At 42.1% G+C, this 71,882-nt stretch overlaps 4 protein-coding genes across 7 annotated transcripts; all 4 read right to left on the bottom strand.

Moving 5' to 3' along the window:
- Positions 1 to 12,309: 12,309 nt before the first annotated feature.
- fzd9a (frizzled class receptor 9a) lies at positions 12,310 to 18,253 on the bottom strand. Its single transcript, XM_042093043.1, has one exon. It carries the CDS (start codon positions 14,522 to 14,524, stop codon positions 12,749 to 12,751), a length of 1,776 nt encoding a protein of 591 aa, XP_041948977.1. The 5' UTR covers positions 14,525 to 18,253; the 3' UTR covers positions 12,310 to 12,748.
- Positions 18,254 to 34,267: 16,014 nt separating this feature from the next.
- On the bottom strand, positions 34,268 to 43,634 carry zgc:171740 (uncharacterized protein LOC795694 homolog). 3 transcript variants are annotated; one of them, XM_042093691.1, is made up of 6 exons: positions 43,483 to 43,634; positions 41,497 to 41,675; positions 39,199 to 39,771; positions 38,691 to 38,913; positions 37,850 to 37,879; positions 34,268 to 37,188 (listed from the first exon to the last, which is right to left on the bottom strand). In XM_042093691.1, exons 2-6 carry the CDS (start codon positions 41,665 to 41,667, stop codon positions 37,004 to 37,006), a joined length of 1,182 nt encoding a protein of 393 aa, XP_041949625.1. In that variant the 5' UTR covers positions 41,668 to 41,675; positions 43,483 to 43,634; the 3' UTR covers positions 34,268 to 37,003. The 3 variants fall into 3 exon arrangements, with proteins under 3 accessions (XP_041949625.1, XP_041949626.1, XP_041949628.1); XM_042093692.1 differs by having other exon boundaries at positions 34,268 to 37,185; XM_042093694.1 differs by having other exon boundaries at positions 38,691 to 38,901.
- A 1,332-nt stretch (positions 43,635 to 44,966) lies between these two features.
- si:dkey-183i3.6 (LAT2 domain-containing protein) lies at positions 44,967 to 50,123 on the bottom strand. Of its 2 annotated transcripts, XM_042092698.1 has the most exons (12): positions 50,003 to 50,115; positions 49,235 to 49,340; positions 49,057 to 49,108; positions 48,824 to 48,867; positions 48,296 to 48,338; positions 48,122 to 48,153; positions 47,918 to 47,947; positions 47,525 to 47,549; positions 47,241 to 47,284; positions 46,009 to 46,062; positions 45,406 to 45,459; positions 44,967 to 45,285 (listed from the first exon to the last, which is right to left on the bottom strand). In XM_042092698.1, the coding sequence occupies exons 2-12, from the start codon at positions 49,335 to 49,337 to the stop codon at positions 45,242 to 45,244; spliced, it is 525 nt and encodes a 174-aa protein (XP_041948632.1). In that variant the 5' UTR covers positions 49,338 to 49,340; positions 50,003 to 50,115; the 3' UTR covers positions 44,967 to 45,241. The 2 variants fall into 2 exon arrangements, with proteins under 2 accessions (XP_041948632.1, XP_041948633.1); XM_042092699.1 differs by lacking the exons at positions 48,824 to 48,867; positions 49,057 to 49,108 and having other exon boundaries at positions 50,003 to 50,123.
- Positions 50,124 to 51,427: 1,304 nt separating this feature from the next.
- Positions 51,428 to 59,658, bottom strand: tm4sf21a (transmembrane 4 L six family member 21a). The gene is made up of 5 exons (XM_042092697.1): positions 59,230 to 59,658; positions 57,930 to 57,995; positions 56,941 to 57,074; positions 56,006 to 56,192; positions 51,428 to 51,718 (listed from the first exon to the last, which is right to left on the bottom strand). Exons 1-5 carry the CDS (start codon positions 59,404 to 59,406, stop codon positions 51,710 to 51,712), a joined length of 573 nt encoding a protein of 190 aa, XP_041948631.1. The 5' UTR covers positions 59,407 to 59,658; the 3' UTR covers positions 51,428 to 51,709.
- Between the last annotated feature and the right edge of the window lie 12,224 nt (positions 59,659 to 71,882).

Below are 71,882 nucleotides of genomic sequence, written 5' to 3'. Positions count from 1 at the left end.
ATCTCCTGAGGATAAGTGCTGTCGTAGACCTTTTCCTGCTGTGAGAATGTGCGTCTGTTAGTGGCGTCCCGAGTGGCCAAACATCATCAGCACGGGAGTCTGTTTACCTTTGGTTACAGTAACTCAGTAAATGTACAAATCGGTACAGCCGGCTATGAGCAGCGCATCCTTTTGGGGAAACATCTGATCTTCCTCCACAGAATATTCATCTAAACATAAAGTCATAATACGATGCGATGCAACATCTGCTTGTGACGTGATGTTCCTTCCTTGTCAGAAATAGCTCTGTCCATTCTTCTACCATGTTTCCACATGGATTGGATCTCTGTCTTCCCGAACAGTAGCTGTGTACTTAACAAAAGCATGAGCTGGATCAGCTGGGTGAGAGAGAGAGAGAGAGAGAGAGAGAGAGAGTGTGTGTGTGTGTGTGTGCAGCACATCCCTTGAGCTGGAAGAGTTGATATGCTGGAATCATCTACAAAGATGACAGATCCTTATACCGGTACTTTTACACAGTGCTTAGCAGCCAAGCATGACAGACACTTACCAGACTTCTTCTCAAAGAGTCTGTTGAATGCTGGCAGCTCCTATATTACAGTGAGACAATACCCCTAAAATGCCTTGAGTGACAGCTGTCACTCCCTCCAAGGTGGTCAGACCACATTTAAACATAATGATGCAGATGACAAGCCCCTCTAGCTCTCCTGTTACTTTTGGTTTCTATGGCGCCTTAACTATGACAGCTGACCCGCGTTGGAGGAGGTGGAAAGGGGACACGGTGGCTCAAGGAGACAAGGTTACGAGGTGTGACACAAACAAACCCCCTCTTCTCTGCTGCACCCCTTAATCCAGCACCCTGGGCTGCCTGTCTCCCGTCCCGCTTCCCCACTGGCACATGCCACCATGTGAAAAGCGCAGGAGCTTCGCTGGCGCCGACCTCTTTCACGGCCTGCTGTGTGCGCTTGTAATCTCCTCTCATGGCTGGGTGGGTATGTGGAGGGCACTGGAGTGTGGCTACCATGTGAGGGCACTTGACCAGCCGGGGATGAGCGCCGAGTTTCACTGGGGGGGGGGGGGGGGGGGCCTGGCACAAGACCTCTGCCCCCACCCCTCCACCCCCTTCCCTGGTCATAAACTCAGAAATTCACAGCCCACACAAGGCTGGTAGTGTTGCACTGCTGTAAGCCCACAGTTTCTTGGGATTTAAGTTCCAGGATGATTGTCAGAATTAATTCTAAATTGTGTGCAGATTCCTCCGGAGGTAAAACGTGCTCATACATTAAAAAAAAGTGTGAGTGTCTGGGGTTTGTATAAATGTCCTCATCTTTTGGTATTTGCTCTTGGAATTCCTGTCTTACTTTCCATTTCCACTGTTAAACACAAATTCAGCCCTAAAGTAGCCAAGAAGCGCCGTTCTAGGCCTCGAATCCTCAGGAGCGTAAAATAATGAACACAGTGGCAAGTGACTGACTCCTAGACGTACACCCTTGACTTATTACCTAAATTAATGAATAGATGGATGGATAGATGAATGAATGAATTAATGTATGTATGTATGTATGGATGGATGGATGGGTGAATGAATTAATGAATGAATGATGGTTAAGCAATACACAGAGAGCAATACCAATACATCTTCAGTTGTATCTGCATAGCAGTTGGTGAAACCTTAGAGCCAATTAAACATTTAAAAAGAAAAAAATAGCCTCCCAGTACAGCCCATCACCATGTGACTGGACACTGCGTCTCTCTCATCAGGGTGACCTATGGAGAGACATGGCCATCCGTCCTTCCTACAGCTGTCTCACTGAAGTGCTCCCGGCTCTCCTCTAAAAAGCTTGTCACACACACACACACACACACACACACACACACACACACACACACACACACACTCCCTCCCTGCAGCTTCAATACACACAGAGAGCCTGTGAGGCCGCAATTCCATCCACTGGTATTCTATTCATTTAGGACGCCTTCAGATGGTAGCCACCACTGGAAATCCAATACAGGTAGAGTTTCCACTGGATGCTAAACACAAGGATGAAGGGAATAAAAAAGGGTGGGGGTGGAGAGAGAGAGAGAGAGAGAGAGAGAAAGAGAGAGAGAGCAGAATGGCATTCAGTGCACAGTTGACTGAAGTGAGTGGCCAGTTTTCCAGCGTTGTGCTTTATAACAACGCCACTGTTTCCCTCTAGAAAACAGTTCCCACACAAAGCGAGCTTGGAGAATAATAATGTCATTTCCAGCAGATACTTCTTAAATGATGTAGCTCCTGTTTGCACGGGGCCCCATAACCTTTTTAGGAATGCTGCCGCATTTTTTATTTTGGTCCATACCCGTGTTTCCACTCCCACGACTACCATTGTGCACTTGGAGACTTCCTTTTCTGCACAAAGACAGACAGACGCTCACGCATGCACGTGCACACACACACACACACACACACACACACACACACACACACACACACAGAGAAAGGGAGAGCGAGAGAGGGAAAGAGAAAGAGAAGATGGGAGAGAGTTCATGTAACTACCTTGTCAGTCAAGTCACATGGACCACTGAGTGATATAAATGACATATAGTATACTGTTAAAATTGCTGGAAATGTTTCTTTTAGTGAGTGTACAGTCACTTTACTACAATTGCTAAACAATGAAGTGTTCCTATTAGCTCAACTTACTGGTTTAGATATTAAATTGCATATTCTACAGCTTTCAACTGGTAGTATGCGCTGCAGGCCAGACCATTCAGAAGTCTGAAGTAAAATTTTAGTTATGACTTTAAAGTCGGGGTAGAAAGACGATGGAAGTAGAGTTTGGAGGTAGAAACTCTGACTTCGACTGGCGTCCCATTGTACTTTTTGTCTGGTAGGCGATCAAAAATGTTAAAAGATTGGACTTCTGAGTTTTTCTGGAACACAGCATTAGTTTCAGAATCAGTTTTAGTGTTCTGTAGTGAGTTATCAAATAGTATGCCATCATTTTTAGTGTCTTCTGGTGCAAAATCGATCACTGGAATGCTTTTTACCATCCTGAATAAATCTAGCATTCCAGTTTGATATGATTTTCCACATTGACTGACAGCTAAAGCAAAAAATAACTGACGTCCCAATGGCACAATAAAATCCAAAAACTACTTATGCAGGTCCCAAGGCATGTGAAGTAAAATAAAAAGTAAAATCACAACTTACAGGCACTGGTCAGTGAAAAAGGCAGTCTGGTCATTTAATGGCCATCTTTCACCACTTGGGTCGAGGATATTTGAGTTCTGGTCACCCCACCGTCTGGTATGACTGCGCAAGCAAGAACGAAAGAAGGGAAAAAAACTCACTTGAGTCAATCTTGGCCCATTTAATGTGTGAGTGTGAGCAAGGCTTTAAAAATCTCCCCTCATGAGTGTATCATAGAAGTGCTATGGCAGCAAAGTCCGTTTATTTGCTTCGCCTTAGCTTATCGTGGCTTATCGTCTCTCTGGCTGATATTTTGTTTCAGCAGATTTCCTTTCGTATGAGATCAGTGGGGATAGGTCAGGGGGAGTCTGGATCAGCCAGGAGTATAAAATCCTTCATGAAAGTCATGGCACACACGCACAACAAGCAGAGACCCAGTGGGTTACAGTAACACACACACACACACACATACACACACACACACACACACACACAAACCCATATGAGCCTTCTCTTGCTTGCACACACACACACACACACACACACACACACAAACACCCACACAAGTGCTGAGGCAAAAGGGTGAGATTATGGCCATGTGTGCTTAATTTAGCTAACAAAACACAAATCCTGCTGCCCTCGTCAGGTCCCAGGGCCTGGGGGCCAGCTCTACAACCCCCCCCCCCCCCCCCCCCCGCTGCTCCTCGCTGCACTTTTCCCAACATCTCAGCACTGTTCCTGTTCCTGACTCAAGGGTGCGGCGCTGGAGGGGCACCGAAACCACATCCTCCTGGCCTGGACATCTTGGATCCGACACCTGTGAGAGACCTACCTTCAAAACACTCTTCCTCTACAAAAGAAAACTGAAAACAGAAAACAGAAAACCCCACTTCTTGTCCAGCGTGTCCCCATTTTGACCTGCAGAATGTGTCAGGTTTAGCCAGGAACCCATTCAACACAGTAACTGTACTTTATCTGCTGCGGTGGGTCTCAGCTTACAGCAGCTCGTAGAGTGGTGGTAGACTAGAGCAAAGAACGCGGGACACAGAGAGGATCACTGGCTTTGAGTAGCGACATGACATACGTACCTGTGCCAGACAGAGCGCGCACAAAGCCCGCGTCCATCTAGTCAACTTGCAGACAAACAACAATAGTGATCGAGTTACAGACAAACACATTCACTGACCATGCAGTGGACGGACGATGATGAAGAACCAAAACACTGCCAGGGCTGTGCACTGTCTGTCCTGTAACAGTCACTGGACACTTAAAAAAGGGTGGGGGCGAAGGGAGCAGTCTGTCTCCTGGCCACTAGTGGGGGATCCATCCATAAAGGGCCCTTTGAGTTGAGTGGCAGCGCATCAGGCCCAGTAATGTGGAGCAGATGGGCGGATAAGACTATCTCCTGGCCAGGGGTGGAGGTGGGGGGTTGCTGTGCGGTCGGAGCAGCACAGGCTTCACTGGCCTGGCCAGGACGGGTGGGGGGGGGGGGAGAGGGGACCCTGCAGTGCCATTGGCAGCCGCCGGCAGCTGCGGGAACTCTTAGTTGCTGCTGGTTCATGCTTCCGACACGTTCTATTAAAAGGAATTTTCCTCCCCCTGTTCTCTTTCCATGTCGGGCCGGTACGATACCGCTGCGTGTTGTGAGGGAGGGAGCCTGACCAGAGACAACAAACACACACGGTCACCGTGGGCTTAAAATATACCCTGCGTTTTCAGTAGGTCTCGGAAAAATACACACATGGAGCTAATTTAACATACAAGGTTGACATTGTGAGATTTGCAAACGTACATGCTAGCAACTAGGCACATTTGATGCAGATGTAAACACACCAGGTCAAACTGGTTGAGCCTCTGTGTAGTTTCTCTTGGATCTCAAAAAAATCTGTTTTTTATGATAGCCAATTATAATTTCAAGTCCAATTGTTACAGAAAGCAGCTGTACTGAGAGTGGAAGTCAGTCGAAGGTCGCTGAGCTGAACATATAGCAAACTGTACATTAACTTTGAGTAATGAGCTATTCTTTGCAAGCCCAAGTGACTTCTGGGCTCGAGTGAGGGAGAGGCAATAAAACAATTGACTCATTTTCTAGACCTATCAGTGGCCCAGACGGGAAAGTCATAAATACATTACAACAATTCAAATACATTACTCTCTCTCTCTTTCTCTCTCTCTCTCTCATACAAACCATCAAGGGCTCCTGTGTGGCCCTTCAAGCACTGAGTGTTGCTTCATGTATCCATCCTCTGGTGCAGGGAAACACAAACCAGCACTCCCCCTCTCGCCCGTACCGCATCGATTTCAGATTTCATTAAAGCCCGATAAGAAAAACAATTCAGGGCCTCCACCACAGCCCGATCCCTCCCTGAAACCAGAGGCCAAGAGCCATATGGACCTCTGCAAAAGATAAATATTCAACATTGGAAAGTGCCCCCCCCTTACTTTCGCAAGCAGGATTAGCAGGTCTCCACAAACACTGAAGGAGCATGCTTAATGAGGAAATGAACCTGAACATAACACACACACGTACACACTGAAACAGCCATTCCACTCCTCACCTCCACTCCTACACTTCATAACGATAGGCATGAGTGTATCTCCACCAATGTATGTGCATGTTTCAATCTTCAAGATCAGGGGTCTCAAACACCCGGCCCGCGGGCCAAATCCGGCCCGCGTCCTGCCCAATTCCGGCCCGCGACGAATGACAAAATAATAATGTAATCCGGCCCTTGAGGCTATTAATTGCGACAAACAACGATACTGATTAAAATAGACGATAGATCCAGGTACGGTGACAAATCTCATTTGTAGGCCTACTCTGCTCCACTATGTGCAAGACATCCAGAGCTTGATTCAAACCCAAAATCGCTGCACAAAGTTTTCAGGAAATACTTGTATTACAAGCGAGAAACACAAAGACGTGCATTTGTAATGACGCGGAAGCGATGCAGGCCATAGTGTTGCAGAAATCGAAGCAGAAATTAAGCAGAAATAGCCAGGCCTACACCAAATGTTGAAAAACGTTCACGTGTGATGAAGTCTTAGGTAAGCTATGTTATTCACCTATTCTAATTCTGAAGGAGAATATCCTTTTGGAGATTATGATCGATCGTCTATGACAATGATATTCACGGTGCGTCTGTGAATGGAGGTGCGTGTATACAACGGTGTCCACTAAGCATACCATGCTTGTTTCGACCCTCTGCCCAACATAGCTTGGAGGTTGCAGTGGTAATCGTGATGATAGTGTCCGTAATGGATGTGGTACAGACATCAGGGCTAGTAGAAATAGGGCTCTAAAGAACTACAAAGTCACCCGCAATATGATGCGAACTTCTGGTTACTGCAGATTACCCGCGGAACTGTTTGACCAGAATACTTTATTGTAGGCCTATATTGTAGTAATCTATTACTAAACCACAACATCTTAGGTGTTGGTATACATCTTAGGTGTTTTTCTGTTAATTTGTTATGTGGGTAATATGAAAAAAGGAAAGTAAACCTGCTTAAATATGTTCATCCAGTATTTACTGAAAGGTGCATAATTTGAGGTGCTTGCCATCCAGTGACAAATTAGATGGGTAAATTTACCCCCTTCATAAACTTTTGTTTTACTCAAAGATTTTTACATTTACAGTATAACTTTATCTCTGACCACTTTCAAGCCATGGCCTTTTAAATTTTGATATAAAAATCCAATGGTGTTGCTTTCTTAACCCTGATGCCTAGTTTGCCAGATTTAAAAAAGTTATGAGAGGAAATATTTTTATTTGGTGTGAAACACACACACATACCTGTTTTTTTATGTTTTTCATTTATTTTATAATTTGTATTAATATTTATTTTATCATTATTTTATTTATAAGCTAAGGTTGCTAGCACAGGTGTCTAAAACTAGATAAAAACACTTGCACTTTCTGTTTGCAGTTTTGTGTGGTATTTGAAAAAAAGCACATTGCATTTTCAGCCGGCCCTCCAATCAGATGAAGTTGGCAGAATTGGCCCCCAGCTCATTTGAGTTTGAGACCCCTGTTCAAGATGCTCCTCCAGCTCTGGTCACCACTGCTTCACTCTGATGGAATTAACACTCCTCTAATGACCAGCAGTGATCACTTGTGGAATCTTTTTTATTTTGATGATGTTTTGGGGATGTCTGCTAAACGTATTTCAGTATTGGGAAAGGTCTAATTCATAAAACTTAATTTTTATCCATTTAGATTGTTTGGGGAAATGGCTCTGCTTTTGAGGATTGTTGATTTGAAGCTTTAAGCTTTAAACAGGAAAAGGCTATATTTAAGTTCAAGAGTTCCAGCTTTAATAAGAAAAATTGCCACACACAAATAAAAGGTTTAATATTGGGCACCAACTTTTTAAAATGTCCAACACCTCCACTTAATTCCTTTCCTCCAAGATGACCACGGAAAAGGTAACAGCAGTCATCCCGCAACAATGCCAAGAAAACCAGGCTTCACAGTCCTCCCAGGTTTCGTTAAAATGACCAGCCTCTGCGTTTTGAGACACCTTAATTAGCTTTATGAGCTTCTTCCTGAAATCGGCAGGAGCCAAGAAACCAGTCTCGCCAAGTCCCTTTTTGTTGGGGGATGAAGCTATTTAAGAGACTGCTAGCATGTTAAAACCTTCATATGTACCTCATTTGTGCCAGCGTGGATGACGCCAGCCAGGTACAGCGCTCCAGGAGAAGCCAAGCCGGGTGCCACGGTAACAAGTCATTTAGCATGAGGGGGGCTAACGAACAGCATATGGCACAGCTGTGTTTCTTTCTTTGTCTCTCTCTCTCGCTCTCTCTCTCTCTCTCTCCCTCCCTCTCGCTTCCATTTCTTTCGGCCGTCTTTCTCTCTTTAGTTAATGTGGACTCTCATCTGACTAATCAGCCTGGTACTGACACAGGCGCCACAGGATGTCCTCTTTATTAGCGTGACGATTTTTCTGTAAACATTTAAAAATGCCTTGTCATTAACATGCCAGCATCTATAATGGCTACAAATGAGAATGTAATGTTCCAGTCTCTCAGTTGGAGGAGAACTCAGTCACGTTGACATGATGGGAACAAGGTAACGTCTGACAATTAAAAAAAAAAAAAAAAGTTTCAAATAATCACTACTCATTACACTGATGAGTCAGACAGTTATCAGATCATGAAAAATATGGTGCAGTTTAGCTGCTTGAAAAATTTAAGCTTTCAGACTGGAAAGCAATGTACATAAGCCCTGGGAGTCAGTGGTGATTTGAGCCTTCTATAGACCCATTTAACTCCGGTGCCAAGGATCCCCGGGCTAGGCACGACGCTCTTGACACTCCTGACAAATAAACAACTAGTTGAAAAATTGTGCAAAGACCAGCGCACAGACCTGCCAGTGCCAGGCGTAGACTGGAGGTGAAGGCGTGTCCCTGGGCTTCTCTGGGTTGCGGTCCCCCACACAAAGGTCCCTCTGTGCTGCCGATCGCTAGCCAAAGCGGAGCAATGGCCCTTTGTCAGGTAGTCTGTCTGGGGGTTTGAAGACTGCCTAAATCATACGGCTCCGAAACCACTGTCGGCCAAACGGCCAAACCTTGGGACAAGTGTGAATCCACACTGTGCACCCAACACAAGGGCAAGGAGAGACCTGCTTCCCCTCTCTGTTTAGGACAGGGTTCAATGTCTCCAATAAAGATATTATGTGTTGATGATCCTGGAATTCCTAGTCTAGTCCTCTAGTCCCCCACTGATTACGTAACCCCAAAGAATTCTGACCCTGGGTAGCCAAAGACACCAACAGACAAAATCGTATTATACAACCATCTGTGGGGCTCATATTCTATTTTAGTGTGATTTGCAATGGCCTTTCTGAAGGTAATGTGAGTGTATATTAGAAATTAATGGGTGTGCTATTCTATCCAAATGTAACCAAATAACCTGCTGTCCCACACCTCAATAAAACATTCCTGCAGTTTGAAAAATGTCTCTGTTGGCTTTGTCTTTGCTTTCACAAACCACAAATCATTTCTTGCCTTTCAAGGATTGTCTGTGCCTGACCAGAGTCAACTGAGTTGCACCCGCTTGACAGTCTGGGTTCACCATAGACATTAATCTTGACTTGACAGACAGAGACTGATAGCTATCCCTAAGCTCTGTGGTTCTTACATGTATTTCCCTATTAGTAACTTCCTAGAATTGATAGGTTTTTAACTGTGTGTGTATAGCTTTCAGTCAATTAAATGATATACACTGAACGACAAGACATTTGATATATGCCAAAGTGAATGTTGTTATTTGGTGAGTATATATATACAAAAATAATGAGGGAGTTAATGAATCCCTCCTCAAATTAATGTGTGGGCGCGATGAGATAAAAAAGTGGCAGAGTCGGGCCCAACAGGTGGGATGCGCAAGGCCAGGCTGATAGCACCACAACTTCAGGCAGATGCCTTTTGGTGAAAAGCCTTTTGGGGCCTGCACCTTTTAATTTTTTTCTCCTCTCTCTCTCTTCTTCAACCTCATTTCCACATCAAATGTCCAGGAAAGGGATACTGCCCATGGGTGGAGAGTAATGAGGACTCCTCTTTTCTTCCTCCGCTCTCTTTCGGCGGCTCTCGCCCTTTCTTCCAGCGGGGGAAAGCCCCTGCTGCTTTAATGATCTCCCCCTAATCACAAACATGGCTTTCTCCCTTTAGCAAGGGGACAATTGCACACAGATAGTCTCTCTTGTCAGCTCTTAAGCTCACTTACAATCCCATTAAAATTCTCGTTTTCTAATGGAAGTGAATGTGGAAAAAAGGGGATTTCTTCTGAGGATGCATCTCTAGAAATAGCCCCCTAATGAAAAAAAAAAACTTTTAAGCACAAACACACACACACACACAATCGAGCCTTTGTGTCACCCTTTTGCTTTGATAGGCAGAATAATGGGAGACGCTACTGTGTATTAAACCACCAAACCGCCCAAACAAATACCTTTTTGTTGCACAACATAATTTGCGATCACTCATGTCAACAGAGCCAACTCGCTCTTCACTGACTCTTGAGAGAGCTAATACGGTCTTTGTGTGAGGACATGAACGAAGGGGACGCCGAGACACCACCAGGGGAGAGTGAGTGAGAGAGAGAGACAGAAACAGAAGAGAGAGAGAGAGAGGGAAAGACAGACAGAATCAGGAGAGAGAGAGAGCGATAGACAGACAGAATCAGGAGAGGAGAGTGAGAGACAGAAACAGAAGAGGGACAGATAGACAGAATCAGGAGAGAGAGAGAAACAGAAGAGAGAGCGTGAGAGACAGAAAGGAAGCAAGAGTGTGAGAGAGAGACATGGAGAAAGAGGAGAGAGCTGCCTAAGCGAGAGGTGAGGAGCTCAGGGGAAGAGAGCTTGTTGCATCACCCCTATGCCCCATTTACCTCCAGTCACCTGTCCTTTTTCTCTGTAGGTCATCTGAAAATACACCATTACAGTATCAGTATAATGCAGCAATGCAATCATCACTAATGACAAAAGCTTTGAAATGCCTTCTTGTGCCTTTAGTAAATACTACTAGTTTAGAGCAAAAAGCCTTTCCTGTTCTAACTATACATGTTTTCAGAGGGTAAGACAACTGTGGTCCAGGCCCACAACAGAAGTTGAAGGTTTCAGCGTATTATCATTTACGCCTGGTAAAACTGTCCGCAGTGGGACTGGGCACACTACACACACACTTGGCACCCGCCTGTTTTTGTCTCAATCAAGTGTTTATGCCTGCCACCGATGTGTAAACTTGAAAGCTAGCATGCATTAATTGAGCTTTATAGTGACTGGTACATGTGGTTTACGCACCACAGACTCACAGCTATGGGCTCCAAGACAAACATGGCTTTTTATGGCCAAATGTAACAGTGGTTTTGGATCCAAGGCACAGGCAGTGCCAAGCCATGGACAATGTCTGCCCTGGCAGCAGTCTGGGGGAGGAGGACAGCGAGGATGGAGAGAGAGGGGAGGGAGTTGGACAGAGAGAGAGAGAGAGAGAGAGAGAGAGAGAGAGAGAGAGAGAGAGAGGTAAACATTCATGACTTTAAGTTGGAGTTCGGCGCAACACAAACAAATCCCATTGAAATGAAGGTGTGATGTAATGTTTCCATGCTAATACATGGTCAGGGCTAAGCAACCATTTGGTGAAATTCATACATCATAGTTCATTTCATTTTATTTGGACAGATGGTAATGAAACCAATCCAATATTCAAACCTTTCTTGATGGGGGTCTCTCTGTGTGTGTTTGTGTATGTGTGTGTGTGTGTGTGTGTGTGTGTGTGTGTGTGTGTGTGTATGGTGGGGGGAGGGGGTATTAACACACACAATTACACACACACACACACACACACAAAGGAAACAATTCCTAAAAGCTGATTCATGGCTTACCATCCAAACTCCTCTTCCTGTTCACGCTGGAATGCTTGTGCTACATTGGTTATTATTCTTCTTCCTGGGGCTGCCGATGTCTCAAAAGAAAATTAACATTTAGCATAACTACAAACACTCCAGTGTGAGGTCCTGCACTCATCCATGTGCCCATGACTAAACTAGCATTCATAAAAACAGAAGAAAGGGGATGCATGTAGGTTCGTTGTCATTACTGAGAACGATGGCGTGCGAAATGCATGTTTGAACATTTGGGGCATTTAGTGTTGAAAATGGGGAACACAAAAACATTGATCTTACTGATCTCACACAAGTTCTCCTTGGTAAGCCTGGTCAGTTAATTTGAGATTACCGGTGTTCACATGACTGCTACATATCTGAGTCATTCATGCCAACCACTGCAGTGCTGTGCAGTACACTCCTAACACATGCATGCTTCTGAAATCCCCCTTGCAATTCTTATGAAGTTACTCAAGGGTTGTTGTTACATTTGTTTTATACACCTGGTTCATGAAGAACAAATAAGAGGTCTAATATGAGCAAAACAAATACATTTAGGTATTCATTCTAAAATCCTATCTTCGCAGGAGTAGGGTCCATTGGCTACTTTTAATTTGTTCTTGAATTGTGAGAATTTAAAGAAGCATTTTTAAACAGAACACAAAAATATAATCACTTAATACAAACACCACAATGCTCTATACAGTGCTGACTTGAATGACTAAGGAAAGAAAACCATGTACATACAAAATACATTACTGTATTTTATTTAGGAAAAATATGACTTCTTTAAAAACACTTTAGTTGTTATATTCTTTCAGTAAGTGCTCATATACAATACGATACAATACATACAGCAACACCTATTGGGGTCTGCACATAAATACTCAAAACAATAAGTTAACCAGCTGGTGAAGTCTGAGAGGGAGAAAACACCAAACAAACATGAATACCTTGTATACATCCTATACAGTTGCTCACCACAAACAAGCAGTCTATCAGATGATGTTCATACGTATACTCCCTTTATGTCTGCCTGTGGGTGATTTTGCCTGCCTTCCCTACTTTGAAATCATCAAATGCAGTCAATGCAGAGCAATGATGTCTTTAGAGGACAAAAAAAATAAACACGCTCCCTTCTTTTTGGCACTGGACATACAAGAACATGGTGGAAGCTTTAGCCTCCACTGTCAGACGTGTGTGGGGCTCTCTAGGTAAGAGTCTGTTTTGGACATGTGCAACGCCACCGTGGACGGCTTGTAGTAGCAGTGCGAGCTGCTGCAGCTGACGCTGTTGCAGGCCTTCCTGGAGCCGCGCACAGCCAGCCTGCGGTTGCACAGGCCCTGCCAGGTCTGGAGCGTCTTGGGGCTCCACACCCAGACGCCGCTGGTGATGCCCACCACCAGCGACATGAAGATCTTGACCATGAAGACGGCCACGGTGGGCACGGAGGCGTCCAGCGAGCAGTCCTCGCTCCGGCGTCCGGGGAAAGCCACACACTTGCCCTCCAGCGCGCGGTAGCGCCAGTAGTCCATGTTGAGGCGCTCGTAGAAGAGGCAGATGATGACGCAGGTGGCCGGCACCGTGTAGAGGATGGAGAAGACGCCGATCTTGACCATGAGCTTCTCCAGCTTCTCCGTGTTGGTGCCGCCCGTCTTCATGACCTTGCGGATGTGGAAGAGCGCCACAAAGCCCGTGAGGATGAAGGAGGTGCCCACGACCAGGTAGCAGGCCAGCGGCACCAGCACGAAGCTGGTCAGCGCCGTCACGTCCATGCTGCCCACGTAGCAGAGCCCCGTCAGCTCGTCTCCCGCCACCTTCCTCATGGTGAGGATGACGATGGTCTTCATGGCCGGCAGGCCCCAGGCAGCCATGTGGAAGTAGGAGCTGTGTGCCTCGATGGCTTCGTGGCCCCACTTGCGTCCAGCAGCCAGGAACCAGGTGAGCGTGAGGATGACCCACCAGATGGAGCTGGCCATGCCGAAGTAGTAGAGGATGAGGAAGACAAGCGTGCAGCCGGTGCTCTCCAGGCCCTCCTGGATGACATAGAGCTCGCCATTCTCGCGGTCGCAGGCGATGTTCTCGGCGCCGGCCACCGAGCGGATGATGAAGGCCACCGAGTAGACGTTGTAGCACATGGAGAGGAAGATGATGGGCCGCTCGGGGTACTGGAAGCGCTGCGGGTCCAGGAGGAAGGTGAGCACGGTGAAGGCGGTCGAGACGAAGCAGAGTGTGGACCAGACGGCCATCCACACGAAGGCGAAGTCCTTGTCCTGGCGCGACCAGAAGACGTCGACGGTGGGTGCGCAGCGTGGCGCGCACGAGCGGCTCTTCTCCACGTACTGGAACTTCTCCTGGTTGGCGCACGAGCCCAGGCCAGCGGAAGTGGAGGCCCCGCCAGCTGAACCCCCAACTCCTGCCCCGGTGCCCGGTGGCCTGGGCCTGGGGGGCAGCGGAAGCATGCCCTCCCCCTTCTTCCCCTCAGGCTTGGTGTCGTTCTCGGGCGCCTCCATACACAGGGAGTTGGGGTCGTTCTTGGTTGGCAGCCGCGAGCAGTCCAGCGAGTCGGGCCAGCCGAAGCTGAACTGCTCCATGACGGGTGAGCAACGCTGGCGTGCCTGCTCGCACATGGGCCGGCAGGCGGGGATGGTGTTGGACACCTGGTCAGCACACATGGGCACGTAGAGCGAGCAGAGAAAGAAGCGGAGGTGCACGTCACAGCCGTACTTCACCAGAGGGGCAAATTCTAGCAGCTTGATGCCCGCCTCGACCTGACTCTCGTATTTCATGAAGTTGGGCATCCTCGTCATGTTATAGCCGATGCCCTGGCACATGGGGATGGTGATGGGCTCGCATTTTGCTGGTCGCCCTCGTTCGATGTCATAGGCTCCAATTTCCAGCGTTGATCCAACAATTACAAGTGGACACCAGAATAAAATCACAGTCTTCACATGTAAGTCCCCCATAGTGTTTCAGGACAAAATGGGATGATAGAATTGTTACATACTGCATGACATGCTATCCCTTAGCAAATTATGCATCTTAGGGAAAAGATAACAATCACATTTGTCTGAAATTTAAAATCAAGATTTTTACTTGTGTGGTATTGCAGAATTAATGTTCCATGTGGCCGTCTGAGGTCTAGAATAGGAGGTGTTTATGTCCTTGACAAAAATGGTATATCCATGACAGGTACAAATCAATCAAAACTTTTAGTCCAGTTACGGAAGTTTGCAAATAGTATTAATCCTCTGTGCAATGCTTATTCATGAAATTAAAAGAAACGAAAAAAGACAAACAGTTTCGAGATATTGGTAATTTTGGACTACGGTGTTTCTGTAGTTTTTTTGCTGAAGCCGCGCTGGGACCACGTTGTATGGAGTGGCGAAGGGAAAACCAATACAGCACCGGTAGCACGCATATTAAAATCGGTGGTCAAACAAAACAAGTCCTTATTGGCCGTTGAAGTCCTGCGATCCTTGGTTTCCGGCGAACATTTAGACAGCAACTCGTTAAAGTTTAACAACAGACTATACTGGCATAATTTGTGCATAACATGCTGCCACAATTTCTCTAGTGTGCTCGGATAAGCCAGTAGAGTACCCCTTTCGTTCCGTTCATAGCGCGAGGACTCCTAACTTTCTCCTCTCCTCTCTGTGTATCTTCTGAAACAGGCGGAGTGTGGTGACGGACTTGCTTTGCCCCGCCTTTAATGTAATTCAATTCGATTTTTTATATATTTCTTGTACAGTCGCTTGAACAGTGAGCTCGAAGGACTATCTTTATTTTTCGGGGGAGGTGTGAATTTAAAGGTTTGCCCAATTCCATTATTGCGTGCCTTTAGCGCTTGGCTTGCATTGCTTCATGTAAAAAATGAAACTGGTTTTTAATACTCTTGGAGGATTGGGGAAAATAGTCCTTTGTGTTTTATTCAGTGGACCAAGGATTAAGAGAGGGGACAGATGATTCACCTATTAGTCTAAAGCTATTGTTTGGAATATGGTCAGAAAGGTATATTGGTGAGATGCTATGAAGTTTGAGATAATTTTGTCATCATCTGTAAAGAATAAATCATAGCCTAGGTTATGGCTTGCATATGGCCTAATCAGTTTACAGTGTTTTCCATTCTGTCTGGATTATGCATGAATGCATGTCAGATCACGTAGGCTTACCTATTTCGTTTCATAGCCTACAAAGATTAGTTTATGTGCAGGGGTGGGGGGAGTAAGAAAAGGAAGTGAGTTTTTAGAAATCAAATAAATTAATAGTGATATATAATGCATTTAAAATGTTCTTGTTTATCCAAATACCTAATAATATAGGCTACACCATGGATTCCTTAATTGATGTTTATGACTACAATGACTGGAAGAATGGAGTGATACTGTTCCCATCTAGTGGCCAGACAACAAGTAGCACCTCCAGGACACTATCTGACCATTTTTATGGTCAGTCATTTACAGTATCAGCCAGTATACATTAATTTCCATCACATTCATGGTCATTTTTTGTCATGCATGTCTTCAATTGTTATGCTCTCTTCCATGGTATACACCCTGTACAATACACTGTTTTAAATATTTAGAATGGAGAATATTCTATTTAAGATAAGATATAGCCAAATCAATTACTTTGTAGTGCAGCAATTAATACAACATCATGGTTTAATTTTATAATAGACCACCATCACTCTGATTGGCCTTGTCTGTCACAAAAAGTACATGTAGTAACCTGTCCATGTCGGTGTCATCTTACCCACCCTCACACACAATGCAGGTGCCCCTCCTCCAGGGGCTTCCTGAAGGCTACGACGGCTCGTTCCCTAATGGGCTGATGGGACCTGATTCTGGGGCCGTCCGGTTCAGGGCATGGCAGGGGTGGTGGTGGGTGGAGGAGGACAGTCGCACCTGCTCCTCTCCCATCACCGCTGTCCTTCCCAGTCTCTGTCCATTCTCATGCAAAGCAGTCAGGGACAGGAGAACACAATCCCCTGAGTACGGGTGTCTGGGAGGGAGAGAGTACCCAAGAGCACCCCCCCCCCCCCCTTCAACAAAACACACAGTGGCCAGCCAAGCACTCCAGAGGTATGCCTAACTTGTCACATTCCCACAAAATCTCCAAATCCGAGATCAGCTCCCTGTGTTTTTTTGTCGTCTCCAACCACCCCTCCTCCTTCTCCCCCAACAGGTCAATTTCCTGCTCATATAAATGAAATAGGATCTCTTTTGGCGGGTGTTTTTGTTTTGGCGCAGGGAGATGTTTAAGCAGCGTTTTCCACCTATTCGACCACAAGTCTCCCTCAGCCCACTATGAATGGGCCCATTCTTTGTGCTTGCTGAATAGGGGGGAGAGACTTTAAAAAAAAGGAAGAAACCACATCTACAAGAGCAATCAGTCAAAGTTACAATTGTAGGCATGAGCAGGACGGCCGAGACAGTTTTTTTTTTCCACGAACATGAGTGTGTTATTGAACTTCCAGGCATCTTCTCAGTGGACTCGTTAACCTGAATAGCCAGAGAAGAGCATGAAGAAACGAGAAGGGGAAAGCAGAGGTTCCGTTTTGGCGACACAAACGGTCACTACACGGGCAGCCCAAACAGAATTGCACATGTCCCCGCACTGACGAGTTCCAGGGGAGGTGAAGCGGAGTTTTCTGCTGTCGTGGGAGACACGTTGGTAGGCTGGAAACAGCTGCCTTAAAAAACAGTCCACGCGACAAGTTCCAAATAACACAGTCATAACTTGGCGCTCTTCTCTGTGAAAACAAATGTGCCTGTTTATTTGGCTGCAAGAAGAACTGTTAAACGCATTGTTTCTTACCAGTAGTTTCACTTCACACTTCTTGCAACACTCGTCTCGAGATTGACACTCACTGGGTCTGCTGTCTAAACTATAGTGCATTACTTCAAAGCAACCCCAAAGCTGTTTATAACACCCTCAGAGGCCTCAAGGTCCATATCTCTCTCAACATTGTGTGACCAACTCAGTTAAGTCCAAGCGAGACAAGTTCACTATGTCAGTGGTAGGCTACTTGAGACAAAAAGTGAGGGCCGTGTAAGCGGAGTGGCCAATGTTGTCCTTGCGGAAACACATCTGCATTCTCAATCAGGTCGGTGTGGCGGCCCAGTGACCCTTATGGCCGACCGTGTGTGCGAGAGCACTACGGAGCTTGTTCATGAATGCTCCTTTTTCTAGAGCCGCCTCTAAGAGGCCTGTGTCTCCACCCGCGACTGACTCCAGTTCTCAGAGCAGGATTCTGGCACCCGCCAGCATCAGTCAGCCATGTCCAAACTATGAACAGAATGTGTGATGCCAAGGAAAGCAAATGCTTGCAGGAATTTAAAAAAATAAATGGCTAGAGTTATTGCATGGACCTTTTGTGAAATGGTCCCCCCACTCCCCGCAGAAAAAAAAATGCCATACCTCTCTTTCCTCTGTGTGCCTGCCCAAATCAAGCTCCCTGGACATAAAAATGAACAACGTTTCAGATTTACACAAACTGAAACGGGTGATCCCACTTCCCTAATCCCTAGGCGAACTCGTGCAAAGAATTTCATTTAGACTTCCCATGTTTTGTTGATGCAAGCCTAACTTTGGATAAGCACTAGCTCTTCATATGTCTGAGTGTGTGTGAGTGAATGTGTGTCAAAGAAACACACACACACAAACAGACACACACACACACACACACAAACAGACACACACACACACTCACACACACACTTGACCAGACAGCAGCGGTGGCAGCGTACAGCTGTAGCAGCCAAGCCAAGCCGAGTGAAGCGAGAGTCCAGTCCTATCCAGCAGTGAGCGCATAGTGCGGATGCCTGGCAATCTAAAGAGACCTCGTATTTCCACATATTCCCATGGTCGGAGAGCACCAAAGGAACGGCACGCCTTCGCCGTGCCCTTTGAACCACGGGAGAAGAACATTCCAGGCCTGCAAGTGTTCCACAGGGGAACGGGCAGTCTCACCAAGTCCCGGCATGGTTACACCACCCCCTTTTTGACTGGCATCTCAGCGAGGGACCTCATCCATCTTCCCAGAAGTCCTGTCAGGCCCATGGCTTATGTAGCACACTGTGTCCAATGCCGTATGTAGGGCGACCGACCATACACAAGTATCCTCCAAGTAAAACTCCTTTCGTTTTTTTTTTTTTTGGTCCAGGCCAGTGTTGTAAGTACTTTGGTTAATAAGAGGGGAGCATGAAATCATTTCAGTGGGGTTCAAATAAATAACGTGAGCAAGGTCCAGTACAAGCAAACACCATCCACAGGAAAAAAGAGGGAGCGAGAGAGTCTGCGGGGCCTGTCTGTCCTGTACAATCATGAAATCCTTCACCCTGTCCAGACTGTGAAGAGCTGACAAATGCGCCCAGTTAGTGCTAAATGGCCCTGCGCTGGTGCCAGCTTTGTCTATCTGTCACCGCCTTTGGCATGGGCGGTCAGTGCAAGTGCTGTCGAAATGCTCGAGCAGAGCAGACAGTGGATATTTATGCACCAGAGTGAGATTACAATTCAAATTGGTTATTTGTGTGAGCCATGTGGGCAGTGATACATCAGCAGTTGTTTATTTAAAGAGACTGAGGAGACTGCGAGATTCTGTGAGAGAATGATTACCGGTCTCTTAGCTAGAACAATGTACACACAGTCCTTGAATCTCAATATAGCAGCTGATGAATTCAAGAGGGACAGATGTGCTGAAGGTTTTGGTTTGGGCAAACAGCGCGAGTCCTGCCATACATATCATGCCAATCAAATATTGTAAGAATAGAGCAGTTGGCACGCAAGCCCCCCAAAAATAAAGTTGCCACTAAACTCCACACACTGTTAACAGTTACAGTGAATGTTGACATCACGAAACACTTTTATTAAATGATCTCTAAATAATTTACTGCGGATGAGGATAATCTCTGAGGCTCCACAGCTGTTGCCTGGTAGGTTAAGTGTAACTGACAAGCACTCAATGGAACATTCATGTGTGTAAGCCCATAGTAGCTTTTGGAATAACAAATGAATAAATATCAGCATGTTGCTATGTATTAGTATGTTGAATGTATGTGACATTTGAAACTGACTTGGATGTATCTACTGAGGATACACGCACATGGGTAGCCCTTGTAATATAATTGACATATGTAAGTTGCTTTGGATAAAAGCATCTGGCAAATTAATAAATGTAATGTAAATGTAATATTAAATGGATAGACGTGGTAAACAGAAATGCATTGGCCGCACAGTACACGTGGCTTCTACCATCATTTACACATGAAAATAAAATCCCAGGCCTGTACGCCACCCCCACCCAGTTTCCCCAGCTTAGGTTTCCAATAAGTCAGGCCTGTCAGGTCGGCCCTATTAATATTGTGCGGACGGACAGAGGCATCAGGTGGCATCTGCCTGGCACCGGCTCGTAGGGGTGTGGCATTGCCGCACAGGGACAGGCGGCGATGACAAACTGCCAGAAATGTGTCACGCAGGATGGCCTTCCTCTGGCCAGGCTGTCAGGAGGGGGAATTTATGAGAGCTGGTGGTGGAGCTGACGTTCAGGCTGGGCTGGATCCACAGAGCCAAAGTGCTCTTCTGGGGCAAAGAGTGGAGCTTTAAAGCAGGGGAGCTTTTTTTTTTTTTTTTTTGAACAAAGCATAAAAAACTTTTGGTGGTTCTCTCGTATAGAGTACATACAGTGTAAAAAAGAACAAGGCGTGTTCATGGAAGACTAGAAATGAATTTGGCGGATCTATTTGACAAAATTCATAGCTTACTTATGTAAAGAATAAAGATGGAACACCTCAGGAAAGTTCCATCCGGAAGTGGTTTTCCTGGAGTTTCCCTTCAAGTTTGCAATGTACAAATTTAGCATTTAGTATCATGTAGAAATAGTCCACATTCAAAGGCTCTAACTGAAACTGTCAGTCACACCGAGTATGCCCCCTCACTCTCTGCCACTGACCTCTGAAATTCCATAACTCCAAAATGGCACATCTGCCCAAACTCCTTTCCTTTGCAGCCTTCCAGTTGGCATCCCCCTACTTACACTCTCTCAGACACACACACACACACACACGCACACACACACACACACACACACACACACACACACACATGCACACGTACACGTACACGCACACACACACACACACACACGCACACGCACACACACACTCCTGTTCGCACCAGTGGTACTCTTGCATAAACATAAGGAGCTCCTTCACATAGTGCTCTGATTCTTCTCTTTCACTTACAGAAGGGAAAAAAAGCAAAGAAAAATAGAAATGGTCATTTCTGGCAAAGTGTTGGTTTAGGCTTCACAGTGTCAGTCCTTGTTCTTGTATATGGCGTTCTTACCTTTGTAGAGTTATAATGAAAGGTGAAGGCAGCCTTAATGGCCTCCATCCAGTCATTGTACCGCCTTTGTGGATGACACAGATGAGGCGTGTGCATGTGTAGGCTATGTGCATGTGTGTGTGCATGTGTAGGCTATGTGCATGTGTAGGCTATGTGCATGTGTGTGTGTCTGATAGAGTGTAAGTGTAGGGGGACCCAAAGTATTTGGATCTTTTCCATGCTTGTCTTTCAGATCCAAAAAAATAATAATCGTGTGTGTGTGTGTGCACGCGTGTGTGTTTGTGTGTGTGTTTATCTGTCTGTTGTTTGAGATGGAGGTGACCACCACAGAGAATCCTCATGCGGTCAGACAGCAGTTGTATAGTGATGTAAGTTAATGCCTTTTGATTTCACCTTCACTATTAGGAAAATTGCAGAGGACCTATTTAAGGAAAACTTACTGTTGGCTGAAAGAATGTGGTGAAATGAAAATAAATGGAAAAAGTTTTCTGCCAAACCAAGCCCTGAGTAATTTGTCAATTATCTTGTTCATTTAACTGTAATTTAACATTTAACTATTTTCTGGACCCAAAGATTCACACGCCTCTCTGGTGGGCTATTGCTGGTAGTATACATGAAAAGTTCCACAGTAGCATATTTACATCCAATTGCGACCTCCAAATAAACTTGCAAATATGCTCCATTGTTAATGACACAAAACTAAAAAGAGTCAAACATTTCCTTACATTATTCTCATCGCAAAATGGAGTGAATGTGAAACTTGTTTTGCCATCATTCATGTTCATGTGCATATTTATTTGTAACCTAACAGCAGTTTAATTGCTAACAAATAACAACATCTAAGTGACCTGCTGTCTGCTGTCCAAGAAATGCGTTCAGGAAATAACTAAGAATAAAAATGTTTACCTGGGTGAGTTGAGGTTTACTAAAAAAGCACTAATTTCTAGATTAAAATCACAGAATACAGATTAAATACTAATGAATATGTAGAGTAGACTATGCCTTTTAAAGTGACATCCTATTAGTCTAGGTCAATTTTTAAAAGAAATTAACACTGAAGGCAAATCATGTTAATTTTTGGCATACAACATTTTTAGGGGTTTTGAAGGGTGCTGAATTAAAATCTTCTGTATGCCAGGCTCAAAAATGTCCCATAATGCCTCAAAATGGAGAAATCCAATATGGCCGTCGCCGCCAGGTCAAAATCTAATTAATCACTTATCTTTTGGACTGTACAAGGTAAAAACCTGAATGTAATGTGCTTTTATAGGTTTTCACATATAGGGAATTCAATGCCATGTTCAGATTTAAGATCAAGACTAGAGAAAATGCTTGTAATTAATGTACATGGTTAAAATTGTTGTCTTGGATAATGAATAATTCATGAAAAAAGAGGACCATAAAACAGGTTGATGACTTTCTGAAGAATTTAGATGTTAACATGTTTAGAATTTAGATGTTAACATGTTTAGAAGCAAGGTTGATTACCATATTTTAACTATCTATTTATATTATTTATCTGTATTTATCTATTTATCTGTATTTTAACTATTTATTTAATAATGCATATTTTCCTATTTATTTAGTAATTAATCAATTCTATTCTATTCAATTCTTTAAACTTCTTGGTATGAAGAGGTAGGCTACACACTTAGGCTATCCTAATCATCCTCATCCTCCTCCTCTCTCCTCCCAGTAGTGTTCTGGCAGGTGCTGCTGCAGCTGCATGACTCCATGCATAACATGCCACTTTTCCTGCAACTGCAGCACAGGCTTAGACATCCCTTGAAGCAACCACAGGAGGTGATCTCCTTACAAGCTTTTGGAATTGGTGAGAGATAGTAGCTGTGGCACTAACTGATCATCCACATTTGGATGGCCATGATAAGTGTGTGTTGTGTTTGGGCCACCAACATGCTTTCTTGGCAAGGGATGCCCCCCAGTCGTGCATGAATTGTTTTATTATGCCTACACACACAAGGGAAGCCTGTTGTTTTTTTCTCTGGTAAACGTGCGGGTTCTCCTGTTTCCGTGGGGCCGTCAAGAAAGATGGCAAGAGTAGCCAGGGGGCTTGGGGAGTCCTCAGCAGCCTCACTGTTTTCTCTTAGCACAAGGCCTGCAGTTCCCCAACCTGCTCCTCCTACCAGTCCGTGTGAGCTGGAGGAGGAAGATGAGGAGGCGTTGTGGACATTGAGACTGTTCTCTCGTCTGAGGGAGAGGAGCTACCTTGGGCACAGCCCTGTTCAGCCAGCCCGGTGGGAGGCGAGCTGGCCCGTCTGTTTGAGGAGGTCGTTGGCAGGGCATCCAGGGCTTTTGATATTCCCCTTCCAGAGAAGCCCCTTGCCTCTGCATCTAGGTTCCACACAGACATGACTGAGCGTCAAGTCCTACCAGACTTTAGTGACTTGGTCTGTCGCTAGTTTTACTCCCCAACTACTTTTCGTAGGTGGTCTGGCCAGGCTAAGGTGCTTTCCAACAGCTCCTCCCAGTGGATCAAGCTTTGGAGCCCCTCTTCTCCTCCCCAACTCCCTCTTTGGTGGTCCCTCCTGCCTCAGTGCCAATGGCAGGACTATGGAGGCTCTGCTGGGTAAGCTGCATAGGCCCAAAGCGATGCAAGCCGCCTGGCTAACACAGCGGCCATTCTGTCCCTGTATGTTCGACACCTCTCTGGTCTCTTGCAAAGCAGTGTCGGTGATCCCACTCTTTTGAGAGAGCTCCAGTCAGCCTCTGTGTGCCTCACTGCAGTGTCTAAGGAGCAGGTAGTGGCATTGGGCCGCTCCTTGGCTCAGTTCTGGGTAGCTAGACGCTATCTCAATCTCAGCTCCAGCAGGTAGATAGAGAGCGTCTTTTGAGAGTGCCGGTGGAGCCTGGGTCCATGTTCGGTCCACAGGCAACCACACTGTTGCAGCAGGCGCGTGACAGCCGCCACTGTGTAGAAGAGGCATCAGGGTCTCTTGGCAGGCGTTAGGCGCCCTAGGGCATTCACGCCTCAGCCAACACCTACCTTGGGGCATCCGTCTTGGGGTCCGACTGATCTCAGGCAGCGGCTTCAGGCATCCCAGGGGCGGGGTACCCGCCCACAAGCTGGCCGGGGGGGCCAGCGTGCTAGTGGCCGTGGCCCCTCCAGGCGCCCTCGTCGTTCCTGACAATCTCCGGGCCAGCCAGCCTCGCCTCTCAGCTCTATGCAGGAAGGCTTGGCTGGCCTTAGGAGCGGATCCATGGGTGCTCTCCACCATGAGCCATGGGTACCGTCTGCAGTTCAGGACCTGACCCCGTGTGGGTTACCTTGGTGAGCAGTACCATGCACGCTCAGACCTTACGTGCAGAGCTGTCCACCCTCCTGGACAAGAGGGTGATAAGGGAAGTCAGGAGTTCAAACCCCTAAGCGGGGTTCTTCTCCCATTGTTTTCTTGTACCCAAGCGCACAGGGGACCTTCATCCTATTTTAGACCTCAGGGGTCTCAACGTGCACCTCCGGTCCCTAAGGTGCAGGTTCATCATAGTTCCGAGGGTGCGGCAGGCCATCAATGCAGGGGACTGGTTTGCTACCATCGACCTGAGGGATGCTTATTTTCAGATACCCATCTGGCCGGGGCATTGGCGGTTCCTGAGGTTTGCGTTCGCGGGTCGGTCTTCGAGTTCCAAGTCCTCCAATTTGGAATCTCTCTGGCCCCCCGAACCTTCACCAGGTGCATGGATGCAGTTCTTGCACCCATGAGGCAGCGGGGGCTCAGAATATTAAACTATCTAGACGACTGGCTCATCTGTGCAACCTCAGAAGTGCAATGCCACCTACACGTGGCCTTGCTGTTGAAGCACATTCAGGACTTGGGCTTGCATCCCAATCCCAAGAAAAGCAGGCTCCAGCCTTCCCAGGTCACCACATTCCTGGGCATGGTCCTGGACTCTAGGAGGGCATCTGTGACTTTCTCACCGGCGAGACAGCAGTCTTTCGCCGCATGTCGCTTCACGTTGCACGCCCAGGTGGAGTGGAAACTCTGCCTTCGCCTCTTGGGCCTTATGGTGGCAATGGTGCAGGTAGTCCACCTTGCCCTCCCTCACATGCTCCGAGTCCAGAGGTGCCTGTTGAGCCTAGGCCTGTGCCCCCAAGGGCCCTCCCAGGCCAAGGTGACTGTGTCCCACAGGCTTCACAGGCCCTACACTGGTGGAGAGATCCCGCCAACACCGAGAGGGGGAGTGCCATGGGACTGGTGATTCGTCGCCGGGTCGTATTTACAGACGCATCCCCAGTAGGCTGGGGCACCGTTCTCGATGGTCAGGGGTCTCATCAATGGTCTCTGGACGGACCCTTGGCTATCCCAGCACATCAATGTCCTGGAGCTGAGGGCCGCTCTTCTCGCCCTCCGGCACTTTCTACCGTGGCTAAGAGGCCAACATGTGATGGTGAGGACCGACAGCACGGTGACTGCGGCCTACAACAGACAGGGGGGCTTGGGGTCTCCAGGTCTTTGCAGCCTGCCAACAGACCTGTGGCTCACCCCCTGTTCAGCTCTCTCAGAGCAGTTCATGTGCCGGGGGATTGGATGCTGCGGCCAAGATCTTGTCAAGAGGGAGCCCACATCCCGGAGAGTGGAGGCTCTAGTTAGCTTCTTCCTATTCACAAAGGATAACTAGCTAACGTTTTTTTTAGTTTCTTATAATATATTAATTATTCAGTTAGCCTATACATAATCCTCACATAACAATCTTTACATGCTATTACAGATGTATTACATGGTCCTAAACAAATTGTTATGATATTATGTTATAGTTTACCTGTTACTGCTGAGCATCGTGTGAGGGGAGCGACATAATTCACAAGCGCCTCCTCAGTGTATAGATAGAGGGCCTCATTCAGGGTTACATATGGGTATTTGTGTGTGTAGGGGTAAGGGTAGGGTGGAATGGGCAAACATGTCATCATAGCACACTGGACATAAAAACAATAGGCTGAGGTACAATATTTCATTAGTAGGCAAATCTAGTAGTAACAGTTTTAAACATAGGCCTTTAGCTTAAGAGTTTCAAGCATTTTCTTCATATACTAAATAAATAGTTAAAATACAGATAAGGGACCGTTCGTTTTTTATAAACGGGGCCACCGGAGGAAAATAGGGGAGGGTCATGTCTTTTTATTCTTTGTTGAGGGGAGGGTCACCTAACTTTTTTTTGTCTAGGAGGGAGGGTCACCCATCTTTTGTATTAATGAAAACAGCAAAAAATCAAAGTGGCTTGTTTGATTGTTGATTTCTGTCGCCATTGTCGCTCTGTCAACATTGAACAATGAAAATAAGGGAGATTTCCCAGGTTTCTCACGCAAAACACGGAAAATGTCAACATTCGTCCCCATTAACGTTGGAAGGGTTGGAGCAACAAAGTAGCCTACTTTATTCACGCCTAACAGCCTATATCCATTTGGTCAACTTTATCCAGCCCTAAAAAAGTTAAATTTAACTTTGGTTTACTTGTAGTTTACCGTGTAGCCTAACTTTAAACAGTGTGCATGCTTAACATAAAGCATACTTGTGCTTCATTCATCCACACATCCAGCTCCTAACGTTTTGACAAGCATTTCTACCTATTGACCTCGTTCCTGCCCATCTCTAGCTTTGCTATGTCCATCCTTTCTGTTTGTGTTGTTTGCAAAAAAAATATATAGTATTTATTGGTAACCAGCAACAAGTGCAATTTGTTAATCGCTGTCATTCTCTCTCCTGCCAACAAAAAAGTGTTACGTTCCAAGTAGCAGTGCGTAATTCTGCTTCATAAAGTTGAACAAATACATTTGGTCATATAAATAGCCAGTTTATGGTCTACAGAGTTGGTAAGTTATGGTAGGCCAACTTGGAGTGAATATACAGGGGGAATTCTTTGTCTAGCTGAGTAGCATGGCAGGTGCGCACGTAGGCATAGCCTACGGCCGAACACTGCAAGCGCTAATGAATCGTGCTCTCACGACAACCACGTCGTTAACTTAAATAGGCCTAGGTTAACATCACTCTGAGTTCGATGATTTGAATACATCTGTTTCACTGGAAGGGCAAGGGGTAACAACAGGACAACACAGAGACAGGCCAGAATGCAGGACTAATGTTATGAGAGTATTACAGTAATATGGGATATTCTACGGGAAAATATTAAAACGGCAAGACAGCGGGGAAACGTTAAAATGATGAACCCGGAAAAAGTTGGCATGTTAGGTATTTTTCGGTCCCTGTGATTATTTGTGAAATTGTGCAAACGGCCTTTTCAAGTCATTTGAGAAGGAAGGAGTGTAGCAAGCTCCCAAATTGACGCTCGTCTGAAAAATTGAGTTTTGGATAATGTTCAGCTTCGGCAGCTTTACAATGACTGAGGAAGCCTAGAGACGAGTCCATAGCAACAAGTTCATGTGTTGAATTTGTTATTACCCAGTGTGCTTTGTTGAATGGTCTCAATGCTTTATTGTTTTATTTCATGTGAATACTTACTAGAGGAGTAACTTTTCAAGTAGGCTAATGCAGTTGCAGGAAGTGTGCATTTAGTTTTCATGCTTATTGTGTTTCCACAACAATGTTAGTGAGTAAATCTACTGAAATGGCCACCATCTTGGTGAAGTGTGATGTGTAAGATCAGAAAGCAGAGGTTGATTATAGGGCAGTAGCATATGTTGATGTGTTTCCATAGCGCGTAAGAGCGTGGGCGGAAAACATCGACAATTGGCTGGGGAGGGTGATGTCATTTTTGAAAATGCTGCTGGAGGGTCGTTGAAAATTATATAGCAGGCAGGGGAGGGCCATGCAACTTTTAATCGAAGCACTCAAAATCCCTCCGGTGATCCCGTTTATAAATAACGAACGGTCCCTAAATAATATAAATAGATAGTTAAAATATGGCAATCAACCTTGCTTCTAAACATGTTTCAAGTAAATTCTTCTGAAAGCCATTAACCTGTTTCATGGTCCTCTTTTTTCATGAATTATTCATTATCCGAGAAAACAATTTTAACCATGTACATTAATTTCAAGCATTTTCTTTAGTCGACCTGGCGGCGGCGGCCATATTGGATTTCTCCATTTTGGAGCATTATGGGACATTTTTGAGCCTGGCATACAGAAGATTTGAATTCAGCACCCTTCAAAACCCCTAAAAATGTTGTATGCCAAAAATTAACATGATTTGCCTTCGGACTTTAAATAAGCACATTTTCCAAAATCCTGCCTAGTCTATATGTGGTTACAAGATAAGGAGATTTCTGCTGTTCTCAGGGGCTACAAGATTGCACTGACAGAGAGGCAACATCATCCTCATGTTTTGCCAGGGCAAGCCTGAGATGAATGAGATAGCGCTCTGTCATCTGACTGCAGCGATGCTATCTGGCATTTAGATGCCTGCAGAGCACCTGACTCCCATGGCTAGCCCTGTCTTTGGTAGCATGCTACCAGCCAGCCTTCCCTTTGTGCTCTGGAGTCATGAAGTACGGTGATAGATCCCAGCTTTTTATTGTTATTACTAATAGCTAAACATATTTAGTAATTTGAATACATCATATTGATATTTAAATGATAACTTTTCTTTAATATCATCACATTTGTGGTCTGTAAGTCTAATTGAGTGCCTGTCACTTTAAGAGGAACGTAACGCAATTCAGTCTCACGGTTTTAGGCTAGTGGAAAATAGTTTTGCATAGTGCAAGGATATGTAGATTCAATTCATCATGTTTGCTATGTCATTAGATAAAATTAATGTTCAAATAAACAAGTCAAAGTCAAAGAAAATCTTTATGGGATGAGATCATAGGTGAGATAAGTGTCTCGCTATGTTCATTTCTATGAGTATGGACATGTATAGTTTATGTTTTATTTCTTTGCATTGTGCAGGCTACATTCACAAATACATTAGCCTACATAAACAGAATACAGGAACAGGAAAATGTCTCGGATCCATTGTTTATTGCGAGTGCAAGATTGGTAGCCCAATTAACAGTCAATGACATGGTGACTTCTATGCTGTGCTTTATGTGACTGTCCTGCAGCACACCCTTGTTCAACATGACTCCTAACCTTGGTTGAACGATTACAGAAGCTAGGTTTAGCTGTGACAATATCCTGGGTAATATCCTAACAGTTAATGCTATTTTCCACAGTAAAATCCGCATTTGAAAGCCTGTTCACCAGTTGCCAGTTTGTATGGCTAGTTACTTTGCCTATTTAGACTCTGCATAATGAAAAAGCTTTGAATGTTCCTTTTCTTCTTTGGTGGCATAGCTGATCTACAAAGCACCAAAAGGGGCAAAATGTGCATGCTGAAGGGCAAAGGGAATATTACAAATCTTTCACACTGGCCTTTTCAGGGTTATGTATTGGTAGACATCCCTGATAACTTATACCGACACACTCGCTCACTTTTCTGCCAGTGTCACCACAAAGTGAAGTAGGCCTATGCTATGCTTTGACGCTGTTGTGCGTGTCAGATAAACCCCCTTCGGTTTCAGCCAATCAAATGACAGTGTTTCTTTTACTGTCACCGTCGGAATAGCACAAAGGAGTTCGCTAAAATATTGGTGGGGACATTTTTGTCAACTCAAAATATTGATTAGGACTAGTCCCTAGCGTCCCACCCTAAACCTACGCCCATGATCTCACATGATGTATGTCACTTTCACAATCATTTCACAGCTATGTCATTGCAGATTACATAGTGAACATACTGCATCCTCAATAGCAGAACTATGAATATGAAAAAATGATTGACATTTGGTCCCACTTCTATCAATACAACATTTATTCAAAAGTTACAGTTGACATGAAATTCAAATTGTTCATCCGCTCTTAAATTATACTTCAAAGTAGTTTTTACTCATCCATGTTTTGCCTTACCTGACCATCCAGACCAAGATGTATTTGGATTAAAAATGAACCTTTGTTGAGCACACTTCAATAATTTGTGTTAAATCAGTTATGGGTATACCATAAAAAATACCACGCAGTGGAAATCTTCCCCAAGAGCATAATGTTATTTCTCAGCATAGGTACCAATAAAAGGCATTTCTGCACATTATGTATGACACTAATAGCTGTAATTTTGGTCACAACAGCACTTGGGCAGGTACAGCCATAATAATTACTCCACTGTAAGTAAATGACCCCTCGAGAAGGGTTACATTAGACAAAGCACACATTCACACGTAGCCAGCATGAGGAGAACACTCTAAAGCTACAGGGGGCGTTTAAATGCAGTAAGAGTACATTAATTACCACAAAGCGGGTGCTCAAGGGCCACCACAATAGGACCACGAGAGTGATATATGTGTAAAGTGATGGAAACAGACCTGAGGCAGAGGGCTGGTAACTAGAGTGGGAAACATGCACAGAATTGCATTCGAGTGGGGGAAAGAACAAATACTCCCAGATGGCCTTTTAAAGGTTTGCAGGGTACATTGTTTTTCTGGCAGTGCGCGTGGTTCAGAGGTTGAGGTGAGGACTGTGTGCATTATTTTGCAAAAGTTGCTTCATGGATCCCACGAATTTAATGCTCTAATGAGCCCTCAGCAACCACCAAGATTAGTCTCCGGTTTGTCATATATTTTTTTGATGGAATGTACTGTTTATTTTTAGGTTGTTTTGCTTTTGTTATTCAAATCACTGTCACTATCAATAAATACAGACAACAAGAGAACACTGATCCAAACAAGTCACTGATTCTCAATTATCTTTCAAGACTCTCTGTCTCCTCATGCGTCTCTCTCTCTCTCTCTCTCTCTCTCTCTCTCTCTCTCTCTCTCTCTTTCGCTGCACACCTTCACTTCTTTCATTCTGCTCTATTTCATTCACAATAAACAGGGGCGCCAGCTCGTCTGAAGCTCTGAAGCCTGCCATGGGGCATCTTACTACCTCCCCACCTCTGTGCGCCAGTACAAACACCTCACCAGAGAGTGGGCAGCACTGTTTACCATTGACAAAGCCGCACTGTGCCCATGAGGGCTACCCCATCTATCCCGGACCCGTCCAAAAGAAACCTGTCCTTGAAATATGATTGTCCGAGAGTGGAAAAATGTTTCCTCGCTTCAGAAGCGTATTAGAATTATTTGAAGAAAAACATTAGGAAAAGCTGAGCTGTCAAATCTGTTAGTAATTATACAGTGGCCTGGGGTGAGGGGCGGAGGGGGGAAAAATGGCGCTTTACTTTATATGCAAGGAGAGATGTTTAACGAAACACTAGCAGTTTTACTACACCCCCCTGAGCGCTCCCCTCTCTCCCAAATATAGAGGAAAATATTCTTTCCCCTCTTTGAAAAAGATAGTCTCTTCTGCTTATTATGTGCAGCATCAATTCAATAGAGGCTTTTTTCTCCATGTTTGCCTACATTCTTTTCCTCTCATCTATTACACCAGGCAGTGAGAGGAGGAGAAGTTATATCTCACAGAGCGGGGAAAACAGAAATGACAAGATCACTGAATGTGAAACAGAAAACCCCCTGATTTACCAGAAGCCAGTGAGAGGCGAAGTGTGAACTATCGCCAACTGTCACATTGTTAACAATGTCAGCTACAGAAAGGCGATAAACAAAAGTCATTCTCAAGCTGCTACTAACCCTTACTCTGGTCAGACCTTTAGAGAAGGTGACAAGAGAGAGAGAGAGAGAGAGAGAGAGAGAGAAAGAGAGGGACTTGGGTTCAGCCAAATGGTCTCCGTGGTTCGTGGCGGCTACTCAAACGACAGATCAAACATCTAAAAGGCCGCATGTCTGTCAGCACTGTCCTCAAGTTGAACTATATGCACACACACACAAGTGGTCACGCTCATAAAATCCTCTAGCTGGTGCTAATCTTAGCAATTCCACTGGTCCTCAATTTGATTTGCCATCATCGCTTGAATATATTTAAACATATCTCTCCACTTAACACCCCGAGACGACATCATCCAGCACTTGTCAGTACAAGTACAATACAGCGGGCCTCTGTAAAACTGACCTGGGGGTTTTCTGAAAACTTTCCACTTAAAACAGGAAGGGCAAAACAATATTTACTTCTATGAACTGAATGAAAATTAAAAAAAAAACAATAACACCTCCACTGAGGTCTACAGGTCAAGGTCATAATCAATATCCTCCTTTAACTTCCCCTCAGGAAAGAAAGAGGAGAAGGAGATACACTAATAGTGTGGATCTAGTAGGAGGTTTTCACCTGAAACAGTTTGCTAGTCTGTCATTTTTTAAAAGCCAGATGATATCAACATCATCTTCAGTAATGGGTGGCCTGACCGATCATGCTTTCCTGTATGCTCACAGGAAGTTCATTTTATCCTGTCTGAAATCGGCTCGATCTCTCCGTCTATCTCTTTTCTGCCTCTGTTCAACACGGTGCAGGTACACAGCTGAGCTCTTTGTTTCGAGTCTTATCCTGTCATTCCATCTCCAGGCACTATCAGCACTGCCCGCCCGGGCACAGATCTGTGTATACAAACAAGGCCACGCTGTCTCCACGATGGCAGTCTAAACATGTTTTGCTCCATCCCAGTCTGGGCTCCCTGGGCAGACATTACATGATTCTTTCTATTCTTCATAAACTGATGACCCATTTAAAAAGCCAGATGTGCACATAGGCACAATACAGCAAATCAAATTGGATAGAAATTTAAATCTCCCTTAAATAAAATGCCTACTGCTGCTGGTTTTGAGGTGGGGAGGGAATTCCTTCAGACATTTATAACTCCTAAAAACACATCAGACTTGAGACTGCAAAACCCCAAAAGTCAATGGAAGAACAAAAATTAACTAAGAAATAAAGCCTTTTTTGATGAATCATTGTAAAAACGGCCAAGAATTCAGAAATACTGAGTGGGCCATCTCACGATCTGTGACCACTAACACAAATACTCTGTGGGCCGTTTCCTTCCTTTTCACTTGTTAGTTTAAGTAGTCTGAGGCCGGGTGAAGCCTTTCAAGGGTCTACCTTTCCGGCCCTCTGCATCAAGGTCCACTGTAACTGAAATCACACTGCCCACCAACCCAGGTTACCATTCTGCAGCAGGTTAAAACTGAGGTAACACCAAAGGGCAGCATTAGCTTGTTCAGTACTGGACTAAAGGTGAGGTGTGTGTATCTTCTGACCTCTGCTGATCAGCAGGGTCACATCCAGAATATTGAGCCTGAGTCAGATGTGAAGATGAGTAGACGTCTCAACCTCAGGGGCTATATTTATATTTTTATAGAGTTTGTGTCACATTGCGAGATCGCTGACAAATCAGGGATCCACATGTACACGTGTCATGACATCATGACGTGACATTCACTGCTGCAATTGATTTTGCCATATGAGAATAGAGCAAATGTTTTTTTTATTATTATTATTATTATTTCCAGATAAAAACAGATTTGGTTTGGGCTGTGTATGCTTGTATGAGATTATGATTTATGTGGAAATAATTATTTCCAGAAAATTGTTGGCGTTACAATATGTACAAAACATTTACTGTCCCACTCAGCTTAAGTGCTTTGTCATAACACAGCTAAAGAGAAAATGAAGAACAGACATATTAAACAAATGGGCAAATAAAGATGAAATAAAACATGGAGTAAATAAGCAATAAAGAGGCAGTCGCTCTGTGCCAATATGGAGTCCCCTGAGGGAGAGGGGAAGTTTTACCACAGTGTATCGCCATAACCAGCCGGTGGATATCTATGCCTAGATTCATGATTCAAATGTTTTGGTAAATGGTGCCATACTTCAATTAGCAATGGCCAGATGAAGTCAGTATTATGAAATTATGAAAAATGATTAAAAAAAATATGAAAAATAAACAAATTAATTTTCCATATCCGTACAGCCAAATATGAGTCCAACAAACATACACACAGCCAGCCAAGTGCATGACAAATGAGAGGAAAGTGGTTGCTGATTTTGCCAAACCAATTTTGCCAATTTTAGCTAACTTTTCATGTCACATTCATCAAAAATATCATGCTACAAAAACAAATCATTAGTTTACATTTCGTCTGCCCTGTTAAGCACAACTATGTGCTCACACTGTCCTCTAATGGTGAAAGGATTAACAACATATTCTCAAAAAAGAATTTCAATGATTTCTGTAGACAGAAAATCAATTAGTAAATTAGCAGAGTAAAAAAAACAACAGTCAATTTTCAAACTGCATCAATAGTATCAGCAGATATTTTGTCTTTCACAAAAATTATTGAAATAGAAAAATAAATGTAATCATTGCTCCTCTGCGATGAGGGAGGTCATGTTGTATCTTGATGCAACAATGATGCATCTGGTAATATAGATCCAAACTGGTGGCCAATAGATAATCACAAATTCATATATTAGCTACAATTTAAAAAATCAGAGTCAAAACCAAAACGCCAGTAAAATCTGTGGTTCATTTCAGCACTTTTATTCATACAAAACTGTCAAACAAATTATTCAAAACGACAAGATAACAACGGTATATAATGATCATGTTTGTCAAAAATATAGAATTTGTCAGAATTATAAATCCTATAAGCTTGCATTGTAGACTTCAGAATCAACTCAGCATAAAGCCCATGGCTCAGGCTCAATCTTATACTATCCATCAATTCTATAGCCACAAGAAAGCAGTGCTGCAACATGCAAATCAACTGACAATCAATGAATGCAATGAATGCTAACACATCCCGGTTTAAATGGTATTTGGGGTATTAAACATTGTTAATAACAATGGTATATTATTATTATATTATTAATATTATATTATTATTAAATACCATTTAACTGTCATAACAATTGAGACAACATAAACACAAGATATACCAAAAGGAGCCATTCCAAGTGTTTTATAGGGATCTAGAATAATGATAACTCTCCCATTTGCTTGCATGCATCTTCATTTCTGCTTAGCCCCATATACTTATAATAACAGCATGGACACACATCCTACAACATACTGCCTTGTCTAATATTGATTAGATTTTACTCTTGTTTTTTTTGTCACTGCACTCCACAGACATTGGATTAGCTTTAAGTACTTTGAGGTTAGAATAGTATTTATATTTTGAGGTTACTCCAGACAATCCACAAAATTTTACCTAAAATTTATACTTGGCTTTCACTTTTTTTTGAGATCATATAGCACAGACGGCAGAGGAACTACATAATTTGGCACACAAACAACAAAATTACATCCCAGTAATTTTAGGCAAATCGCATTACAGGTATTTGCAGCAGCTATTTTACTTATGAGGCTTTCAATCGTTCTGTGCCGTTTAATGTCTCTGCCTTGAATGTAGATTGTATGATCGACTTCTGATTTCATTTGCAATACTACTTCGTAACCTTGAATGGAAGAGATTAGATTTGGTTGCCACACTGAACACTAACCCGGACAACTGCTTTGATAAATCCATACAAGTTTTCCACAAGAAATATTTGAAAACAAATAAATAAACAAACAAACCAACAAAACACTTGATCCAGTTTTGAAAAAAAGTGACCAAGCTCAAGCTTAAAGCTTCGATGCTCTCTGGTAAGCATTGTCCTCCGAGCATAAATAAAACTGATGCATTTTTGGGGAAAGCACTTCCTGTAAACAAGGTCTTCTCAGACACTCGCTGGGTGTCTTTACTTTAATCCAAACGATCATGATGCCAAACAAGAATGAAGAATGTGAGGAATGAACCACAAAGACAAAATCCAATAGTAAGTTTCATTCCTCAAAATATTTTTTTTTTGTCATAATAAAGATTTCTGCATTCATGTGTGCTGAACAGCATACAAAACAAAACAAACAAACAAACTAGCCTGTTTCTCTTTTGCGATGTACTGTAACTGTAAGAATTACGTATATGACCTTGACCTATAAGTTACATTCACCTCAAGCAGACTTGGACAGGAGCCATGTTTTTTGCCTCGGTGCATTCCAGTAAGTGCATCTCCATTCGGGTAAACATTGTATCATACATTCATCATCTATAAAACACACTAGACAAAAAAAAATGTGATTTATTGTGTTCATACTATCACAAAAGACCATCTACAATGTGCCATTTGTAATTAAATCCTCAATGGGCAGATAAGGTACTTAATATGTTCTTAACATCTCTGAATTCTTCTATTAAGTGCTTGCTTTTGGTCATGAAAGAATATGGCAGAGGCACCATGAAGTGGAAAATCTGTTTTGGATTACTAGGGCCTAAAACGGCATGTTCCAAAATTACCCAATGTCCAGCACACTGGTACAAAGCGGTCCAGCTCTGCTTCTGAGATAAAGTTCCATCTCAGACAAATGATTGCACTCTATGAGGGTAAGTGACATAACTATAACTGCTTTGCTAAGCCGTCTTCTCTTCGCCACACATCACATTACAGAGAGATTGTCCTCTTCTGACAGACTGAAATACAGACAGGGAGAGATATATCTAATGCTACTTAGATCTGCTTCAGAAGTGCACAGTAGCCTGCAGATAAACCCTGCTTGCAGAATGATTGGCATCTGCTTCATTGTCTCCATATACCCCATCTGTATTGCAGATGCACTTTGACCATTTTTACACAGTCCCGGTATCTGAACAAGACTGGCTACCACATAGGATTCTGGGTAAACTTCACTTCTGCTGGCCTCAGTGACACATTAAACAAACCCCACCTTAGGAGACCCTTTTTGAGAAAGTGGTTCAACTAGAAAGTCTGAGAAGCTCGTCCAGGACCCTGAATCTAAATTCCACTGAGGGAACGTCTTAAGTGCACCATGATATCTCACTACATGTTTCCAAAATAAGACATGTTTATGTGATTTCAACACGTTAGTGAGCATGAGTGTGTCAGAAACCTCACAAAGGTAATGTCCTGTCTCTGGAATGCCAGAAAGTCTGTGAATGTTGCAGCATTTAAGATAGAAAGTCAAAACATAACAGAGGGAGAAAGACAGAAAAAGAGTGACTCAGAGAGAAATAGTAAAAGAAAGAGAGACAGATGAGAAGAGAAAGAGAGAGAGGTAAAGAGATTGCTTGTTATTGAATTCTGTGTATGTGTTGGGTAAGTGTGTGTAAATGAGAAACAGAAACGATGCACGCTAAAGACCTACAGTAGCCTCCAGTGGGCTGCTGAACTTCCTCCCGTCCCGCCCTGCATGCCACGTTACGACCTGAAGACGTGCACGGCCCGCACCACGTACTGCCTGCAGATGGGGCACTCGCTCATGCGCTTGCCACACTTGCTGCAGGTCACCATGTGGCCGCACTCCAGCAAGACGCAGTCGATGGGCGAGTCCATGCAGATCCGGCACAGATTCTCCTCATCTCCTTTAGAACTGGCTGGCTCTGCTGAGACAGGAGGTGGTCACAGTTATTGTAATAATTGTATTATTACAAGAATTGTAATAATAGCTGCTTTCAGACCTACATGTAAGTCTGCATGTTCTGCGGCTGTCAAGCGATTGGGTCGAATATCTGAACAGCATAACCGAACTCTGAACTCTGTTACACTACTCCCCTCCTAGTATTTCCAACGGACATTATGTAAATGAGCTTGTGTCTGATCATGTGCGTGTTCAACCTGTTCAACCACACGGAGATTCTGTTAATGTGCGTCGGTGTCTTTCACACATATGACTGCATAATGTTAGCATCACCTATTTGAATCACCTGAAGGGTCGGACCCCTGTTTGACAAAGCTCTGCATATACTGCGGAGGACTGAAAGCAGCTATAGATTAAAGTAGACCTAAAGAGAGGACTTCAGTTTCCTACACTGTGACATAGCAGTTCCAATCATTCATACTGTTTCTCTATCCGTTTTGGCAAGTATTTGTCATTTTGGAGATGATTTGATTTGTAATTTCTTAGATGACTCAGATATTTGATGTAATTTCTTAGAGGACTTACTTCTTAGATGACAATTTAGGATGTTCACAATGAAAAGCATCTGTGAATATGGTAGGATGGTCATTTTGATCACTGATTATGTAAATGCCAATACTACATACCCGCTTCAGCTTCCAGTTTAGCATTTGTTACTGGAGAAAGAAATACAGATGGAATTCAGTAAAATACATGAAAAAGAACAAGATGATTCAACACTGAACTGACTCCAGTGTTCAACAGAACACTGAATTGACTGAGATAATCATCCAATTCATCCAACTAACAATTAAAATAGACAAAACAGAACCTATGAATGCTCAGGTTATATTTAAATTCAAATTTAAATGTAGACAATATTACTTAAATTTATACTGTGGAGACTGAACATATTAACACATTGTGGTTTAATACTGTATAATTTGAGAGATCAAACAGCTATCGCAGCAAAAGAAGTTAATGAATTCAATTAGTAGCACTAGTGAGAAAGCTTATGCCATGCAATTATTTTGTTTACTGTTCACAAGCCCAGTATAGACAAATGGCAGGTCAAATGCTGAACACTCTCATTTGTGCTAATTCTATTTTCCAACAACAAAATGTTCTACACCAGTGAAGTGGTATTAAAGAGGGGTTTTAAACAGATGAAGTGCTCAACAAGAGCCAGGAGTGGTGCCTCAGGAACTCAACAAGCACTAAGAGAGTCACCTCTGCTACCTCTTTTTCACAGGTTACTCACCCGCAGTTTCACAGTATGCAAAAATCACTAATTGAATTCAAGCAGGTGCACGCGTGAATATACTGTATTTTATCATCCAAAACGGTTCAGCTTTGCGCCAAGACCACAGTTAACTTGTCTTGGTGCTTTCTCTAAGGGTATCACGGATCAAGTTTAAGATAGGCTGTGTAAAGCGGCTTGAGACATATGCTTATGTTATGATGCTTAGTAAAATGTTATGAACTCACCCAGATTCTGCAGGTCTTTCTGGTCGTTATAGAGACGAGTGACCCGTTCGCTGAGCTCCCACTTCTCGCAGCAGTCTTGGTAGTTGACCAGGTTATGGGACAGAATCTCCTTCAGCTGCTTCACGCTTAGGCCGTCAATGTCCTCTACGCAGCTGAGGTCGGACAGGGAGGTCCGGTGCCCTGGAGCCAGCGCTTCCTCGCCCTCTGAGGACTGAAGGACACCCTGGGGTCAAGCACACCACTCTGAACACTTCTAACCTCATACCGATGACTGTGAGGATTCATAAATTAATGTTATCAATAATGGAAAGTTTGTAATAATTAATAATAATTCATGCTAATTTATGTTAATTACTTCTGTCAAGCTGATGAAACTTTAAAGGTGCGGCAGGTAACATTGCCTCGAAAAAATGCAAAGCAGGTACATGGTATAAATAAAACATTTCAAAAGAAATGGCTAACAGAATTCCCTTCTAGAGTCTGCGTATTACAAATCCATTGAATTGACCTCTTCGTCATCTTCCTCTTCTTCTTCCTCCCCCTCGTCCTCAGCCTCCTCTTCGTCGCCTTCTTCCTCCTCCTCCTCCTGCCCCACTTCCACTGCTTCGTCCTCTTCCTCCCCACCCTCTTCCTCCCCCTCCTCCTCTTCTTCTTCATCCTCTTCCTCCTCCTCTTCCTCCCCCTCATCTTCCTCATCCTCCTCTGTGAGCTGCTCCGATTCCAGCTCCACCAGCTGATCGTGCAGCGTTGGCGGCCCCTCTGCTGCGTGCTGGCGCGGCGCGGGCGGCAGCTGCGCGGCGGCGGCCATGTCACTGCTGCTGCTGCTGCTGCTGCTGGGTGGCGGCGTCTGCTGGCTCAGCACCAGCTCCACCAGCTCCTCCTTCTCGCGGCACATCTGGGTGGGCACCTCGTGCAGGTGGAGGTAGTCGCGCAGCTCGCGCACCTTTAGCCGCATGAGCTGCGCACGCTCAAACAGCGTGCCCTGAAAGCGCCGGCACGTCAGGCACATCATGCGCCGCCGAGGCTCCAGCTGCACCGAGCAGCGGCCGCAGAAGTTCTTCTTGCAGTCGGCGCATACGTGCTGCAGGACAGGAAGGGACGAGACAAGACGGCAGAGCAGAGACAGAGTTTCAGTGACTGAGAGACTGCCTATATGCAGGGACACTGTGAGAAATGTTGGGCCTTATGAAAGAATATAATATTGCCCCTCGGTCCTGATAATAATAATGTTGGTCATTATGCTAAATGAGGGCCGCCGGTCAGTGCGGGGCCCTTGGAAGTGTCCTACCTTTCCCCCAACACACTTTGCCCCTGTTTACATGTAACAAATTGAAATCAGCACATTCATGTTATTGTTGCTGGCTAGTCAGGTTTCGCTCTTTGTTTCTTGTGCGCACATTTCACTAATTTACTTGCCGTTTTTTGCCAGTACTAGTCTAGGTCCTTTACTCGTTATCTTTCTAATATGTTTTCCTTTAATTCCATTAGAGTACCATACATTTCATGAAAAAGAATGAGATTGTATTACATTACATTACATTACATTACATTACATTTAGCAGACACTTTTTGACCAAAGTGACTTACATATGTCAGCTATATTACAAGGGATCACATTGTCCCCAGAGCAACTTGGGGTTAAGTGCCTTGCTCAAGGGCACAACGGTGGAAGCCGGGAATTGAACCGACAACATTCATGTTATTGTTGCTGGCTAGTCAGGTTTCGCTCTTTGTTTCTTGTGCGCACATTTCACTAATTTACTTGCCGTTTTTTGCCAGTACTAGTCTAGGTCCTTTACTCGTTATCTTTCTAATATGTTTTCCTTTAATTCCATTAGAGTACCATACATTTCATGAAAAAGAATGAGATTGTATTAAATTACATTACATTACATTACATTTAGCAGACACTTTTTGACCAAAGTGACTTACATATGTCAGCTATATTACAAGGGATCACATTGTCCCCAGAGCAACTTGGGGTTAAGTGCCTTGCTCAAGGGCACAACGGTGGAAGCCGGGAATTGAACCGACAACATTCATGTTATTGTTGCTGGCTAGTCAGGTTTCGCTCTTTGTTTCTTGTGCGCACATTTCACTAATTTACTTGCCGTTTTTTGCCAGTACTAGTCTAGGTCCTTTACTCGTTATCTTTCTCATATGTTTTCCTTTAATTCCATTAGAGTACCATACATTTCATGAAAAAGAATGAGATTGTATCTGAGATCAGTGCAATGCAAAGCAGAACAGTCAGCAGTTCTTTCTTTTTCACTTCGTGCACATCCCCTCAAGTCATAGACCAATAAGAACATTTACTGGACAATGAAACATGAAACAATGTATTAGTTTCATTTTTGCTGTGCATTTCACTTTTTCGGTGGCTCATACAGTAGCCTTTTTTTTTTTTTTAGAGAAAATGCAACCTGCCCAAAGAAAACCCCCAGCCTTCCCTCAAGAGGGCATGTACCCCTGCAGAGTTCACAAGAGAAACCACGGCTTCCTGCCTGACACACGTTGTAGTATAAGTCTGATGAACTGGGTCAAACCGAAAAGACATCTGTTGTGACATCTGACAGATAGTGTGACATTTACCCCATTGTGAGACCAAAGCATATAGCGCTGTGTTTAAGTGACACAGTATGTTTTATTAGACAACAATGAATCAGTACATGACTCTAAACAGCTAAGGGCGTTTGGTTGAAAATTTTAATGTAGAACTTCACCATACTTCTCCAAACTACAGCCCCATTTTATAAAAATTCACATTCTAATACGTAGATATACAAGAAGGTAGCATCAACCTTACCTGTCTTGCGATGGTGTCAAAATGGCCCCCGCAGGCCTTGCACAAGTGTTCGGGAAACTCTGGGGTTGGGCTGAAGCCCGAGTTTGTAAAGGCCTGGCGCCATGAGCTGCCGTTTTCTTCCACTGTGGCGGTGATTCCAGTACAGAGCCAGCTACAACAGAAAGGCCTCATGCTCCTGCCTGTATAGGAAACAACAGCACACAACATCGCAACACACACACAACACACACACACATATCATTAAATCCAGTGACTGATCATGAACATGTTGTAAATGAAGCAACTGATACATTTTCACTGTCTGAATTAACTTCTGAGTATGTAGTAATATAATTAAATATTGCATGGTGGGATTCATTTCACATTTTCAACCAAAACATTTACCATCTTCCCAGACCATGCTTCTTTTATTATTTTGTATATTTGTACATATGATGTTTATCACTAGACAGTTAGGAGTGTAAAGGTATGCATATTCATGCCGAACCATTTAGGTACAGGACGTTCAATATAAATGTGTACTGTACGTATTGAATGCAGTCTTAAACAGTAATCAACAGCAGGCTTTTTTGCATGCGGGTCATGTTTAAAATTCAAGTTTTATAAAAACATATTAAGTGGCGGACATCAGTTTAGTTAATTAATGTCAAAAAACATCGGACACCTTTTGAAAATACTATTCCTGCTAAAATGTGCCGAGAATCAGCAATATTGTTAGTGGATGATAGGTTAGCAGTACTTACAGACTTACTGTTGCAAAAAAATAACCGAACCGTGACCCGAGGTACCTACCAAATCGTGTTTTTTGTGTACTGTTACACCCCTACTAGACAGAGACATGGGACAATTGGCAAACTGGAACGAATAGAACACTCTCTTGGTCACTTTTCTTTTGGCTGCAAAATTATGAGCAGTCTAATGACAGTCTTCTTTAAATAAACCAGTTAACAGCTGTCATTAGCAACTTCATTGGATGTTGCTCTCAACAAATCCGCATACAGGAATGTATATATGAAAGTACAAAGGAGATCAAGTTCTGTTAAGGTGTGGTCATGTTACTGACTTGGCTGATTACCATGGATAGTGCTACCTTTCCATGTTTCCTTAAAGACACTATAGCCTTCTGTTGCATCAAATAAATATATATATGAACATCTTAATTTGGTGGTTTCCTCGTTGGATAGATATTCATTGTGCCGTGCCACTTTTTCTGAGTCCTGGCAAACCTCTGCTATAGTTCTTAACATAAATATGAGTTGAATGTAGTGATACTGTATACATATATATATATATATATATATATATATATATATATATATATATATATATATATATATATATATATTTCCAAACGTATTCCAATATTAAAGTATTTTCTAAATGTGAAATAAACTTTACTGCATTCAGGCATTGTTAGAGTTGTGGGGTACAAAAGGACACCAAAATGTGGATGAGACTGAATGCCATTTATTGTCATGTTTATCCCCAAGAAAGGTTATGATGGCACTGCAAAGGAGTGTAGTTTTTTAACTGCTTGAAACAAACATGCACACGCACACATCCGCACCACTCCCACCACACACACACACACACGTGCGCGCGCGCACACACCAAAATCAAATAAGCTATTACATACATAAGATATTCCACACTCCATACAGATATTCCATATAACAATATCAATTACCATTGTGCTAATTGCAGGCAACTGGATTCTGTCTAGGCAACTGAGTGGCATAGCGACATCAATACAATTGCCCATCAGTAAGTAGACTACACGTTAAGTGACAAATGCAAGCGTTTACGCTGACATGTTTTATTAACGCGGTTGTCTTGTGCACAAGCTTGTAGATGCAGTTCTTCTACAAGTCTGTGGCCACCAGAACCGAAGACACCATAGTCACTCGCAGAAAAGGTTGTAGCCTAATACTGCATGCTACACTGTCCGTGTAGAATATTTCTTTTCGAAATGCGAAACGACCTTACCTAGATGACCCGGAGCAAATCTTTCTTGAAATTGCCATCTCCTTTGTAGGACTTTTCAGTGTAAAATAGCAATAAACGATCTTTCAAGTGAAGCCTAACGCTCATTTATCCTTAGTGGGCTCATTGTCCGACCACATACCGCAAGCAGCATCCCTTGCTGAAGGTGGGGAGATGTGACGTAATGGTTTGAAAAGGAAATGATGCAGTGCACAGGCAAGCGGCTCTTTGAGTCTAGTCTGGCGGGAAGATGATGTGAGGATTTGGGTATCAGTGGAATAAACTGGTGGAATATGAGGCCTATTAAAAGTGTTGGTTACGCATTCAGTATCTGTAGTCATCCGATTTCTGTTTAAGTTTTTACTGCCAGGAGGCTAAATAAGTGAAAGAGTAGCCAATTGATCATTAATCTGGTTCAATATATCCAGTGACAGAGGGAGCGACATTACATTCCTTGGCTTTTATCCTCATGAGGAAGGAATCCTTCTCTCTTGATTTGGGGTGAGGAGTTTAATATTAATTTATGAGTTTAAGCATTCATTTAATGTTCAAATGTCCGTGTGTTTCTTCAGGTCTACACTGAAAAGGCATTTACATCAGCAACATTGCAGTGATGTGTAGCTTAGTTGACACGCAAAAACCCACAATTTGTGGCCTAGAAATCTAGACGCACCCTAGCGGCAGAAAATGTAATGTGGGTCTGGCTCGTCAGACATAATGTGCACCCTATTTGTAAAATTGGTTGTGAGTGCCATATTTTGTCCAAGTCAATGATGCAAAATCTAAGGGAATATTATACCTGGATTGTGTAAATTTGATAGGCCGTCTCTGCCTCTATCTTTGTTTTATTTGATTTTAGCTTTCATGATATCAACATTTTTGATAAGGAATTCCTAGTATTATAGATAGGGGATTTACCATCAAAAACAAAATCTCTAACAAATCAATCTTTGTGGGATAAAAACATCACCGACAGAACAGCCTTCGAGAACATTTTACTGGGGATATCAAGCAAGGATGTCCTTCATCAGTGTTTCATTGAATTAGGCCCACAACAACTCCAGAAGGCTCAACAGTGATACCTGGGATCCCAGAATGCCCCCCCCCCCCCAACACACACACACACACTCATGATGGATTCTCTGCCAACAAATGCCAACCAATTCTTCGGTCATTATACTTTGTTACTGTGGCCGTATCTTGAATTTCCCCTTGGTATAAATAATATAGTAGGCCTATCTATCTATCTATCTATCTATCTATCTATCTATCTATTTGATCCAATCAGCAACATAACAGCAACACAGGTTAATCAAAAGTTAAATGTGGAATGAGCAGAGCCACACACACGATTATAGAGCCCTATACAGCGACAATTGTCTCAGTTATGTTTGTGACAGGAGGCTCATGCAATGATGACTGATGAGTTTTTTTTTTAAATGCAGAAAGTGTTGAAAAGGCTGTTTCCATTGAAATGGCAACAAAGAATGTGCGAACAATTCTTTAATTAAAACATATGGTTACAGTTAAACATGTTAAAATGACACAATAACAACTGACTTAAAATGAAACAATAATAATATACATTTTATTAAAGAGAGTCAGAGGAGTTGAAAGTAACATGGTTCTCTTCTGTTGGTGAGATGTGTGTCAGTACTTTGACATAAAAGCCTTGACTAGAACCACCACTGGTGTTGCCTCCACTTTGAAAGGTCAAATGTTTCACAGTGTAGAAATAATTTACATTTAGTGAAGTGCAAGGTCAGGTCTTTCCTTGGTTGACATAATCTGGTTCATCTAGTTCATCTGAAAAACAGTTTATGTCAGAATAGCATATCATCTTGTTCCAAAAGTAATACATTATTATAATTATGGAAACCATGTTGAGGAAACATGTTTGAGGAAACAACAGATGCAAGAACTAACCCTCAGTTATCTCATTGTGCACCAGGAAATCGGCATTTTCATAATCTGATCCATCTGTAAGAATTTTAAATACCCTTATCTTGAACGTTTTTAAATACAATTTGTTAGGCTACAAAACAAGTAACAGGAACTGTACACAATAGTAACAAAGACATGTGAATGTATCAGACAAAATTACACTGTCTGTATTGTAAAAACATAGAGATTCTAAGGGATAAAATAAAATAAAAATAATGATTCAATATATATGTTTGGGGAAAAAAGACCTGAATTGGCCTCAAAAATTGTATTACACTATTCTTTGGATGACATAATCTTTTCAACCACCCCAAAAACATTATACTATGCTTTAGTGGTTAATAGAAATGTAGTATGTGTGCAATCTAAAAATGGATTAAACTTGAATCAAGTTTATTCAAGAGTCACAGAAGAAAAAGCTTTTTTTAGTAGAAAACCTGTGTATTTGTGTGTGTGTGTGTGTGTGTGTGGACATAATTGCATCTTTATTCATATTGCATCGTGAAGCCTTAGAGATGAATAAAAGAGCTAAATATTTTCTATAGAAAATGATGACGCAATTGTAAGAAATGTAAGGTCACCTACCAGATTGATGTTTGATCGAAGATGTAGGAAAGACATTTTCGTATGAGCACTGATCTGGTAGAGAAATACACTTTTGTTAAACAGGAAAGTTATTGCACCATAAATAATTTTTCCAAAACATGTTTGTGAGCTCTGAGCCCACCACTTCCACTGGTTAGAGTTAGAAAGACTAGTTTGTTTTTTCCATTCTTCTGCAGTGGGCGTTTAAGTGGGTGGGTGTATATGTGTGCATATTTCCAGGCCTGCAATATTTTTATTGGCACAATAATCATAACACAGGTCGAGTATTGGTGGGTTGCCATGTTCATGCATTCCCATATGTAAGAGGTATGGAACATAAGTGTGTGGTGTTTTACGTACCACGTACATTCTAATTTGGTATGGTGATACTTTGAGAAGTGTCAATAAGACCTATGAAGGTCACATCTGAAGAGCATGTTAAAATGTCTAAACAAAGCAGATGTCGATGCCGACTCTGACAGCACACTGTCGTGTTGTGAATATGGACACAACAAGTCTCTGTTCCCCTTCGTTCCCCATCATGAACCTAGTTACTAAATCCATGTGCAATTGGTCAGTTAGAATCACAAGCTTACACGTGTGCAATACCAGAATGAATTGTAAATAACATCGAAGAATCATAATCACTGACAGAAATGCACATCAGTCTACAACATCCATTTTACACTGGCTTTTCTGATCACTTGATTAAGAGTCTTCATTATTCAAAAAGACCCATTAGCACAGATATTTTATATTTTGAGTAATGCCATATTAATCTAGAGGATCACAGGCATGTAAAATAGAAGACAAGCCAGTCTTTGTTTTTCAACAGTAAAATACAAACTTTGTGAATTTCACGTAATGTAGCCTATACCCCTTTTCCGTGAATTTTTGTGACATACTGGAACCCATTTAGCACAAAGGGAGTACCCAATTTGTCAAAAACCACAAGCGTTATATTCGTTACGTTATACAAACAACATTAGTGCAAAACCAGACATTCCGGGCATGCATCGGCAATTTTAGACTACGGTAGCATCAAAATGTGTTTGGAGTCATTATTTAAAGGTAGAAGAACCACATTGTGTTGCTTTAACTGAAAGAATCCATGATTCCACATGGTTGTATGAAAGTGCATAAAATAAGTGTGGAACTCATATAGGTGAATTAAGAGTCTTTGTTTCTTTTGGTGTGAAATGACTTGTAAGATGTATATCCTTAACACTTACCTTCCTCAGGGTCATTTCCGTATAAATTAGTTGGAATGGGATCTCTGTGGAAGAAATATTTTAGCTCGTCATAACAACTTCTATAATAATTTGAGCATAGAAGTGAAACTGGTAAATAGGAAATGGTAAATAGGAAGATGTATGTCTATCTATATGTTTACTGTAATATGATATATATTCCATATAGGGGAGTTGAAATAAGGTTAGTCTAATGGCATCACCAGGCAAACACAGGTAACATTATTCATAAAATGGCAATGTATGTTGTAAGAGGTTTTACTTACACATAGGTGGGCTCACAAGTACCAACTAAAAGTTGATGAGGGGACACACAATAATGTTGTGATTAGGTAACTGTTAGCTGTACAGTTGGGTGTGAAATGTAAGATATATCATTTGTCATATTGAAAATGTTTAAATGATGTCATACAGAGCACCCAGAGGAACATGGTGAGAATTCTTTTTGAGGTGAAAACATTTTTAAGTTAGTTTCCTAACAATATTTTTACATTCCCTTGAAATACTTTTCCGTTTCCTTCCGTTTCGTATCCTTTTGAAAATATATTGTGAGGGAATGCAAAAGTTATTCCGAGGGAATGCAAAACAAAAATCTAGATCAGAACACTGAAAGAAAATACACTGAAATTAAAAAAAAGAAAATGAAAAGCAAAACTCACATTCTTCAATATTTTGGTAGCTAGCTTGCCCTGTTGGAAAACATTTTAGTATTTTATTTACAAATACATACAGTCATCAATGATTAATTCCCAATATATTCCCTAATAACAAAATATTTTCCGTAGGCTGATGCTTTAATGAAAATTTTAGTATAATTTCCCACTCTCCCGCCAATACAAACAAAGCCAAAGGCTGAAGCATACCTTCTGGTGTAGTGACGGCAACGTCTATGGGCCTGATAGATAAATAAATTGAAATAAACAATCTTTTTATTTAACATTTTTTTTTTTTTTTAATTCTTTTGAAAACCAAAACCATATAAATGAGTGTAACCTGAAGTTAAACATGATTAATAGAGAGATATTCTGGTAACATACTCCTCTGGTGGAGGCCTCCTGGAAATCTGATTGTGTTTCGTAACTGAAAAAAAAGGAATTATGAAAGTCCTGTATAGATAGCACTCAATCAAGACCATTTCAGTAGCCACCTGCTGTTTACTGTCCAAAAGTCTGAGGTACATGTCCTTGTTTTTCACCAAAATAGTCAGAAATATAACGAATAGGAGACATTGGTTTGAAACTGAACTGATTGATTCAACGGAAATAATAATTGCATCCTTCCATTGGAAATAATAATTGCATCCAATTATTGCTTTCATCAATAATTGCTCAAGTTTTCTTCCAAAAGCATGAAAATTCCTAAGTGACCCCAAGCTTCTGGTCATTAATGTGCATTTGGCACTTGTCTTCAGATATCGTCCTTTCCTTTTCGCATGGTGTGGCACCCCACAAGGTAATCAGCAATCATCACCTAATATGGCGTGAGAGGTAATGAGAGGCCTTGCACTAATAATGAGGTTTGCTGCTCAAGGTCCTCTCTTATGCGAATATTGGCCACAATCTCACCTGTTTTGGACCGAGTTACAGCAAACCTGCTTCCCTCGCGTTGACTATGGAAGAGAAGAATTTAGATTTGTAGACACTACATAATATTAAAAATATATACACAAGACAATACAGGTATCTTCATTCAATATTCTGGTCTGAAGGCAGATTTACATTACAGCCAAGAGGTCTTTATGGTATGAGATATGGACAGCCAATAACAGACCATTGCTAGATCTTTTTGCGGAACTCACATCACTGGTGGTTCTCTCGGATCATATAGTTGATTCTCTTCTTGTTTTATCTCTGTAAAATACATAAACATGTACCTCCGACTTTAGCGAAATGTCTCGAATGAAGCTTGTAAGATCATGGAAGATAATGGAAGGATAGTAGAGGTATTTAAATAACTGTAGCATTTTAGAAACTCACTCCTTTTCCTTCGGCACCAAAAACAAATCACATATACCACCCCCAGAGATGCGAGGGACACCACAGCCAGGGCCAACCCTTGCTGGCCTGGAGTGGGAAGCATGTTCTGGAAGGACACAAAATCATTACCATGCATCCATAGTTGGATTAAGACCATCCACAGCTGAACCAATGCTGATCCTATTGACCTATTAAATGTAGTTGAATGCTGAATTGTTGTGGTCAGGCCACCACACAGAACAAGACCTAAATCTGTTTATGATTTCATTGAGACAGGTGGCAAGTCCTCGGCACATATTGTATTGTTATAAAGATACAGCATATCTAAATGCATCTTCTATGTGTCATTAACATTTTATGACATTATACATTATAAAATGATAACATGGTTAGTCAGGGTTTTTGTCCATTTTCTCATGCTATATAGCACATGAGATATACAGAACGCATACTGAAATTTAGTCCAGTTGCACATAATCTTGAAGAAAAAATATTCATTCTATCATTCTGAAGTCTTAACGCTCTATTATTTCATATGACTATTATTTCAGACACAGAAGGCCAAAAAGTTAGATAATATTTTTATATTTTTTATCCAGGACTCTACAGACAAGTATTTAATTACACAAATATTACTTCTAAAAGCTATCTTCCTTAAGTACTGCCTTTGCAGAAAGAGCCTCAAACAATGAAGAGCATTATTACATGTTTCTCCGTTTACTGCAACAGCAATGACAATGTGAAAAAAAATCAGATATTTCAAATTACCTTAAGTTAAAAGTGGGCACTTTTAGTTTACTCCATTTAGCAAGAAGTCTCTTCCACTGACTGACTAAATGAGTGACTGACTCACAGTACATAGAAGAGAAACGCAAGCATGACTTTTTCCTGTTTCAAACTGACTACTAAACCACATCCGTGCATCACTGTGCTGGACAACAGAAAGTAGACCACCTAAGCTCTACATCTTGCAAGGTTGCAGGAAGTGACATAGAGGATGTTTCTATAGCCAACAGCCCAGAGCATAATAACTTAAAGCTATGTTTAACTTTGAAGCCTAAATAGTGTCTTTGTTGTGCATCAGCACAGACATTGGAACTTTCTGCTTACTTGTAGACATTGAGTTTTCTGTCTGATTAAAAGACATTGAGCTGAATCCATGGAGCTAATGTTACCCTTGTAGTCAGGGCTGTAGTGGAGGCTAAATGCATTTTAACATGCAGAAATCACAGTGTATTACAACACTCTAGGAACCATTTAATACCACTGGTATTGTTATAAACATCGGACAATAACCTCCACCATCATCAAACATGTTCATGTCCACCTTACCGTGATCACAGAATTCATAGTTTACCCACCTCTTATTTTACCCTGCTTGTAACAGCAGAGCAGTGTGAGGCCATGCACATCCCATTTGGATGGGTGCAGGATCTAAAAGGATATAGGATACCAGAGATCAGCGATGATCCACACATCAAGGAGCTCCTATTAAAGTTGTTTTTGTATTTTGCAGTGACGTTTCGAGCCCCTATGGCTCATCCTCAGACTTAACAAATATTATGGAGTCACCATCTTAAATACTTGGTGTGCTGATCATCTCTTGTGCCCTTGTAATAGCTGTAATAATCAGTTTTGAAACCCTGTGATGTGAAACCCTGACCTGGGACTCAGGAAGAGAGCAGAAAATGAAGACCTGAAAGACTTTGGCACCACACAATGATGTGTTGTATGGTGTCAAAGCGTGTGATTTCTCGGTCACATGATTAACAAATGTCTGCTGACTGCCAAAAGAGACTATGAGGATGCACATCCTTTTCTCTAGTGGGCATAGTCAGTGGCATAGGCTATGCTGTTGGCCATGGCATGTCTATTTCCTTAATTCAATTTTATCTATAGAATGCAGTATCTTATCTATTTTTCACAGGGACTGCACAATGCGCCATTTTGAAATTGAAGTTCAGGTTTTCAATCAGTGTATGTGTTGGCTAGTTGCCCAGTCTTAGAAAGATTAGACTCATAAAAGCTGTAACAGTGACAAACATCTCACAGGAATTTTATATTCTCATTATGAAATATATTGATGTACTTGGCATGTATGTATGAGAGGTTACACAGACACATACTGTATTAATGGCAAATTGATACAACAGGGTGAAGTGTTCATAAAGAAATAACCACAGTGTCAAAAAGTGTTGAAAATAATATTTATTGATTCTAAACTTACTAGCATACTAGCACAATGATCGGCAGCAGTGCATATTACCGATTTAACATGTTTTAATATATAGAAACTGTACATGGCACAAATAATCACATAGTATTCACATAGATAGCCCTCTCCCCCAATTAATAACTGTGTAATATAAAAGCCTTTACAGTAGATTACCACACATTGTCTTCCAGGTGGCCCCATTGCAGTTTGAAGCATGTGAGACGTTGACACTTATGTTGTCTGCCACCAGAGGGCGCAAGTCAATAAGGCTGTAAGGACAATGGAAAAGAGTAACATCAAATTAACCCGTATTATGTTCAGATTTTGCACCCTTTCAGACTGTTCGGGTCAAATTAATCAGGGACATTATTTTGCCATTTAGAATCAATATATTTTTTTTTCAAATGATTCAATTTATATTGTCTTAAACCCAATCCCAACAAATTCAGATAACATATGATTTGAACACTGTTAATTGATTTACTAGATACATTTTAACAATGTAAATGCCATTTGTTTTTGTGATAAAACTATAATTTGTATACAAATCCACTCCGATAAAGACTTGGGTGGCATGAATCATGCATATTTAGGAAAACTAGAAATCCAATTCCAAGGAATTACCAGTGCATGAAAATGCAAAATATATGATGTAAAATATCATACAGAGTAAAAACAGATAATGCAGAGATAGTTGATAGTTGATAGTTGAGAATGGTGTTGCCAAGGTAAATATGATGATTGCTATGCCAAATAAAGTGGTTGCTATGCTGATTGCTATGCTGGTGGTTGACATTGTAGCTGTGGTTGCCAGAGTAAATCATATGGTTCCTAGGGTGTTGCTAGGGTACTTATGGTGGTGGCTATGCAAAATAAAGTAGTTGCTATGGTGGTTGCTAAGGTAATCATGTTTGTTGCTATGGTGGTTGCTAAGTTATAGTGGCGGTTGCTATGCAAAATAAAGCGGTTGCTAGGCTGGTTGCTAGGGCAATCATGTTGGTTGCTATGTTGGTTGCTAGGTTGTCATCATGGAAGTGGTTGATAGGTTGTTGCTAGGGTACTTGAGGTGGTTGCTATGCTGGTTGCTAGGTTAATCTAATTGGATGCTATATTGGTTGCTAGGTTGTAACTGTGGAAGTGGTTGCTAGGCTGTTGCTAGGGTATTTGACATGGTTGCTAGGCTGTTGCTAGGGTACTTATTGTGGTTGCTATGCTGGTTGCTAGGGTAATCATGTTGGTTGCTAGGTTGTCATTGTGGAATTGGTTGATAGGTTGTTGCTAGCAGGGCTCTGAACCGGTTCAAGGAACGAAAACGAAAAACGAAAACGAACGGAATTTTACGGAATTTTACGAGGAGTGGAAACGGAAACGAAAACAAAATGGTCTTCAACTGTTCCGGAACAGAAACGTTATTCTGAAATCCACAAAACCGGTTAATAACGTTTTTTTTTGTTCTCTATATATTTTATAAAATTTCACAAAAGCATATCCTATGTCAGGGAGACTATTTCCGGTTGTGCGAAAAACAAGCCGGCATCTACACTGTTAATGTGAGCTAACAAGCCGCTATGTAGCCAACTACTGTAGGCGAACAGCCTAATAATTTGATTTCTGCAGTTTGAAAAAAATAAATAAATAATAAATGGACCTTTGGTCCAAATGTGTATATTTTGACTTGCTGTTGTAATGTAACCTATCCGTCTGCCACTTCGGATCTTAGGCCAGCTCGTAGCGTAGGCTACTGAAACTGATTTGGAAATTGTTTGTAGCCTATGCGTAATATCCTATTTTGCCTGTCCACGCCTTGTTGTTTTAAAGTCGGGATTTGAAATGTTTGCGCAATTGTAGCCTATTCTATGTAGAAGAGTTAAACGGAAAATATGAGATAGGCCTTGTCAGCAACAGACAGGTTCGTTTATAAACAGGGTTGGAATTATAGCGCAAGCCTTTGAAGATCTCCATATGGATAAAACTTAGGCTACAATCAGGTAAGGAGTTTAGCACGTATCCAGAAATATTTTTGATAAGAAATTATTTATAGGCATAGGTTAGGCCTACAGTAAGTCTGGCTATGGGATGGATAGCCCATCTGAATGTTTTTGGATGCCGTCTGTGATTTATTATTTTTGGGCATAGCTACGGTAGGCTAAATCAAGGGGAAATAATGAGTACGTCTCATCTAAGGTAAAGTCCACAAAAATAGACTTGATAGGCCCGTCGAACACTGCCGGAACTTTAAGAACGAACGATATTTTGCGTTCCGAACCGGTTCAGGACCGATATGTTTGTGGCGGAACGCATGCAAGAACGAAAACGTTAAACATAGGCCTACCTGAACCGTTCGGAACGGAACGTTTGAAAAATAATTTCGTTTTCAAGCCCTGGTTGCTAGGGTACTTGGGAAGGTTGCTAGGCTGTTGCTAGGTTATCTGTGGTGGTTGCTATGCTGGTTGTTAGGTTAATCTCATTGGTTGCTATATTGGTTGCTAGGTTGTAACTGTGGAAGTGGTTGCTAGGCTGTTGCTAGGGTACTTGAGGTGGTTGCTAGGCTGTTGCTAGGGTAGTTATAGCAGTTGCTATGCTGATTGCTAGGTTAATCATGTTGGTTGCTAGGTTTTAACTGTGAAATGGTTGCTAGGTTATTGCTAGGGTACTTGAGGTCATTGCTAGGTTGTTGCTAGGATATCCATGGTGGCCACTATCAGAAAATAAAGGAGTTACTATGGTGGTTCCATAGATATATATATACATAGATGCCACATTGTCTGTTGAGTTCTATTAGAAGGAATATGTCAACGCAGCTGCCATATTGGTAGGGGCAACACTCGCCCGTAAATGAATGGAGATTTCTGATGAGCTGAAGGAGTTTTGGGCTATAAAGTCCTCAAACTCATAGATATTTCAAGCGATGGGCATACATTATATTTCATAGTTAAAGGTAGATAAACTACATGAAGAAAAAATATCACTATTTACGAAAACTGCAAAAAAAGTTCCTGTGAAATGTACAATAAACTACTGGCAACGATTGGCCAGTAACTTATAGTAATACGTTCCCAGTCATTTATTATGTGTTTATATTTATTCTGTGGTCACAGTATTAGGGAATCATGCTGTAAAAACAATAGGCATAACAAGTATATATAGAACACATTATTTTACAGCATCGAACCCCATAGCCAGTCACTGAAGGAACCCCACATAAATCCTCAATCTTCAGGCTCTTGCTCATGATACTGGTGAAGGACAGTAATTGAAGGGCCTATACACAGGGAATTTACCTATACACTGTCAGGTAGAGTTATTTATTGGTGAAGACTTGAGGGTGTTTAGAATGCTTAGGAATAACATTGTGCAGCAGGATCCCACACTACAGAGGGTAAAGACTGCAGGAAAGCAGGAACTTCTCGGGCTTGGATTAAAAAATTGTAGCATGTATGTAAGTGAGTGAGAGAGAGTATGTGTGTGCCAGCATATGTGTCTGTCCCCTGCGTGTGTTTTTGTTGTGTGTATGTCTGTTTCAATTTTTGTTTGTGTGTGTGTTTTAGTTTTTGTTTGTGTGTATTCATGTGTGTGTGTGTGTGTGTGTGTGTGTGTGTATTTTTGTGTTTTTCTGGACATCTGTGTGTCTCATTGCATATTCAGGCCAAACATCTTGTGAAGGAGGATGTAAATGTGTAGTGGGACGTTAGTATGTGTACTAGAGCCCGTCTGATATGGGATTTTAAAGACAGATACCGATTTTCATATTTGACAATATATAATATCGTCCTATTATTATTGGGGAGAGGGGGGTGTTTAACGTAAAAACGTTAACATAGCTTTTTACACACCGTTAACAGCAATAAATTGCCTGATACTTTGTGTGATTGGAAAGGGAAATTGCATGTAAGATAATGTCCATACTCTCATGTGACTTATGGCTGATTCGGAACTCCACCGCGGCCTGTGCGTTGCATGTCTGTTCCATAACTACTGTGGCGCGATTCATGTGAGCATGCATATCAGAAAGTATCTGATGTGGCGCTGCTGCAGACAGTTTGACTATTAAAACATCTCTTTACTGTCTCTTTTGGCTGGAAACACTGGCGTGGAAAATAGGCGCTATTCCTATTGGTGCATGTTTGCAGTGCAGCAATGAAATGACAATACTGGAAATTTAGATGAAGGATCAGTATTTGGCTTTCCTTTTCTTAATTTAAAAATAATTATCAGCCGTTATAAGTGCCTATACCGATAGATCAGCAAATAGCTAATATCGGCACACCGATTTATCGGTCGGGCTCTAATGTCTACCAAGTTTTTTTTTAGTATTTTTTAATTAACATGTTTTTCACTGAAAATAAGCTAAAGCCATAAAGTGTTTGGCTGAAAAACACTATTCTTTTATAGTTTATAGTCAATTTGACCCGAACACCACACAAGGGTTAGTGTTTACTTCCACCATCAGTCTATGGTATGCGAGATGTGGCTGTTTTAGTTTTATAGCCTTTTTTACAATATGTAGATGCAGTCAATGCAACATTTTGACCGTTTGAAACATGAAATCCACTTACCCCTTTGGATTTGCAGGTGCCACACAGGCAACCGAAGAGGCCATTGATCATCTGGATGGAGCACAGTATCGTCTGCACACCGCTCACTGCCACCAGAGTGCTAAACAGAGCTATATTGAACCTGATCACGTTGTCAGGTGCAGAGCACAGGAACCAAGAGTCCTGATTATTAAGGTAGCTGTTTTCCCTGAAATCGATAGAGAAGACATGGGGATATGTAGTTTAATGGGTGCTTTGGAAAACCTTTAAGTGAAACCATCTGAAAGAAAGCAACACCTGCACAGCATGCACACAATGAAACACTGGGGAACATAGACCTACGTACACACTGTTGCATCCACCAGGTTAAAAATGAATGGGGCTGCCCATGTTTTCCTACATTCACATCACATTTGTCATAGAATATCTCGTAAGGTAAAAGAACTAGGCAACAACCAATCAGGACATGAAGTGCCCATCAAACCTAAAGTGCAGCTGGCAGTATACAGTAGAAAAGAGGGTTAGTCAGAGAATGTAAGATATGTGGTTTACTGAAAAGAGGGCTTCCTTTGAGTGCAATGAAACTGAGTGATTCAATGGTAACATGTTTCATTATGCAGTCATTTTGTTGATTATAGATTTGATTACATTTCTATAACCCAGAAAATACCCAACATGAGATGCAGAAATTACATTGAAATGTTAAGACAGTTTATATCTCGAACGTCTTTACATATTCACATGCCTAAAATACTTTGTTCGTACCCCAGTACAAATATATTTAGACAAAAAACTATACTGCGCCACTATGACAGACTATTTGAAGTAATCATGTACATCAAGAAAGTTCAACACAATATCTTGCTCAAGAGCAATTCTAAAGTAATTCAAATCTGGCTGGGGGTGTAGATTATCATAACTGAACATATGTTAAGACTGAGGGAGATTGTTCTTACTTGTCTTTAAAAGGAGTCATCCAGATTAATCCTACTCTACAATATGGGCCATTGACTAAACCGAGCATGGCCACAACGAAACTGTAGAGGGCACCAGCAACCCCAACAGCAGCAAATGCAATTGACAGGAACATCTGCGAAGGCAACCACAGGTCAAACAATAAGGGGCAGGTCCACATTATGTTCTGAGTCATGGCTATAGTTTATTTTATGTGTGTCAGAAAGAGCGAATGCACATCGTGAATACCTCTCAGCAAGGTGTTGGTCACAGAGTGATTATAAAATAAAAAAAGGGAGAAACTCTACAATCTGTTTACTGCAAACAGTTTCTACCTCTCAGCAAGGTGTTGGTCACAGAGTGATTATAAAATAAAAAAAGGGAGAAACTCTACAATCTGTTTACTGCAAACAGTTTCTACCTCTCAGCAAGGTGTTGGTCACAGAGTGATTATAAAATAAAAAAGGGAGAAACTCTACAATCTGTTTACTGCAAATAGTTTCTTCCTTTTTTGTTTTAGAAATGTATTGTACAGCACACCCTTCATCTGATTCAATGAAATTGTTTTAACGTAACCTAGAAGCGGATTCCACGTTACAGATTGTTTGATTAATGAAAAAAAAAATCATAACAATGATGAAGGCATTATGTATCTGTTGTGGGGAAAACATGTTGAGCTCTGCTGAGTTTAGACGGTCCACAGTCTTTATCTAATTCCCTGCTAATTCTCTCCCATCAGATAGCCCATTTGAATCATGTGAAACACATTCTCTGTCCCCTCCAGGACAGATATCTTCCATTTTGTCTAACGAAATAAGCTTCTACCTGCATACCAAGAGACAGCAATTATTCTAAGCGTGTGCACTTTGCATTGTACACGATTTTAAAGGTAATAACATTCTTTATCACATCCAGCGGTGTAGTCTAGTTTGGTGTAGTGGTTATACTGTGATCACTGATCACATCCACAGGACGGATCATTTCTACTTACCCCACAACGGTTAGCACAACAACCTCCCTTTCCTGTCAGATGAATGTGTATTGCTGGTATTAAAACCTGTGAGACAGAAAGACACAATAAGTAATAATTGGTTAATAATTAACAGAATTTATTAACTGTGTCTTCACAAAGAAAGAGTCCAAAGTCAGGTAACCGAATGTGCTTTTTGGTATTGAAGGAAAAATAATTTTCTATTTTGATTTTCAATAATGAAATAGTCATCAAAATAAATTATTTTTATACATTTTTTCTGAAAGAAGAGTGCCTTGTTAACTGTGTGTTTTTTGCTTGTTGTTGCACTCTTATCAATTACAATTCTTTCACACTCAAAACAATTGTTCAAACACAATAGTCAAGTAGTGTGAAATAAATCTAAAAAATATAATCTATTAAATATAATATAAAAAATAAATCTAAAAATAAATAAAAGTAGAATTGCACATAGCAAGAAGCTGGTCTGAGGGCAGATCTGACGTTGTGCTCATCTCACAGTTTCTACCATTTTTATCAAAAAAATATTTAGAAACAATCAATGGTATTATCTTAATATTCTGGCATGTTTAAAATATGATGGTCGAAAGTGGCGTTCCGATATCTGGAAATCTGATCTCACTATGGGTTTTTGTTCACAATTCGGCCCCCCTCACTTTCAAAATATCTCCTGCGCCCCTGGTCATAGGCTTTTGTTTTCATTCACATTTTTGGGCAGGTTTTCACTCACAGATTTTCTAGTGGGATTTTAACAGCTTCTTTAGAGACCAAAAACTTGGTCTGTTGCAAGCTGCATGTTTAGAGACAGTGTGGAATGCTCTGTAACTCCTCTCCTGACCCTCCCCTAAGAATTAATGAACATTTCTTGGAAGAGTCTGAGTCTAAACTACAGGAGGTCTTGAAGTGAGACAGGAGAGGAATTCCATAGAATTCCCTTTGAAAGATACAGTTACTGTTATGCTGTACATATTTGCAAAATGTAGACTGTCTTTGAAACCATCCTAAAAGACTGTTTCTTTGAGTAGATATGACTTTCAATCAGACATAAATTATTGAAGAAGTAAAGTAAATAAACCACAAGTGTAACTGTGTAACTAGGTGGATACACCTAAAAATGTTACCGCTAAGTCTGACATTTGAATACTGACCACACTAAACAAACAAGAAGTACAGAACATCTGTGTGAATGTACTATGTTAATCATACACCCTGCTGAATGCACAATCTGCATTCTGACAGTCTGAATGAGAAGAAAGGAGATTTGCATTTATAGGTGTGTGGGTGAGGTCTTTGGACTCACCATGATACCTCCACCGATGAGGCCTCCCATGTACTTGACTTCCTCTGTGAGGTATCCATCTTTGGCATACTTGACGTCCCAGCCCGGGAAGAAAAGGAGAATGTTGCAGATGATCGAGGTGAGCGCCAAAGGGTACAGCGACACTCCGATGAAGCGGGCACACTTCCCCGTACACATGTCGGCTTTGGCTCTTTGTGGAGTGACCAACAAGGGTGTACAAACACTTCCACGCGACCGCCAGATGGCCTTTGACCCAAATCCAGAACTTTTGGTGCTCCAAGGGGGATTTCGATCGTGTTTCCTTCTTGCTGTTGCCCAGGTCAGTTCTGTCTGATAGCAAAAAGACGGAGTATGGGATAGTGTGTGTTCAGCTTGGCTTGACCTCTCTCTTCCACTGCTGTCTGCCTCTGACTCCACACATGTGCTCAAGATTAGATATGTGGAGCAGGGAGGGGCGGGAGTGAGCAAGACTGAGTGATTCGGTGTGTGTGTTCACATGATCGGGGTGAGAGAGGGAGACTGAGAAAGAAAGGGAGAGAGAGGGGGAGAAGGGAGAAGCAGAAAGAGACACAGAGGGTGTTTTGTGTTTGAGCAGAACAGCAGGGTTGGGGCGAAGAGTTTGGAAGACTCAGCTTTTTCTCCACCCATCTCTTGAAAAAACATGGGGGGTTTTTAGGCCTATTTAGTTTGTTTATTTGGAATTGTTTCATGTTTTATTTAATAAATGTTATGATAAGTACCTTCTTTGAAGGCACACTGAAAAAAGTTTGCAAATATCTTGGCTCAGAACAGTAGAGCCAAGAGACAACGTCAAGCACATCTTACTTTTTTCTCTCTGTTGTGCAAATTAAAGTATTGTTATCAACTGACAATCAAAAGCAGATTAACCCTAACCCGAACAGTCACCTTCACCTTCACTTGCATTGTTTTTTAATACACCTCTGTGTCCAGATACGGACAACACAGTTTTGTATAGTTTCCTTTTTTTTTATTTGTTACACAATATGTGTTGAAAATAATACAACTTGCGTTGAAAACAACACAACTTGCATTGGTTTTTTAACACATCTCTAAGTCCAGATAGGGACAACACATTTGTTTTAAGAATGCTGCTTCATATTATTATAGTCTTAAGCATATGGACAGTTATAAAGTGAATGAAGTTAAGGTGAGCATGATAACAGAATGAACAGAGCTACACATACATATTGCAATACAGTTGACATATAGTACCAACAAGAGATTACAAAGTGAGGGTCAACAGGCGGTCACTCGTCATGGAAAAAACTGACAATTAAGACAGCTGACATCACAAGTGGTGAGTCCTCAGACACTTCTTCCAAATAACTCGAACATCTCTTACCACAAACGAGGAAACATTGGTTTGGGAGTTTTCGTATTCACAGTGTTGGTATGCTGTGGGTGGAATATGCTGGTGCACCTGCAGAATTAAGTAATATATGAAAGCCCTGACTCATATTTACTATAAACTGATACATAAAATCTGACCTCCCTGATGTGACATCACCCATGTGTTTAATGAAGACCTGCCGGCGATATGTTTCTCCTTTGCTCCTAGCAGGCTTAATGTCATGGTTACTATTGTGGTTAGTGACAAGGCAGTGATGGTAAACATATGGTAAACTACACTGTGTCCTTCATGACTTACAGTAGACATTTCTTTACACTGACTTGTCTATGGGAAGTGCTGTAAATGTGTAATCTGTGGACTGTGCTGTTCTCCTGAGGACGATACAGATGGAGTGGTCATCAGTTCAGCAGAAGACGAACTGGCAGTCAGCCAAAGAGAGCTGCAATAGATAAATGGCTTTGTGATTAGGCCAGCCATGTTGGCATAGTTCACTGACACCAACAATGTACAGCTGAAGATGTATATGGGCTTTAACACTGTTAACTCTATCACACACTACTCATTCTAGAGCAGTGTTTTGAATATCCAGCTTAAAGCACCTAAGCATCTAAAACTACATTGTTCTCTAAATGATTTCCAGTTTGAACATTTACATTAGGTAAATAAACGGATAGCACACTGGTGATGTGTTGTTTGTGAAGCTGTCTTTTATTACCAATGTTCCAATGTTTTATTACCAAAAGTTCCGCCGCATCCATCATCCATTCCATCCATCGACTCTGAGTTCCATCACTTTCAAAAAGAACTAGCAATGACTAGAGCATTGTCGTGGATGAAATCACAATGCTGGAGAAGAAGCGCTACATGAAAACAACACCCCTGGGGAACCAAGAAGCCTGGACAACATGATGGGATGCTACCATGAACAGGCGCCTCAGCTGGGCAGACATCTGGAGGACACCGCAGAACAGGCTCAGCTCCTTCCTGAATCTCACCCGGTGGTTTGAATAAATGTAAATGATTTGGAGGCAATTAGGCTGCCTGCCGCGGCAGCAGGAAGGCAAGCATCCAGCACATCTTATCAGGATGCAAGGTGGCACTGTCCTAGAGACGCTTCAGGTGGATGCTTCAGGTCATGGTTAAGTTGGCTAAGGTCCTGGAGAGATGTACTGTAATGTGGTAGCAAATCGGTCTCCAGAGATGGTATAGCCTGTACTGACAGGATCCGTTACACATGGCAGTACACTCCAAGCATCTGAGAAGAGCAGAATGTCATTCTGTCATCCGGAGAAAATGTTGATGGACCTCAGGAAGAAGCTGGTCTTCCAAGAGAGATCATAACAACCACTCACCGACCAGACATCAGGGCCGGTTCTCGCACATTACGCAAGTTGCGTAGGGCCCCGCAAGTTAATGAAGGCCCCCTCCCCCGTCTCCCCTTGAGTTAAGCTATAGTGACAAGTATACAGTTATAGCGACAGTGCCTCATACATTGAGAAGATGAACATGAAACCGAATTACCATTCAGGGCATGAAAAACGGAAGAAACGTCACAAGAATGAACAGCAGGAACAGCAGTCGGGTAAACTTGCGTTCGTTCCATGGTTTGACGTCAACATGCAGCTCTCCAGTGCGTGTTGCTGGCCTAGCCTACATGTAGGCCTACCTAACAGGGAAGTGAATCTGTCTACGGCTTGCTTGCCAGCCTTTCCTAGTCACAGTAGGCTACTTTGCAAACAAAGTTGTGAAATATAATCGCATATTACGTTTTTTTTATGCGGGCAACTGGCTACATTTTTGAAAAAAATAACAGCATCTTTAAATGTGTTCACGTGCAGCTTGGAATGAAACTAACAGTTTTTCAGCAGAAACTTGCAAGGACCCGTCTAAACTAATAGGTGATTTCACTTCCCATACATTTTTAAAATAACTAAATTGGAAAGTAGCCTGTATTAACTTTGATTCGCTGTGCTGCATGGACAATAGATGCACATCGTAAATTAGGCCTATATGAAGTATTAAAATGATTGTTTAAAATAGTCTACGTTTGAAAAAATATTGAAATAATATAAGAGAATCAGGGGAGCCAGTTCACAGCCTATGTCTTTCCCAAGTAGCCTACTACAGACACACAGGTGCAGAACAGTCAGTCAGTAGGCTATAGCACAACCAGACCCTTACAAAAAAAATAACTGCATTATTACGTGTCAAACTGCAGATTTCTGAGTATGAAAAACACTATACAATATTTGCAGCTCTTATGCAGAAAATGCAATATTTTAGACGCAGAAAACTGTATTGTACTGCATAGTACTGTACTTTACTACAGAAATGCAGTATTTTGGACATGAAAATACTATACTGCACTGTGGCCTACTGTAGTATAACTGAACTGTAGGCTACTTTGAAAAAACTGCAGTTATTTTTTTGCAAGGGGATATGTGCAGCAAGCATCAAAAGCAAACAGTCCAGACCCTTTATAGGGAAAAACACATATATTTGGTAACATCCATAGACATCCAAAATGGGGTGGGATGATTGTATTGGGAGCACTGAGATGTCAGATGATACTGCAAAAAAAGGGTTACATTTTGGCGCTCAGAGTTCAGGTAGGAGGGCCCCTTAGCAGGATTTTGCTTAGGGCCCCATGGAGGTCTGAACCGGCACTGCCAGACATCATTGTATGGTCCAAGGTATGGTCCCCTGGGAGGAAGGTTCAAGGTCCAATTTGGGGCAATGAGCCATTGTTTTACAGCCAGAAGAGAGAACACATTCATAAACATAAATACAACATGAAGGCTCACCAAACAGCAGGGGTGGACAGTAACTAACTAAGTACATTTACTTGATTACTGTACTTAAGTATAATTTTTTTTGAGTATCTGTACTTTACTTGGCTATTAATCTTTTTGGAAAGTTGTGACTTTTACTCCACTACATTTGAAAGGCAAATACTGTACTTTTGACCCACTATTTTTGAAATATGAGCATGAGTAGCCTACTCATTACTTTTAACCACATTTGATTCTTTGAATGCAATAATGTGATAAACCATCTTCAAGTTTATTTTTTTCAATAGTCCAATTTGAACTTGGCTAAATTGCCTTTGATAATGATGGTGACAACAGATTCTTCATCAGAACATCCTCCATGTAGCCTGGGAGAATCCAGATGAACCTGTTAGCAATTGAGATTTGAGAAGTGGTATGGTGTTAACCAGGCTATCCTCCATGGTCATTGTGAAATTCAAATCAGGTAAATCAGGTTTATATAAAATATTGGAATCAGGTAAATCAAGTTTAAAGGCCAAGTATACTTGTGTATACAAGGAATTTGGTCTCTGCATTTATCCTATCCATGAATTTGTGAAACACACAGAACACACACAGTGCAGTAAGGGGTTCCCCCGCCCACATTTTTCCTACTGGTCAGAAATCAAACCGGCAACCCTTCAGTTTCAAGACCGAAGCCCCAGGCCACGGCTGCCCCTTAACCCTGTGGGGCACGGATGCCAGGGCTTTGTGGGCAAGCAATAGCCCAACTGCTCCATGGTGCTGGAATGACAGGCTCAAATCTGTGGAAAGTCATGAAGGAGCTGGGAGAAGAAGCAGAGAAAGCAAGGTTCTGGCTGTGGTTCTGAAGGAAGGACAGCAGTTGGGGGTCAACACCCCAGTAATGGCAGGTGCAGGGGGTGGTGGGAGACATCCTCTACGTGCCACTGCCCCCCTGCTGGGAGATGTACTGGTACGGGGGGCGAAATATCCATGAACGGCAGCCTCCAGCTGATAACCCTGCAGCTGACCTAATGACACCGCCGGAAATGCTGCAGGTTTAGTGCCGAAGCAGGATTCAACATCTCACCTCAAGGATCTAATGACCACTATATACGTGCATGTTGAAGTATAAATATATGATATGAGGGGAGGGGATGGGAGAGATGGCTGAAGTTGGGCCTGCTGCATATGCCCACACATGATGTTTCTTAGGAACCCGCAGTCAAATGATCAACTTTGAACTTTCTAGCTGTCCATTTATTATCCAAATGAGAAACAACTCTGTAAATGGGAAACAAATGGCTCCAACCAAGCAATACAATATTCAATTCAGCCAATCATCACATTGCCTGAGGAGCATGGATGGGCAGGGTGCTCCTGATGCAATGTGACGAATATTGTCTGTCGAGCTGAAATACAAACAAACTTTTGTCAGGACTGAATTACAGCCAATTTAGTAATTCAATATTTTGCGACAAAGGAAGCATATTGGATCAGTCACTAGAACATGCAGCTTAGCTGTCTCTCTTGCCTTTTGTTTATTTCCTTCACCATTGTCTCTCTAACTGCACCTGCTCGTCACATTGACAAGTGATATACTATAGGGACCAGATGATTTCCTGCCAAATGTTGTCTGTTTCTGTCACTGGCCAGCTGAGGTCATATTTCATGTCCTTATGCTGGCATTGGCTAACAGTTCTGTTTTTTATTTTCATTATTATTCAGACACATTTTCCTTAACATCATGGGGTCGTCTCTGGAATATTCCATTGGTAGTGACTCGGTGCCGTAGTCATCTGTGTGTGTATGACGTTTTTTTGTAGTTTTGTAATGATGAGTTTACATGGTAGCTGTGTTGGCCTTATCAGTGCTGCAGATGCATAGTAGCAACTCTGTTGACTTGCGAGTTGGAAAAATTAAACTTCGATCAGGCCAATCACATCGTGTATAGAGTCGATAGGCGATTAGGCGGGCTTAACATAATGATGGCAGAGTTGCGACAGTTCGGCGTGATCTCCCTGCTACTTGAAAACAAAGAAGATGGATGTTGCTGTTGGCGAACAGCGTGACACGAGTTAAGCTTTTTTTAAGTTGGCAAAAGTTTGAACCACCGTCAGATCTAGCAGATGCACATTTCAGTATTCATGTCACAGGTTCAGTAGTCGTGGTTATGTGCACTTAGTTTCCAACAATTAGTTTATCCTTAAATTTTGGCTGTAATGAAGCACTCCCCTGCACCCACACACAGACTCAGAGAAATAGGTACAAAAATACAAGTCTTTATTTTACTGTTCATTGATATTCATAGATAATATAATTTAAAAAAAGTCCAATGTCAATTCTTTGGCCCTCCACTCTCCTAATCCACTGTCGACCGTGAAGAGAGTCCAGTCCGTTCCTTTCTACCGGAGGCCTAAGCTGGAACACCTGACAAACACACACACACACACACACACACACACACACTTCTGTCATACAGCACTTGGGGAAGTTTAACCCTCCACACGAACACCGGGTGGCACTACAGGAATTTGAGGCTCACAACCCTTTAATACAATAGATCCCCATACCCAAATAAATATATATTAAGGAGCCCCCGCTAGTTGTACTCCACCCGCTACCCACGTCAGCGCCAATGCTCTGCTCACTACGTTACACTACCCCCCCAATCCTGCACAAGCAAACCCGCACTCAAACTATGAATAACGCTAAACGGAAGGGAAAGGCCACTTAGCTCAACATGGGGGGAAAGCTCCACACTTCTCTCCCCCCAATGCAGTTGCGTAAGGGAGGTGTAATTCCACACTGATCACTGGTCCGGCAGCCTGTCTATCGTCATTGAGCGTTATTCCAATGTTCTCCCCAGCGTCGTCGTGGCCAGTGGCGGTCCAGATCACGCAGTCTGCTCCCCTTCTCCGGGCTCCACCAGATGCCGTTCTGCGTTTAAACTGCTTGTTTAGCTGGCGACATAGGCCGTCCGCCGGTCCTTTAGCGATCCACCACTCCAACACTCCAACACTGCAACACACAAAGACAAGCCAGAGACAAGGCACCAACTCTCCACAGGCATCTTCACCCTGGCTTATCAACATACCTCTCGCCCCCTTCCTACCAATCAAGTGTAATCCCATAACTCAGTGCAATTAGTAATCAGTCATCAGCTGATAAGCTACAGCTGATTTGTTTACATGAGCGCCAGCTAGTCCGTCACTCCACTACTTCCCTACCTATGGTTCCTAGTCTCCACCATATGACATTCACTTCTGGCCCCCATTCAAAAAAGAAACTACAGGATGTAGCCTGACTTTTAGCACCACCAAAGAGGTTATGCTTTTCTGGTTATTTGTTTGTTGGTGTGCATCAAATCTACTTTCACTGGTGTTGGAGTTTGCTGTTTACATGGGATAGGAAAAGCTATATACATAAAAAAAAAACAAGGGCCTGCACCAGGTGTTCTTATGTGTTACATTTCGGATGTATACTGCTTTAAATTCTATATTCTAAAAGGTTTGTAAACCATTTTTTTCAACTATGCATTTTGTCCACACAACCCACAGCCCAGTATTGCACATGTGTACTTCATATGAAGTCAAGTACCACACCAAAGTAAATACTACACAATCTCATGGGAGGGAAAGGAATTACATGTGAAGTTAGAAAAATGTGGCTAGCTGATGTTTTTTACATTCCTTGACTCCGTAATTGCTAAAATAATATCATGCCTGCCTTCAACACTTATGCATTGTGCAAGTCATATGATGTATACATATATGTCATATGGTAAGGGCCTGAGAGTTCTGTGTAAGTTAACTCCTTATTTACTGATCTAATATAATATAAATGAAATCCTTCTCGTTAACGGACTCAAACTAAACTGTCCTACGCGTATGGAGTACAGTATAAATGGCTCATGGAGTCCCCGTGCTCGTTGATCTTTCAAATGCAGTCAAATACACAAACTCCCACTCTGGAAACAGGTTCAGGTTACTTTAAGAAGCAGTTTCAGGTTCAGGTTACTTTATATTGACTCACAAATTTGATTCGCATTTTATACGTCATATGATGTATGTTATATGATAAGGGCCCGAGTTCTGTGGAAGAGTCATCCATCTTGAAACACATTTTACACAGAGAATATAAAGCATATAGCAAAATCCTCAAGGTTCCAACCATTACTAAACTACTAAAGCTACCAGTGTAAATAAGTAAATGAACACTATCATGGACGATATTGTTAAGACTTGTTCATCTGAGTGACGTCTGCTGGGGAAAAGCTGTTTTTTGAAGCTGCTTTTTTCTGCACTTCTGAGCTTTGTTTTGTTCTGCACCCATTATACATTGTAACTATTTGCTGTACAAGGACGCTGGGCAAAGATGTAACACACTAATCAGCCTGCTAAAACAGTCAACAACTTACTTCAAAGAGTTTCTGTTCTTTAAAGTTTCCAAACTATGACACCAAAGAAAAAGATTTAAAGAATGATTTAATTAAAGCACAACATGTGGTAAGAGAGGTGGAGATTTTCAGACACTGCTTCACAGATCACGAACATGAAAATGGCATGTTGGACGACAGATGTTTATGGTCTGTTTTACAACCATAAATCCCCATGACAACTCTTTTTTTCATAGCAACTGGTGAAATAAACAATAAACAATGAACCTGTGTCTGCAGAGCTGCCCCCCCCCCCCCCCTCCCATTGGTGATGTGTCCAAAAGGCAGGCAAAGTACATCTTGGTATAACCCAAATTAGATGGGCGTCACAGCAAGATTACTCATTATGTTGAAATGCACCAATTGCAGCACCCATAATGGATAGAACTTTACAAAGTTTCGTGAACTTTGCATCTTCTCATCACAAGGTGGGGTGGGGGGGGGGGCTGATTGGCCTGGTAGTGCAATAAGCATACATGTACACAGCTGCACCCATAGGCTACCCCACATAATGTTTACCCAAAAACGGAAAAAGGGGGAAAAAACTTTGACGAAACCTCTATGCCCATATTCCACTGTGGAATAATAACTAACCTTAAAGGTGAAATCAGCGATTGCGCAAGAAGTCACATTTGTTTATGTTTATGTTTATATTCAAATTTATTTGCAGACGCTTTTGTCCAAAACAACGTACATCAACCAAGGACCAAACAAAACACACCAGAGAGGAAGCTCACCCCACCCTTCAGTATTCCCAGAGAAACTACACACAGGGTTTTGTTTTGTTTTGTTGGAGCACAGGCTGCCGCCACTTTGTTTCCAGTTTTCTGAGCCTGGGCTGCCAGGTTTTTTACTCACAGAATGGGGAGCTAGTGGATTGTGAGGAGATGATTGCGGAATGTGACAAAAAAAATGTATGGGCTTGGAATCGCTTACGATCGCCGACTAGGCTACTCCTTTAAAACTGATGCCAAAGGAGGTTATGCAATACAACTTACTGTAGGCCAATTGGCCTGTATTTTCTGTGATATGCTCCGTAGTGACAGGAATATACAACAATAAGTATGAATAAAAACCTCATACTTAAGCAGCAATAGTTTCATAGAGCCTCACAACACCTCCTCCCTTTATCTACCCAAAGCCCTCAGAACCCATTCCAGCGTAAGCATGTCATGTGTATTCTCTATAAACTATTTCCCTCCTCACATTCCAGTGGATAAACAAAGGCTTGGTATGCATCAGGTTTGATTTATGATGCCGGCTAGTGCCAACCTCTACAACTCTCCATCCTGGCCTTGAAGTTTTATAGAAGACAATTCTAGGTGATCCAGCATTACCTGTAGAAACTGAAGATGCCATCATTTCTATATCTCGATACTGAAACAGCAAGATATATGATTAGATGTTATTTGTGATTATATACACCTGTGTCTGTTAGAGGTGAAATGCACTCTGAAAAAGGGCATCTGACCCAAAACGTCTGTGTTGCATTTAAATAGTAACATTTTAAGAAGTCCATTTGGAGTGCTGACGTATTCCTTCCTTTCAATATTACTTTATATTCCACTTCTTGGCACTGTGAAGGCTTTTTCAGGCACTGACCTACACTGTAAAGCTAAGAGTGAAGTGGACAGTGGTGTGTGGGAGATTATTGCTCTGAGTAACTGAGTAACCTCTCTTAAAAAAATACCCAATACCCCAAATAGCCATAACAAGAATTATTTCTTATTGTCCTTATTGTTGGGAACAGATGCAGATAGGCTTTCTCTGGAAGTCTTACGAATTGTGGGAGGGCCTACACTTTACATTCCAGCTGATGATGATTTCTCAACTTGGCCATTGCTGGTCTCTCTTATAATTTTCTCTGAAAGTCTTAAGGATTGTGGGAGGGCCTATGGGAGAACGGGGTAAGTTGAGCGTAGGGGTAAGATGAGCCACCCCTTTTTTTCTAGGAAACCGTAAACAAATTTGATCATGTGACAGCATTTTAAGGAAGAGGGAATCATTCTTTAAAATATATGGAAAGGTACAGCACATGGAAAATGTGAAAAAAATATGTAAACATTTATTTTTTTTGCTCTCCAAGTGGATTCCATTCATGTCTGGAGTTAGGGTGATTTAGAGAAAACATGAACAGAACAACATTCAAATGAATTACACCTCAATTGGTGCCCAATTTTGATAAGATGACAAATTGACAAGTAAAAGATAAATTGATAACTAAGAAGTGTCCTGTTATTATGTATAAGACATTTGTTTTTTTTCTACATTAATTTCCACCATTGATTAGGCACCCACCCACCCCCACCCTGACTGATCTGTAGTGCACAGGCTAAATATTTGCCCAAATACCCCATGTCTGCACCTTGTATAAATATGCAGCATACCTCTGTCTTGAGGTAATGGAAAGGGTGTGGTGTTCGACTAATAATTTAAGAAGTGAACATGAGTATAAGCATGAGAATGTTAAATATTACTGTAAGCTTTTACTACCAAAGGAAATAAACAAGTATGGCCTACCATGAAATGTCACCGCTGATAGTATGAATGTGTGTGTGACTATGACTTTGATAAGGCAGCTTTATTGCCAGGTGACTCATTAGGAAGTAGGAACTGTACATGGGATCAATACAAACAACTGTAGGACATGAAGTTCCCTATGTCAATGGTAAATCATAACAGAAAATCCGGGTGGATACACCGACACATTCATAACCGAGATTCTGTTTCCCTGCATATGTGGATGGTTCTCTGCTGCCTATTCTCAAAACAACGCAAATTGCCTAAATTCATTTTAGCCATAAGAGGGTTTTTTCAAGTGTGTAAGATGTGAACTTTCAGAAACCAATAGGAAAGATGAACACACACATAGAATAGCCATCTTCACTGAGATCTCTTTTTTTGCTGTAAGAATATATGATTTTGTAGATTTTGTTGCAAAAAAGGAACGTCTGTTGTAAAGAAAAATCTACAACAGTTTTCCCCATAGACTAGAATGCTGTGAACATTCATGGCATTATGGTGTCGGCGTTATCACAGAGTGACAGTTGTAGGCCTAGCAAGTTCATTTTTAACCAAAGCCCAATCCATTATATGGCTGGAACATAGGGTTGTAGAACAGGGTGTTTCCTAATTGACTCATTCATTGAAACGATCTATTGTAATTTATCTCAAAGCCAAGGTAGGGCCATGACAATCTTATGCTTATTGTCACTTGAGGACATAAAAAGATAGATAGATAGATAGATAGATAGATAGATAGATACTTTATTGATCCCCAGGGGAAATTCAAGGTCTCAGCAGCATACATACAAGACAAACACATTCTTTAACAGCAGAAGAGTAATTAAAGTATATAATATAAAAACACAACTAAGCAGTAAGGACAGTAGAAGATAAAGAATATGCTAAATATACTAAAATACAAATTATACTAACACTTAATACAATATATAAAAATATACTAAAATACAAATAACAAAATTACAAATTATACTAACACTTAATCTAAATAAATTCTAAAAACAGTATCCACATAGTGGTGATTAATAAATCAGAGGCACTTGCAATGACTGAGGCAGGGACTGAGCCTGTGATTCTCTGTGCATAGTAAGGTATGGTAAGGTGCTCTAAGGTGCTCTGTGTGAATGAGTGTCATGGTGGTAGTGCAATGGTGATAGTGGTCATGGTGATAGTGCAAATGAGTAAGTCAACAGTGCAACAATGCAGAAATAAAGTAAAGTAAAGTCTATATATCTATATATTTAACTATTTAAGAAAATGTATAAGTGTGGCCACAGTTCGGCTGTGGCATGGAGGGGGGGGGGGGGGGGTTATGCATATGTGCTAATGTGCTAATATAGCACGCAAACAGTGAGGCATAAAGACAGTGGTACAAGTGGCTAGTGGACAGACAGTACCAAACATGGAGGGGATGAAGAGGCAGACAGACTATGCAGAGAAGTCTATCTCTCCTCTTCCCTTAAGTGAGGCATTGAACAGTTCAATGGCCCTGGGGACAAATGACTTTCTCAGTCTGTCAGTTGTGCAAGGCAGTGAGTGAAGTCTCCAG

Source organism: Alosa sapidissima, chromosome 5 (genome assembly GCF_018492685.1).
Source record: "Alosa sapidissima isolate fAloSap1 chromosome 5, fAloSap1.pri, whole genome shotgun sequence".
NCBI classification, from domain to species: Eukaryota; Metazoa; Chordata; class Actinopteri; order Clupeiformes; family Clupeidae; genus Alosa; species Alosa sapidissima.
Note: the sequence above shows the minus strand (reverse complement) of the source record. Positions and strands in the feature narration are given on the sequence as shown.

Bases quoted from the DNA above. Each gene is read 5' to 3' on its own strand.
- si:dkey-183i3.6 (XM_042092698.1), bottom strand. From the start codon at position 49,337: ATGCTTCCCACTCCAGGCCAGCAAGGGTTGGCCCTGGCTGTGGTGTCC. The intron at 49,109-49,234 runs GTGAGTTTCTAA...TGTATTTTACAG, and splicing joins TTGGTGCCGAAGGAAAAGGA to AGATAAAACAAGAAGAGAAT. The intron at 47,948-48,121 runs GTATGCTTCAGC...GTTTTCCAACAG, and splicing joins TGCCGTCACTACACCAGAAG to GGCAAGCTAGCTACCAAAAT.
- zgc:171740 (XM_042093691.1), bottom strand. From the start codon at position 41,667: ATGAGGCCTTTCTGTTGTAGCTGGCTCTGTACTGGAATCACCGCCACA. The intron at 39,772-41,496 runs GTAAGGTTGATG...CCTGTCCTGCAG, and splicing joins TTGACACCATCGCAAGACAG to CACGTATGCGCCGACTGCAA. The intron at 37,189-37,849 runs GTATGTAGTATT...CTCCTGTCTCAG, and splicing joins TAAACTGGAAGCTGAAGCGG to CAGAGCCAGCCAGTTCTAAA.
- tm4sf21a (XM_042092697.1), bottom strand. From the start codon at position 59,406: ATGTGTACGGGGAAGTGTGCCCGCTTCATCGGAGTGTCGCTGTACCCT. The intron at 57,075-57,929 runs GTAAGTAGAAAT...TTGCCTTCGCAG, and splicing joins GTTGTGCTAACCGTTGTGGG to ATGTTCCTGTCAATTGCATT. The intron at 56,193-56,940 runs GTAAGAACAATC...TATCGATTTCAG, and splicing joins ATGACTCCTTTTAAAGACAA to GGAAAACAGCTACCTTAATA.
- fzd9a (XM_042093043.1), bottom strand. From the start codon at position 14,524: ATGGGGGACTTACATGTGAAGACTGTGATTTTATTCTGGTGTCCACTT.